This window comes from Panthera onca, chromosome F1, assembly GCF_046562875.1.
Source record: "Panthera onca isolate mPanOnc1 chromosome F1, mPanOnc1 haplotype 2, whole genome shotgun sequence".
Lineage (NCBI taxonomy): Eukaryota > Metazoa > Chordata > Mammalia > Carnivora > Felidae > Panthera > Panthera onca.
In genome coordinates, this window is record NC_138355.1 from 67,605,212 (window position 1) to 67,676,542 (window position 71,331).

Consider the following 71,331-nt stretch of genomic DNA (forward strand, 5'->3'; position numbering starts at 1 on the left):
GTTGGAAGGCAGGGCTGGAGTTTTGTGCTAAAGCACCAGCAGTGCATAATTAGGGGACGTCCTTACTGTGAGCTGCTCTATGGGAGGTGCTTTGGTTGGTTAACCTGGGTGACTTTGATTTCTTAATTGCGCTACGTATGATCAGAAATCCTTGCCTATTTCTCGACCCTAAGGTAGTGAAAGCTTAGGTTGGGTTCTCCCATCCATATATGTAAAAGAAAATGTTTTGGGAGGTGAAGAGGTAAGACTGAAGCTTTCTGCATAAAGCTAGGACCCTTGGTAGACTCATTACCGGAACGAGGAAATAACAAGGAAATATACACACATAAGCTCCAGGTGGGGAAAAATGCTCCCCTAAAAACAGACACCCTGAGCCTGCACACTAATAATCTGCAGTCTGAATTTACACAATCCATATGCTCTGATAACTCCCAAAGAGAGATAATAACATGTAAAAAGATTGCCTTCCTATGACACTTTGGTGTCTGGGAAGTGTTTTTTTCCTAAATTCTTTGGGTGCTGAGCCAGTGTATTTGAAATCATTAAAGAGCTTTTCAGTTTGAAGTTGGTAGCAGAATGTTGACTTTTCTCTTGGAAGTGCTGTAAAAGCAGAGAAGCGAAGGAGAATCAAAATATAAATTATATATTTGGAAAGTTAGGAAACGTTAAAGACATCGGATCACAAAGTAAGTGCAGAGAAAATTAAGCAGGGGCGTGCACAGGAGGAAGCAGGGAGAACTTGTCAGCAGAGGACATCTTTTTCTTTCTTTTTTTTTTTTTTTTTTTTTAAGTTTATTTCTGAGCACAGCGGGGAAGGGTCAGAGAGAGGGGGACAGAGGATCAGAAGTGGCTCTGTGCTGACGCCCACTAACCCACTAACCATGAGATCTCAACCTACCGAGCCACCCAGGAGCCCCGAGGGCATCGCTTAAAGTTAAGAGTCCCCACTGAGGAAAATTCCTTCCTTTTCAGTAATGGTAAATACAGCCTATAGACTGTAGGACAAGCTTTTGTTCTAAAGCTTTTGTTCTCCTGGGCCAGGTTTGTTTCCAGAACCTGAGGAAGTGGGGGTAAGTGAGAAATTATGTAGCAGGTCTCCTGTGGAAATGACCTGTCTTGGTGATGTGAGTCACAAAGGGGTGGGGGGAGCGCTGGGAGGAGGGGGTAATGACTCACTGAATTCTACAGCAGCTTGTCCCCATGCTGAATGGCATAGCACAAGACGAAGGCTTGGATCATAAAGAAGTCCAGGGATCCTGGAACACCGTCCAGGTTCAGGGAAAATGCCCCAAAGCTGAGTAGGTGGAAGAGGAACCTTCCCAGCGTGGGTACCACGATACAACCAGAAAGTAGGAAAGGAATAGCCTAAATCAACTGGCATATGAAAAAGAGATCCCAGCAAAGCACGTCTATGGAGGAAATGAACGTTCCCAATTTTAAAATGCAGTGAAATTGTTTCTCTGACACCAAAGATCCAGGAGCTTAGGGAAAAGGCAAAACCTAAGCCTATGAGGAGCAAGGAATGAAGTAGAAGGAAACGAGTACCCTTATCCCATCAACAAAAGTAAAAGATAAAGGAGAGAAAAGGAGAGTAGACAGATGATGAAGATTTGGAAAAGGATACCAAGTATAGAAATAAGAAAGTAATGGGGCGCCTGAGTGGCTCAGTCAGTAAAGCGTCTGACTTCAGCTCAGGTCATGATCTCACAGTCCATGAGTTCGAGCCCCGCGCCGGGCTCTGTGCTGACAGCTCTCAGCCTGGATCCTGCTTCGGATTCCGTGTCTCCCTCTCTCTCTGCCCCTCCCCTGTTCATGCTCTGTCTCTTTTCTGTCTCAAAAATAAATAAACTTTAAAAAAAGAATTAAAAAAAAAAGTATCCTTTTCTCTCTCCCTAATGGTTCTATTTGGAATTAAGGAAAGGAGATCCAAAATAATGGGGATCTCCGAAGAAAAACTAATAGATCTGGGAATGCGAGCAGAGATGCTGAATCACTTATGACAAAGGAGGCCAACATTCGGATTTCTCCCGAGCCATGTACAGTTAGAGACGGCAGAGTAGTGCCTTCCGAACTTGAAATCTGATCCAAAACATGGCCTCCAAACAAACTGTTTACGAAGGCCACAATATTTTTGTCTTGTGCCCTTGAGTCTTTACAGGTTAAAAAAAAACCTAAGTGTTTTCGTGAGTCCTTCAAACATCTGGTGGGTGAACCTCTCACCAATTAGGACAACAAGCAAGTGTATTGCAAGGAGAAGGGAATTGAACTGCACACTTGGAATTTACCTGACAATTAAGGAGCCAAAAGATTGTAAACATTCTGTGAACTGACAATATAAAAGTGCTGTCATTACAACAGGGAGGACAGGGTAGAGCCTGGGAGGGTTGTATGGGTCTACTGATTTTAATTTCTGTAGCTGGAGATCAAAAGACGTGATATAAAACAAATGCCAGATATGTATAAGTATATTCAGGAACATAAATAGGGGCGCCTGGGTGGCGGTTAAGCATCTGACTTTGACTCAGGGCACAATCTCACGGTTCGTTGATTCGTTGATTCGAGCCCCGAGTCGGGCTCCGTGCTGACAGCTTGGAGCCTGGAGCCTGCTTCAGATTCTGTGTCCCCTCCTCTCTCTGCCCCTCCCCAGCTCATTCTCTGTCTCTCTGTCTCTCTGTCTCTCTGTCTCTCTGTCTCTCAAAAATAAATCTACTTAAAAATATAAAAAGAACATATGGGGCACCTGGGTGGCTCAGTCGGTTGGGTGGCCGGCTTCGGCTCAGGTCATGATCTCACGGTCTGTGAGTTCGAGCCCCGCGTCGGGCTCTGTGCTGACAGCTCAGGGCCTGGAGCCCGTTTCAGATTCTGTGTCTCCCTCTCTCTCTGCTCCTCCTCTGTTCATGCTCTCTCTCTGTCTCAAAAAAAAATTAAAAATTTAAAAAGAACATAAATATAATACAATAAACCAAAATAAGATAATGGAGGAGAGGGGAATAAAAGGGACCAAGAGGAAATACACTCTTCTGTCGCTAGTCCTAAATTAGATTATCTAATAATTAAGGACACTGTATAAAAGAACAGTTATAAAGGGGATCACTACAAAAAAATGCCAGCATTGAAAATCCTGAAAAACACACCCCGAACAAAACCCGAGTCCAGGTAGAAGAAACCCCACAGAATTTAACATAGATGGCTTGCTTCAGGAGCACCTACTGATCAACAGCAGAATAAAAACTCAAATTATGTCAAATATAAATAAGCCAAACTTCTTTACTCAAAAGGGTCAGATTATATCACAAGACTCCATTCTAAAACTGATTCAGAAAGCTTGAAAATGCAAGTAAGGGCAGTCACATCAGGCAAATTCAAACAGAATGTCTGCTACGGTTGAATTCTGAGCCAAAAGCATTAAACAAGAACAAAAGTGCCCTTCCTAATACTCCAGGATGTGAATCATAATGAACACTCATAGATGAGAAATTGTAGAAAATAGATACACATTACTGGCCTTTAAATCTTACTTTAGCTCATGATGAAGTGGACAAAAGGTAAGTACTTACAAGCTTTTGATCTCAAAAATAAAATTGATATATACCAAACTTCGTAGCCTGAAAACGGAATGCATGTTTCATTCAAGTTCCCATGGGCTAGTCACAAAATTTGAGCATACATTAATCCATGAAGAATCCATAAGCAAAGCAACGCATTCTAGAAAAGGGAGCTGAAATATTTTCTGATAAGTCAATAACAGATAATGAAAAAATAGGAACACTCCCCACAAAATTGGTTCTCTTAAAACCTACTCCAACCACATTAGACAACTCAAAAAAAAAAAAAAAAAAAAAAATCTGGGTCTCAATGGCAACAGAATACCCACCTGGGAAATAATGGAAAAAAAAACCTGGAAATAATGCTAGAACTCCAGTGTGGTTTGTGGACTACTAAGGCAGTGCCCAGGGAAGTATTGATCTCAATTTATAGTCAATGAGAATAAATGGATTAATCTTCAGTTAAAAAAAATCCTATGGAAACACTGAATAAAGGATTTAGAAAAAAAGCAAGAATGATCTGGGAAACAGGAAAATGACTAAAAAATAAATGAAGGCAGGCCCTTTGGAAAAAATAAAACAGAAAAACCAACAAGGAATTCAGAGGTCAGGATTCTAATAGCCCTGGTGGCTTCCTTGACTGGGGGTCCATGTGGCGACCCCCAGAAGGGTAGGCTGGGACTCTGGGTCAGCCGGTTTTGCAGTGTGAGCAGATTTTCTTCTGAGAAGCCTCTCTGTTTGCTCTTGAGGCCTTTTGGCTGACTGGATCCTGTTCGTTCAGGTTCTGCTGGAAAGTCTTCCTTAAAGTACACTGTTGAAAGACTTCGATCCCATCTATAAAATACCTTTAGGTTAGTGTTAGATTGAACGACTGGGGGCTATTGTTGACTATCCCCTAATCTAACCAGACGGGCAGGTAGCAGTGTTCCTCATAAAAGGTGATTGTTAGAGTTCCCTTGACCTGCAGTTCTTAAACTTTTCCTACTGAAACCTCCACATTGAGCCAGGGAACTTTCTACAAATAATGATCCCAACTAATTCTGGAAGATGTAGAAAATCTGAACACCAGTTCCCAAAGACATGTCTTTAGGAGCTCTTCCTTGAGAGCCTATCATGCCCTAATGTTCATGTAGAAAAAGAATAGCCAGGAATCGGGGTGCCTGGGGGCTCAGTTGGTTAAACTTCTGACTTCGGCTTAGGTCATGATCTCACGGATCATGAGTTTGAGCCCCATGTCGGGCTCTGTGCTGACAGCTCAGAGCCTGGAGCCTACTTCGGATTCTATGTCTTTCTCTCTGCCCCCCCCCTTGCTCATGCTCTGTCTCTCTCTCAAAAATATGACCAAAAAAAAAAAAAAAAGCCAGGAAAATTTCTACCACTGAACATAAAATTATACAGGTTAAAATAGTTTTATACCAGCATGTAAATAGGCCATTGATTAGAAGGTCTGAGTATTGACCCAAATGCATGTGGGAATGTAAGCTCTCATAAAGGTATTTCAAAACCCTGAAAAGGAAGAGTATTCAGTACATATCCAGTACATGGTATTGAGCCATCTAGAAAAAGGTTGCATTGTGCACATGTAATATACTAGACAAAATGGGTTAATGTTTTAAGTGCAAAAAAGGCTATACATGAGGAGAAAAACCAAGAAAGTCTTTAAAAATACTTCTGGTTAGGAGAAAGCCTATCTAAGCATGCCACAAATATAGCAGTTATAAAAAAAAAATCTTAAAAATTCTTTGACAAAAGCAAAGTCAAAAGACAAATTACAAAGGAGAAATACTTAGTATGGAACGCAGTCCTTTGTGATAGGACACTGTCTATAAGTGGCCTTTATAGATTATTTGGGAACAGACCAATAACCCGCTAGAAAACCCAGCAAAGGCTTGGATACATAGCTCAGAGGAGAGAGCAGACAAGCAACTCCTAAACCCATGAAAAGATGGGCGCTCTCCTTTATAATTAGGAAAATGCAAATTAAAACTTCACGGCTATGCTAATTTTCATCAGTCAGATGGACAAAGATGAAAAAGTTTGGAAACGCTGCGTGTTGGCAAGCGTGTGGGAAAGCGGCACTCTTTTATTGCTGTGGGAGAGCTAATTGCTACACTCTGTGTGGCCGTTGGGCTTGTGTTTCGCCAGATTTTGTGACTACATTTGCAGGGGAATGGTTGGAGAGGAGTCCAGCTTTCAGGATATAAAGGACATCGGGTTCCGCAACTGTGCCTCGTAGCTTAGTCCTCCTCTGCCGTTGGTGTGCCGTGATCGTAACGTGCAGTGGGGTGTAGAGTCCCCACCACACAACCGCAGTCTGAAATTGCCTGCTGGGACTTGTGCCCTAGGCTTTCAATTCTTTCCCGTGAAAGCCCTGATTCTCTCCATGCTAAGTATTCACTGTGCTAAATCCTGGGAGCTCTTCTACTCTGCACCCGTACTTCTAATTCTTGCTTGAGGTGCAGCTCGTCTTGACCTACACAGCATAGGCACAGGCTTGCTCTCACTCTCCAGTGTTGACCTGACTATTCTACCTCTGGTCTGGTGCACCAGGGTGCTGGGTCTTTGTACTTGACCTCCGGCCCGGTGAGCCAGGGCGCTGGGTCTTTGTACTTGCTCAGCCTGTCGTCTATCCTGCCTCCGGTAAGGTGACACTGTGCAGTGACGTTATGCCAAAGACCTCTTCTGTCCCGACCTCAGAGCGTTAATTCAAAAGCAAACACGAATTGGTGGCTGGCTAAGGTGCAGAACTAGAGACGCAGCCGTTGATGAGGGAGGGCTCTGCTGTTGGATGGAGTGGGGATGATGGTATTAAGCCGGGAAAGTACTTCCCAGGGAGGGTGGCCCCTGTTGCCTGGCAGGAGGCTTTCATTTAGGGCTGAGAGGTGGCTCAAGCATGTCCCTGAGTAAGGATCGTGTTTGGTGAAGCGAAGCAGGTGTGCCAGCTGCTGGCCCAGGAAGTCTCGCCACGTAAGGGAGGAAGTGTGACCAGGGAGGCAAACCTGGGTTCATTGCCCAAGGAGAAGCTGTAAGGAGAGGCTAGCTGTGGATCCCGGATCAGCTGCGAGGGAAGAGTTGTATCACAGGGGATTCTCCCCTGAGTTCTGCAGACTGACTGCAGACAACCCCAAAGGTGAGCTCAGGCGAGGGTGGGATCTCAGGAATTCTAAAATTAAAGGAGACGCAGAACTTCCTGTGTAGCAGGTTCTGTAGAGTGTGTGGGAATCCTCTTTGTCAAAAAGAGGCATGTTCATGGGGAGCAGGACTCCTTTTAACATTTATAATTAAGTGGGTCTTAATTATGCATAGGGTGGTAAGTGTTAATTGATGTGAAGTGGAGAAAAGAAAGAGGTCTATTTAGAAGGGTATGTGTGTCCCAAAGGGCTTGGTATTAACCATCCAAGGCACGATTCCCCCTCTACATCCAATGAGGAAGTGACAGAAGCGCCCCTATAGCCTCGGGGACAGAGGTAATGGGAATGGGGACTTACCCTGCTGTTCCAAATCACGTGTTTGCTAGAACAGACTTTCCTCTGGATCCCTCCCACTATACGTTTTCTCTAGTCTGGCCTTGGCTCCAGGGTATTAATAGGGGAATTAACAGATGCTTTGAAATCCGACAAATGCATATTGTTTGGCTTCCATCATTTTGTTATGGCTGATATTAAGTGCCTAACACATGTCAGTCACTATGTCTAGTGCTTTGCTTGTGTTAAGGTTTCAAAATGGAAGCATTATGTCCATATTATATATGTACACAGGGGAGTATGTTACGCATGATCATAAACACACTTGTGGAATTACCACTTAGATCAAGGGAGAATATTCCTTAGGACCCCAGAAGCATTCCCTGTACTCCTCCCAGGGACTACACTCTCTTCTCTCTGGAAGTCCTTACCTCTAACACCCGAACTTTATTTGAAATGGAATCTAGCAGTTTGCATTGTGTCTGGCTCCGTTTCCTCCACCTTATTTGTGGGATTCATTCTCATTGTTCCATGTAGTAGCAAGTTATTCACCCTTGTTGTAGCATTTTAATGTGTGAATCAAGCTCTATTTATCCCCGGTACTCCTAATAGGCATGCCCAACGTTTCTGCCACTGGTCTATCATGAGTATTGTTTTCGTGAACATTATTGTATGTATCTTTTGGTGAAAATATATATTTTGGGTATATGCTGAAAATAAAATTGCTAGGTCCCAGGGTACATAGGTCCCAGGGAAGTGGGGCCTTCGGGAGGTGCTTAGATCATGGGGACAGAGTCCTCACCAATGGGATTACTGCTCTTATAAAAGAGACCCCAGAGAGCTCCCTCGCTCCTTCCACCATGTGAGAAAGTCTGTGATCTGGAAGAGGACCCTCTCCTGACTGTGCTGGACTTCCAGTCTCTAGAACTGTGAGAAATGCTATAATCCACCTAGTCTGTGGCATTTTGTTATAAGCAGCCTGAAAGACTAAGATGTTGTGGTCTTCAATCTGATTTCCCTGATTGCTAATAAGGTTGATATATCTTGTTTTACTTGTTTGCAATTTGGATATCACCTTTGGTGAAGTGTCCCCTTGAGCCTCCTGACCGCTTTTCTTTTGGATTCTTTGACATTTTCTTGAGGAAGTTCTTTACACACATTGGATATAAAGCTTTTATCACCTTTTCCCAAATTAATAGGTTCAATGAAATACCAATAAAAGTTCCAATAGTTTGTGTAAATTGAGAAACTCTACAATTTACATGGAAATGCAAAAGGCTAGGAATAGCTAAGAACACTCTAAACGAGGAAGTTGGAGGATTACTTTACCGGATTTCAAGATACATTGATGTGAAAGTGGTTAAGACCTGTGGCATTGGCACAAAGACAAATAGATCGATGAAATGGCATACCGGAAACAGACTCACGCTCAGACACTTCTGACAATATGGCATTGAAAAACAGCGGAAAAGATTTTTTTCCCTACTGATTCCGGATCAGCTGAATATACAAACAGAAAAGATTAAAAACCTGATCCCCGCCTCACACCTTACTCAAAGATAAAATCCAGGCAAATTGTAGATGTAAACATGTAAGATAAAATGTTAAAGCTTCTAAAAGATCACATAAGAGCATCTTTATGGCCTTGGGAAGGGAAGAGTTTCTTAAGTAGGACATAAGAGAGCATCTTTATGGCCTTGGGAAGGGAAGAGTTTCTTAAGTCCATAAAGGGAAAGGCTGCTACATTGGACTGCATTAAAATAATGTCTTTATATCAAAAAATGCCATTAGGGGGTAAGGCCAGCCCTTGCAGAGGGGGAGAACGTATTTGCTGGGGGTGGTTGCCAGATCGCTGTGTCAGCTGACTTCGGGCTGGTGTTGGCCGAGGGGAGGTTAGAAGGCAGAAGGAAGGGAGAAACAAGGATCTCTCCACCCCCGCCCCACCTCACCCCCAGCTGTGGGTAGCCTTTCTGGCAGCAGCTGTATCTTCTCCATGGTTCCCACTTGAATTCCTGCTTTTACTAGTTGGTGACAACCCCTGGGTTCTGAGAACCCTTCCCATATTAGGTCCCACTAGTGCCCTAATTCCCCTCCTTTCAGCCCCACCTGATTTCAGCACTGCTGAGCCGGACAGCTCCGGACAGTTTCACTTCCTTCAAGCACTCCTGTGTCATTCACCTTCTGGCCTGGGGTTTCTAGTCCACTGCAGAGATTTCCAAAAGCCCCCTTGGCAAGCAAGCATGTACAGCCAGGAAGTGTAGGATATCAGCCTCCTGAGGGTTACCCTCAATATATGAGAGATGGAAACTGATGAACAAATACTTCTCCCACTCAGTCCTCAGGTGGAAAAATCTGTGTGTTCTACATGTTCCTTGGAAGATCCTGGGTGGGATTGGGCTTCCATGACCCACAGCATGTGACCTCACCAATGCGCCCTTATGCTGCAGTTTTTTTCCTCCCTTATTCTAACACCTCACTCTAGCTTCTTGGAACCACTCCCTAAGTTATAGTTAACCCTTGAACAACATGCATTTCAAAGGCATGGGTCCACTTACATGTGGATTTTTAAAAATCTAGTACTGTAGATGTATTTTCTGTTAGGTTTTTCTTAACATTGTCTTTAGCTTTATTGGAAGGATAACAGTATATAACACGCGAAACATACAAAGTATGCGTTAATCAACTCTCTGTTATTGGTGAGGCTTTTGGTCAACAGTAGGCTATGAGTAGTTAAGTTTCTAGGGAATCAGGTTATACGTGGATTTTTGACCGCATGGGGTAGATGTCTGTGCCCCTAACCCTTTCATTGTTGGTATCCGTAAGCTGTGTTTGCCCATAAGCTCTGGACTCAGGCTCTGATTTTCAGTGGGAGGCAGGGAATACAAGCCAAGACACTGCTTTCTCTTAGCCCTTCCAGTGTAAGGATGCTACCAGATTTTTGATGTGGTTAATCCCTGGTCTGTCTCATTGTATCCTGTTGGAGTTCCTGTATTACCTTCCTCGTGTCTTCCATATGTTGAGTGGACTCTCTTCTCAGTTACTCTGACTGATAAACCATTCTGGCCTCTACTCCTCCACTCTACGACCTTGTAGCTTTTCTAAATCCTGGCCCTATTCCTGCCTCATAGTCATGAATCTGCAGGGGCTCTTGACCGTTTTTCTGCATGCTTGCTATAAAGTCATCTAATCGTAGACATTTGTCGTTTGTGTCGCGAGAACAGGAAAGCGTAACTCGGCAGGTAGTTTGTTGACCTTTGAAGACCAAGGTCCACATCCTGACTCTGTCGTGAGTGATGGTGGCGGCAAGGTCTTCTCCCTCGTTTCAGGTTCCTCACGTGCAAGGTGGAAACATGAGTATTTGTTAGGTTTAAGTGAGTTAGTTCACTTAGGGCAATCGTGATAGGTAAAAAGCATTAAATAAATGTTTTCATGGCGACTCCAGAATCTACCCTTGTTTTGTTTTCAGTCCTGATGCATCATGGATATTTCCCCTCAACACTTTGATAAACTAATCTTATTCATTCGCCTAAGAATACTTGCTGAGTGTCTATCCCACATTTGCATTCGTAAGCCTCCTTGTCACTTGTAGCTTAGCATTCCAGAAACCAAATTCTCCGTCTGTTTCTACCAGAGACTCTCACATCCCCCAAGATAAGCTGTCATCTCTAACATTCTTGAGAGTATCATTTCACTTTTTCTAGTCATCACAGCTGTAATTACCATAACTCCTACAGTGGCTTATCAATGTGAAAATGCTTTTTAAAACATAATGCTAAACTATAAACATCCCGAGGACAGGGTTAGTGCCTTGACTGCATATCCCCAGCATTATTTTATAGCAAATGACCAAGAAGTGTGCATTAAAGGGGTTATTTTAGATCTTAACAAACCTTGCTATATCTCAGAGTGATCCTAGTTTCCACATGAAAAAGTAGCCCCAGGGAGATGGGTTACCGATTCTGTGCTCTGCATCTTGACCCAGAAATTCACACAATGTTTAAGTGGCTGAGACAGAACTTCCATTAGTTTGGAACATGTGTGGTTTTTACTCATTCTTTCCTTCATTATCCTTGTTCGGGATTGTTCCTTTGCATTCTATCTGCTCGGACTCTGCTACACCGTCTTCACCCTGGACTCGCCATCCCCACTGGGGGCCCCCCCTGGCTGCTTGTGGTTCTCTCGCCCCCTGTTGGAGCTGAGCCGGGTCAGCCTGAGGACAGACTCGTCCAAGTATCGAGGAGCCAGCGTGGAGCTTGCCACTAACAGCAAGCTTCCAGATTCCGACCATCCTGGGTCTGTTTCCTTACATGTAGAATAAAACGAGTATCAAGTTACTGGATCTGAATGATCCTTTGAAGCGGTGACATCCTGGTGACACCCGTGTGCTCCTGTCACTGTCTTTCTGCCTCATCTTCAAGCCCCTCCTTGTCTGGCTCTGCCTCCCACCTGCTCGTATTGTTCCTAGCTCCCTCTCTGCCCAGCAGCAGGTCCCCTGCCCGTGTGTTTAGACGTGGAAGGCTCCTTCCCTCTGGCTCTTCCTAAGGCTCCGGGGAAGAGGGAGGGGAAGGGCCGCATGCGGTGATGGGGGTTCCTCTCCTACCAGTGCGTTAGCTTTGTGCTTTGCTGCCTTCCCTGTGTTCGTTTCCTGGGGCCAGGCGTTGTGTGTGTGTATTTCCATTCCCGTGAACTCCCGTCACCGTGTACCCTTCACAACGTGAAGGCCAACCTTCCAAAGAAAAAGAGCAGATCCGATCAAAGCCTAACGTGTCATGGAAGGGTGAAAAGCCACTCACCATCTTTCCTTTAGTCTGGGCTGGGGGGAGCCGGGAGGGGACTCTGTGTGTGTAGGCTTCTCGGGCTCATGCCATCCCTTACGCCAGTCCTGTCCTCCTCCTGACCTGAGAGCAGCACTCTGAACGTTTGGCTCCTCTCTCTCTCAGGTCGACAGGTAGTGCAAGGATGCCATCAGGGAACTTTCTCCCTGTGAGAGTCTCAGAAATGAAAAAACAGCGTGGCGTGGTGCAAACTTAAAATGCCACGAGGAAGAAAGCTCGGTAGGAGTGCGAGACCAAGGAAATGTTTGTCAGAATGAGGACAGCAAGTGGCGTGTATGTTGATAACGATGCACTTACGGCACAGGGGCAACTCCAGAGCGGGGCGGGTGGGGTGGCGCTGCCAGTCTGAGCTGCCAGGAACTCCATGCCTGGCGAGAATCTTGTTTTGGTCTAGAAAGAAACTGGAATAGGTGATCTAGGATGATCCTCTGTAAATTTGATCTATGTGTAAATGACTCTGCAGTGAAATTAACCTGTGGCCACTTCTCCGGAGGTCTTTGAAAACAAGTAAGTTCTAGGGTGCTGGTAATGGATTAAGTGATCTCCTAAGTAATGTATGATAATCGGGCACAAAGAAAAAAAAAGTATGCAGCTAGAAAGAAAAACCCCACAGCTTTGCCTACACGCCAGCCAGAGCTTCCAGGGGAAGAATGTGCAGCCTTTGTTTTTATCTGGTGAGGTACTTTGGTGCTGTTTCAGGCACCAGAGCTCCAGCTGCTGGCTCAGGCTGGGTTCAAGATGCGGCCCATCCTGCCTGCTTGGGTGACATCTCACGTGGCTGTCAGTCTCTGGGTCACCGCCCAGTCCACCCTCCTTGTTCAGATTCATTGCACCGTTGACATCTGATTCCCCGTCTAGACTGTTGGCTTGAGGATGGGTTCCCAGAGAATCCGGGAATTTGATGGTGGGCTCCAGGCAAGAAGCTGAGTAGGATTTCTTTGCCAGTCTTTCTCCACATTCCGTTTCCCTGGGGCTGGCCGCCCGTACGATACCCCCAATCCGGTAAGCGTTTTCACGGAGCCCGCGATTTGGCGACAGGGCCTCGGTCCTCGATGTCTCGCCTGAAATACCCTTCGCAGTACCCAGCCTCCCCTTGCTGCCCTAATTTACAACCATCCTCTTTCACTTTCTATTGTGCTTCCTCATCTGCCTGCCTTCCCTCTCTCGCTCCTTCCTTTAGGAAATCCTGCCCTCTCTCTCCACCCTGTTTTCTTTCCTCTTAGGTTTCTACGCTGCTCCCTTGGTGTCCTAGATGTGACTCTTTCGGAACACTTACCATTATCTGCTCACTTGTTTGAGTGGCCCCCTGGATTGTGAGCTCCTTGGAGCAGGGCTTTGTAGCAGAAAACCTCGGGGAATGATGGTTGATCAATTCATTAAGGAATTCCTTTTCTTTGATCTCCCTTTCTGTTCCAGGGACTTGATTTGTCCGTTCCAGGCATTAGAACTAGGATCCTGTCTTGCCCTTGCCAGCTGGTATCCCTCTTTAAACCAAAGCTCGTGCTCCTCAACCTTGGTCCAGGGTCTCCTGCCTGTCAAATTATGCACGTTCTTGTCTTTTAGGGTATAATCTGATGCCTTCATCTCATGTCAGTATGAATTAAGACCGAAAGGTGTTCTACAGTTACCTTTTTTTTTTTTCCCTCCAAGTCAGCTAAACTTGGTTTTTGTCATCAGCAGGTGCACTGCTAACCTGGTCCTTATGGGTGGGTCCTGGGAAGTTCCCGTAGTTTCTGATTAAAGACACCTGAGGTTCTTACCAGTGAGAAGTCCCAGGTTCTTCATGCTCGGAGTTGAATGATAGAACCCAAGCGTCCATGCAGGGCCGGCTGCATGGGTTCATGGCCTTGGCATGGACGCTTTCTCTGAATGTGGGTTAAAGCTCTTCTGGTGTTGCCTTGAGATTTTGGTAGCCTTTGAACAAAGGATGCTAGAGTTTGATTTCATGCCAGCACTTGATTACGTGGCTGAGCTGGGTGTGTGTGTTTGAGGGAAAGGACTAAATAACAGTTTTGAAGACATAAACATTCCCTGACTTTCTTCAAAAACCTACTGTATGTAGGGGCACCTGGGTGGCTCAGTTGGTTAAAGTGGCCGACTTCAGCTTAGATCATGATCTCACAGTTTGTGAGTTTGAGCCCCGGGTCGGGCTCTGTGCTGACAGCTCGGAGCCTGGAGCTTCTTCCGATTCTGTGTCTCCCTCTCTCTCTCTGCCCCTCCCCTGCTTGCACTCTGTGTGTGTTTCTCTCTGTGTCTCAAAAATAAATAAACGTTAAAAAAAAAAAAAACTACCATGCAGACTTTTTAAAAAGTTAATTGCTAATATTAGTGAGGATATGAGGAAAAGAGCAGTCTCCTTTATTACTGGGGTAATGTAATTTTCCTAGAGGGAAATATGATTTTGTATATATTTAAACCTTCAAAAAGTTCCCTTCGTCTTGAAATTCAGAATCTTAATACATCATCCTCCATATCTTTACCCTCAAGGCTATTTTTTTTGTTTTGACTTTTATTTTCAAATTTTATTCTTAAACTATGGGCATGTATTACCTTAAGAATCAAGCAGTACTAAAAAAGCTTCTAATGAAAAAAAAAAAAACATTTCCTGCTTTATTCTTCCTCCCTCCTAAGTCCTAATTCCCAGAAGCAATTCGTTTAGTGATGTCTTCTGGTATTTACCTCTCTGTTCCTATACTATTCCGTGATTTATCAAATTTAAGAAATCTATTAACTTCCCGTTCTAGTACAGATAATTTAAGTCTTCTACCTCCCCACGATCTTGCTGATGTCCTTTTTTTAAAAAAAATTTTTTTAACGTTTATTTATTTTTGAGACAGAGACAGAGCATGAATGGGGGAGGGTCAGAGAGAGAGGGAGACACAGAATCTGAAACAGGCTCCAGGCTCTGAGCGGTCAGCACAGAGCCCGACGTGGGGCTCGAACTCATGGACCTTGAGATCATGACCTGAGCCGAAGTCGGACACTTAACCGACTGAGCCAGCCAGGCGCCCCATGCTGATGTCTGTAATGCAGATCTTTCTGCGTACATTCTTAGACATTTGTTGGCTCTCTGTGCATAAGTTTTAGGGTTATGGGATTATTATCTATTTTTCCACCAAGCTGTGTGGGCCACGTGCATTTCTCGTTCTCATGGTGGGTGACCAGGTGGTGACTCTAGGGGGTCTCTGGGCACCTGGATGCTCCAGCGATGCTCTGCCCCCTCTGTGCTCCCTCTCTGGGCCAGCCTGGCCATCACTTTGTGGACAGTGCTTCTTCTCCAGTGTCTCTTTTATTCTGGACCCCAGTCTTTGGAATGCTGCACTTTGCCCTTTTTTATTCCGCTGGGAGGAATTCCAACAGCCTATGAAAACAGAGCCCAAGTCGTTTAAAAAAAAAAAAAAGCAAAAAAAACGTTTTCATTCTTTATAGGTTAATCCTATTATGGAAAACAAAGGACTGAATATTCAAATATGCGATATGTGATCAGATTTCCTGCTGTCCTATTCGTTCATCCGGTTTTTTCCTTCTCCATTCCTTTTCTCTTCCCCACGGGGAGAAGGCTGGGGAAGGTAGGATTAGAGATCCAGGATCCAGGAGGGCAAACCCGCCCATAAGCCAGGGACAGCGTAGCTCTCCGGATGAAGCTTGTCAAGAAGTCACTTGGAACCAACTGAAGTTGCTGTCCCTGGTCTGAGGCCTTCTGTTGGAAACTAGCGACTTCAGCTTCAGCATGAACCCACTGTGGGCCACGTGCATTTCTTGTTCTCGTGGTGGGTGACCAGGTGGGTGACTCCTAGGGGGTCTCTGGCACCTGGGTGCTCCAGCGATGCTCTGTCCCGTCTGTGCTCCTTCCCTGGGCCAGCCTGTCCTTTGATGCCTACAGATTAAATTGAGAAGTCAAGTTTGTTTCCGGTTATGAATGTTAATTAACCCCATAGGACGCCCTCAAACTACACACTTGTCAAGTCTTTAAAGAGGCCCCATGGGAGCAGCCTGATCGAGGGGCTGAGGGCAGGAAGCTGTGCGCCTCCGTGAGGGCTGGGGCAGGGAGGGCTGGGAAGCTACTTCCATCTGGGGCGGGGCAGGTCCGAAGATTCCATCAGGCCCTGTGCCTCCGTGGAAGCGTCATCCTTCACCCTTTGGCTCTTGGCACTGAGCTTGCAAACCTTTCTCAGAGATAAAGGGGTTGGAGAACGTTCCCAGATGTTTCAAGGTGTCTTAAATAAGGGGGACAATATTGGGTTGGGGATGGGAGAGAGGTGCCATGAAAGGAATAGGAAGCCTCGTTCAGTGGTTTATTCTCCTGATCATACAGGTGCCTGAGAAGGAACACATCTGAATAAGCAAAGAAATTTAGTATCTTGTCTCTGCCCCCTCTTTCTTAGACGTGGCTGGGGAAGTCTTGTCTTACCTAAGTGAGAGCAAGGAATTCTCGCCTCCAGAGGCAAAGCTTTGTCTGTGGCCAGTTGAGACCCTGGCCTCATTTCAGAGTTTGCCTCTGTTCTTTGCAGCCAAGGCCAACCTCATCCGCAAATTTGTTCTCCTTCAACAAAGGCTTATTGAGCTCCTATAAAATGGCAGGTACAGTCCCCTGCATACCTGCATAATACAATTTTGAAAATGTGTACAAAGTTCTCACTTCTGAAGGTTGAACAAAATCCCGTTACTAGATGGATTCCACTGAGCGCTAAACACTTTTACAAAATTCTATTTATGTGTAATCAGTTTATTGATCACTTTGAACACAGTTGGATGGGTATAAACAGTTTGATTTTTTTTTTTTTCCCTCTCCAGCTTCTGTTTCCAACCAGGCTCTGTAGAATTTCTATTTCCTGTCTTTTAATGCTATTTTGGGCAGAGTCTATGTTTCCTCCTCTTTCAATTATTAAGAGTTGAGATCCCCTCCCCTAACTCTGCTGGCCCTGTCCATGGGCAGACGTGTGGTTCGGAAGGCAGAGAGATCTGTAGGGTCAGTGGTTTGTTCTTTTGATTGGCCTCTTCCTCCAGCTGTTCGTGTTGGGGATCGAGGGTTAGAAAAGGCAGGGTTTGCAGTTTCAGTGACTTTCTCTTCTACTTTAGCAGCCTCGGAAATTGTGGCTGGGGGAATTGCCAGCCGGGTTCTGAAATTTCTCCACCGCTTCAAGGCCTCTTCAAGGCATCAAGGTGGGTAAGGAGAGAGACAGAGACCTGTGGCTGTGAATTCTGTTGACAGCCTTGTTGGCAACCCCTGTGAGTGGTTATCATGGTTTCTATGGCTGCTGCTGACGGATTTTGGGGTGTAGTAGACCTCCGAATGAGCTCTGGCATATGCAGGAGCTCTTTGGGGGGGGGGCCTATAGAAGTTTCCGGACACGGGAATGCAGAGTCCCTTCCCTCTGAGACCCTACCTGCAGGGCACTCCTGCTGCCCTCACATGGGGACCCGCCAGTTACCTCCAGCCTCGCCCACTCAGTGGAGTCCATTTGATCTTAAGAAACTTGTACGTTTTTGTCATGCTCTGTCCTGTCTGATCACCTATTTACCCTGTGGGGGGAAAGAGGGATTCCCGGCTGCAGATGGCACGAGGTGGCCAAACGCATGACAGCTGATGTTCGAGGAGATTGGCAGTGGTTGATGAGTCCCATGCAGGTCTGGAGGAGTCCCATGCAGAGCGGTGGGGATTGTACTAGGGAGCAGAGTGAACCGGAAGGGCTGTAGGAGGCAGGCTTGCTCTGCAGTGACCAGATGCGGTGGCCCTGGCTTTCCACGGGAAAATAATCGGCCGGTCTGAAAAATTCCACCAGTTGGTGGGTAGGTGAAATCGGTCAGGTTGAGGACCGAGTGGGATGTAGCCGGTCCAGCTAATAGGGAAACTAGCCGGGCAAGGAGCCTTTCCCACTGGATGGGGTGGAGGGTGGGAGGAACCCATGGTTATGTCTCTAGGGCTCTGAATGGCTCAAAGACATCAGGGCAGGGTGTGGAGGTTCAGGTCTTAGAATGAGTATATCCTGCCCTCCGATTCCCTTTTCTGTTCGCCTTCTGGATCCAGGCACAGATCACTGAGTTCGCTGTCCATGAAGACATCCAGTGAGGGAATGAGATGTCAGTAAGCCCTTCTGGAAGCATTGCCCTGTTTCTGAGGGATTCTGGGTCCCAGGAGGATGAGATGGATAGGATAGGTGGGAATCCCCGATCCCCACATTCTCCGGGGTGACCCTTTGTTGGACTCAGTGGAGGGGGGAGGTGCTGAAGGAAGACAGGGCTGTGGTTCTGATTGGGGGAGGGGGTAAGACTGGATCTAGAGTCCCTTGAGGAGCCCCAAATATTAGTGACCATTAGTGACCATCTTTAAAATGTATCTTCCCTTCAGATAGGGTTTTAAATCTGGGAGAGTAAAACACTCCTACACCTGTTCCTTGAAGGGTTGGCTGCCTTCTGGCAAGACTCCTCCAAAGGCAGCTGGGCCCGGGGAGGGGAGAGGCCTCCCGTGTCACTTGGAGGGGAAGGGTAGTGTGACCCCTTCCTCCGCACTCTTCAAGCCGTGTTCTCAGCCTCTCCGCAGGGCTGGGATAGTTCAGAAAGCTCTGTTTCAGTTTCTGTGCTGAGACCCCTTATGAGCCCTCATGCAGGTCCTTCTGGGGTCCACCCGCTTTTTCTAACCTACCGCAGTTTGGAAACCGAATACAAGAAAGGGTTGCTGCCATAGTCCAGGACGCTGGCAGCTCAGAAATGTGACCCCTCCCATCCTAACCAGGTCACAAAAGGGAAACATGACATTTCTGAAGCAGGGAGACTAGAACAGAGGCAAAAACTGCCCTCCTGAAGACCTGGACGTTTCACGGCACAGGAGTGTGAGGGACACACGCTGTCCGTACATCTGGCCGTCGAGACACAGTTTCAGATGCATTCGCTGCATGTTCCAATTTTATATGATGGTCATTAAGATTCTTAGGGCGAGAACCTTGCTGGGCGGTGAGGATCCAGAAGCAGTTCTCATGCCCAGAGGTTTGCTGTGAGGTGTGGGAGGCAGGCGAGGAGACGGGGATGTTTTAACACACGGCCAACAAAGAGACTCGCATCGAGGGGCGCCTGGGGAGCTCAGTCGTTAAGCGTCCGACTTCAGCTCAGGTCGTGATCTCACGGCTCATGAGTTCAGGCCCCGCATCAGGCTCTGTGCGGACGGCTCGGAGCCTGGAGCCTGCTTCGGATTCTTTGTCTCCCTTTCTCTCTGCCTCTCCCCTGCTTGTGCTCTCTCAAAAATAAATAAATGTCAAAAAAATTTTTTTATTAAAAAAAAAAAGTATAGGGGCACCTGGGTGGCTCAGTCCGTTAAGCATCCGACTTTGGCTCAGGTCATGATCTCAGGGTTCATGGGTTTGAGCCCTGCGTCGGGCTCTGTGCTGAGAGCTCAGAGCCTGGAGCCTGCTTCCGATTCTGTGTCTCCCTCTCTCTCTGCCCCTCCCCCGCTCACACTCTGTCTCTGTCTCTGAAAAATGAACAAACCTTAAAAAATAAAAAATAAAAAGAGACTCACATCGAGTGGTGTGGGGGCTCACGGGGAACATCTCCGAGGTTGTTTCGGGAAGGCTTCCTGGTAGAAGTGACGTCCAGGCCGAGACCAGAGGGACTCCGTGAATATACCACCTCTCAGAGAGGAGGGTCTAAGGTCTTCCAGAAAGATTAAAGGTACAAAATGGCGGAGACAGAGTGGCAAAGACCTACTTTGACGTTAGCTGGCTCGTGTTGGCATCAGCTCTGTTCCTTACCAACGGGCATGACGGGAAGCCAGTCGGTTCCTACTGCTTCCGCTAACCGAAAAAGCGGGCATAACAACTCCCACTTCATAAGGTTATTATAAGGATCAAAGAAGGTACCTGAAGGTTGTCATGACGTGCAAAGCACTACAAAGCTTCGAAGTTCTGTCTTCAAGGAAATAATGGAGACGACTGATGGCGTGGGGCCTGCTGTGCAATAAACCCTCAGTGAATGGAAACTGCTTCGCCATAGACCGTGCTGCTTTCCTGGGTTTGCAATTCCTGTTCCCCTCGGAGATGAGTTGCTAAAGGGATCCACACGGCGTGCCCTACTTAGCCCTTAGTGACCTCTGCCTCCTCCCTCTCTGCACTTACTTCCCAGAGCGAGTTGCTTCCCACAACCGAGCTTTGTGTTGCCGACGGCTGGTATTTCTGTGTCGGCTTTCTCCCCGGTTGATCCCTCTTAAGGGAGGAGAGAGAGGGGGGTAGGAAAATTAGGTGGGGAGAAACTGAGGGCTCTGGTCCCAGGAACAAAGGGGCCTGAGCTTTTGTCCAGGAGGAGTCAAGATCTAAAATTATAGAGGGATTTTTTTTTTTTTTTTGGCCTCATGATGGATTTGTAATTTTGTCAAGAGTATTAGGATAGGTCATGATTATTTTTCCCCAGTTCTATTGATAGGATGGATATTGAATATCATATAAGTTTAAGGTATACAATATAATCTGGTGTGTGTGTGTGTGTGTGTGTGTGTGTGTATACACACAGATATATACATACATACAGTGAAATGATTACCACAATAAGTTAACATCCATCACCACACGTAGTTACACATTATATTTTCCTTGAGAACTGTTTTTTTTTATTTTTTAAATTTGTTTCTTTTGAGAGTGAGTGGGGGGGGGGAGAGGCAGAGAAAAGGGGGGACAGAGGATCCAAAGCGAGCTCCACTGCCACTGTGGAACCCGATACGAACCGTTAGATCACGACCTGAGCTGAAGTTGGATGCTTAACTGACTGGGCCACCCAGGTGCCCCTTTTCCTTGAGAACTTTTAAGATCTACTCTTAGCAAGTTTCAGATACACGATATAGTGTTGTTACCTCAAGTCCTCATGGTGTCCATCTTCAGAATCTATTTATAACTAGAGGTTTGTACCTTTTTAACAAAAATTTGTTTTACTTTGAGAGAGAGACCGTGTGAGCAAGGAGGGAGGGAGGGAGAGAGAGAGAGAAGCCTAAGCAGGTTCCACACTGTCGGCGCAGAGCCCCTCGCGGGGCTCTCACAAAACCATGAGATCATGACCTGAGGGGAATCTGAGTCAGACACTTAAGCAACTGAACCCCCCCCCCCCCCCGGTGCCCCTGGAGGTTTGTACCTTTTGATACTCTTCACTCGGTTTCCCCTACCCCTTACTCCTCACCTCTGCCAGCCACAAATCTGATCTGAGTTTTTGTTAGATTCCACATGTAGGTGAGCTCGTACAATATTTATCTTTTTTTCACTTAGGACATCATGCTAAGTGTCCTAATCTTTAATTTTATATGGTGCGTCACTTTATTTAAAAACTTCCTTCCCTTTAAGTTTTGAAGATTATATCCTAGTATGGGTGGGTAGGCATGGTTTTTAATGAAAAAGTCAGCTGGTTCTCTGTTGCTAAGGGGTCAGTGCCACGACGAAATTAGAGAGGAGGGGTCCTAAAGCAACTGGGAAGCTGGCTTGTAGGAAGTCCAGGGAGGCAGAGGACCCTGCCACTGTGGCCCAGCTTATTACTGTTCTGGAGGTGAGGGCCGGCGGCAGCAGCCACGTGTCTAGCCGCTGAACACCTGCCAGGAAGTCCAAGTGCGGTGCGATATTTGAGTGGGTACTCGTTCTACCCAGCACTGCTCTGGGAGGGGTCATAAGCACGAGATAAACCATTCCCGGTCCCGGTCCCGGTCCGCTTGTGATCCAGCAAGAGAAACATACCCGTGGTCAAACAATGAAAGCACCATGAGAAAACCGCACTAATGGAATTTCATGCCAAGAACTTGAGGGACGTGTAGAAAGGACGGTTGCCTGCGCTGGAGTGAAGGGCATCGAGCTGCAGGAGACCATGTGAGGCAGCCCTTGTGACCAGATGAGTCGGCACGGAATACATAGGTAAGGGGACTAAAACCATACATGCTTTTATATATAGTTTTTGTGTGATACATATACATATATGGAAGGAGGCCAACCAAGAAACAGCCTCTTGACTCTAGACAACACAGTGATGGTTACCAGAAGGGAGGTTGGGGGGGGTGGAAACTGGTGATATAGGGATGGGGAGCACGGAGGGCACCTGTGATGAGCACCAGGTGTTGTAGGGAAGTGTTGAATCACGGTATTGTACACCTGAAACTATTACACGGTACATTAATGTATTAAAATAAAAACTTAGGATATTTTCCTCTGTGGTCAGCAAGGCAGAATTAAACATCGTATTTATAACAGGCGCTGTTGAGCATAGAGCGAGGAGGCGAATCCAGGCTTCTGATTTCAGGTCTCTTCCCTTTCCCATCTTATGATGTGGCAGTTTATCTAAACCGTTTAGGAACTCCTTTATTTATTTATTTATTTATTTATTTATTTATTTATTATTAAAAAAATTTTTTTTAACGATTATTTTAATTTTGAGACAGAGAGAGACAGAGTATGAACAGAGAAGGGGCAGAGAGAGAGAGGGAGACACAGAATCGGAAGCAGGCTCCAGGCTCTGAGCCATCAGCCCAGAGCCCGACGCGGGGCTCGAACTCACGGACCGTGAGATCGTGACCTGAGCTGAAGTCGGACGCTTAACCGACTGAGCCACCCAGGCGCCCCAGGAGCTCCTATATTTAAAAACCTGGACACATAGTCGAATGATTGCAGGCAACAGTCTGGAGGAGAGGTTTCGGCATCAGGGTTTAGGTCTCTTCTGGCAGCTGCTCTTGGGTCCGGCTCTGACGTTTAACTCCTGAGTGCACAGGTGGCTTGTGGTGTGTCGGCTGTTGTGGGCGTGTGGATGGAGGGAGAATACGGGGGAAACCTCCCGCTTTGGTCCTCGGACTCAGGAAGAGTGGCCTCGTGGAGAAGTAGTAAGGGAGCAAGGGGCTGGGTGAGGCGATGCTGCCTCTGGGGAGGGTTAGGACAGGTTTGGTCCCCACCCCACTTTCCTGCTCAGAACAGCCCTCCCTGGCCCGCCGCCTCCCTTCTGCACACAAAAGGACAGATCTGAGGACCTGGGTGGCTTCTAGTCCAGAGGGAATTGAGGTAATAAGTAAGAGTTGGCACTGTGGGTGGTCTTGGTGGCAGGGGGAGGGGTCCTGTCATGCTGTCGGAGAGACCCTTTCCTTCTGGAGGAAAGCTGCCTTCTCAGGGGTGCCAACTTTGGATGTGGGGGAGGGTTTCATGGTGGGCTGAACCTGAGAGCACTGTCGGGGAGGACCTTATGGCAGATAAGGGCGCTCGGGCCCAGTTTTGACCTCTCAAAAGCTTCTGTAGGAAGCCTTGCTTCTAGGATGCAGAAATCTCAAAGACCTAGGGCAGAAACTACAAAGAGATGACAAGACCTTGGAAGAACTCTGGCTTTCCCGCTTAGAATCTCAGCCGCTTGTACGGCCAGACCTTACTTGGGGTGAGTTCCTGGGATGGCCCCATCCCTTTCTCAGGAGAAGGGAAAGGAAATCCCTCCTTTAAGAAGACAAATGTCATTAAGCAACGGGCAAGTAAGCCTTCCGAACACAATACTGAGGAGAAAGAGGCATGTGCCTGAAGTGTCTAACTCTCCCTACCATCACCGGAGGTAAGAGTGTAGGAGGTTCTGTGCAGGCGGGAAACCAGAAAAGCTCCCAGAAGCTCTGGGGGAAAGGACAGTTTCCTTAAAAGGCCTGGTAGGAGTAGAGATTTTGGTTTTCAGCCTTTTTTTGGTGAATTGAACAACTACTCCTGACTGCTGGTGGTTTATCTCGTATTACCCAAGAAGTGCCATGGTGTGTGTGCAAATAAAGCATACTTTCATGGTTCTTACTCCCAAAAGAACACAGCTCTGTTTGACCAACTTCTTTTTCTCCAGAATGGCAAGAGGGAAGCTGGCTCCACGGAGAGAACTGGCAGCCAGAGAAACTGACGAGCACGGTCAGACGTGATGTGAGAGTTGAGCGGCTCACAGCCGTGGCCACCCCTCTGGGGACCACACAGAATGGAACCAAAGCCATTGGTATCAATCAAATAATAGAGGCTACACTTTCAAGAACGAAACTGAATTTCTTAATCTTTTTTTTTTTTTAATACACGTCTCCCCTTTCCCAAAGGTTCTGATACAATTTCACTATTGACTATTCTTACCTTGCTGAGATTTTGCCCAGTTTCATTTTCCATAGGTTATATTATGAAAGTTCTAGAAGTTTTTATTTTCCACCATAAAAGAGCCACATTTAATATGCTTTTAAGACGTCCCCTGCCCCACTCTAGAAACACAGACACACTTTCTTAAACATAATGCCCATCCTCCCTGACCTTTCAAATACCCAGATGAAAACACCTGGACCAAACTTGGGCATCTACGGAACCAGAAGATTTTATGGTAGGGGTGCTGAAGGAAGATGGGCACATCCCATTCCCGAAAGGACTGCACAGGACAGACTTGGAAGTTTGGAGGCAGTGAAGACACGTGTTGCTCAGGGATAGAGGTCTCTTTTTTTTTTTATTTTTTTTTTTATTTTTTTAAAAATTTTTTTTTTTTTCAACGTTTTTTATTTTATTTTTGGGACAGAGAGAGACAGAGCATGAACGGGGGAGGGGCAGAGAGAGAGGGAGACACAGAATCGGAAACAGGCTCCAGGCTCCGAGCCATCAGCCCAGAGCCTGACGCGGGGCTCGAACTCACGGACCGCGAGATCGTGACCTGGCTGAAGTCGGACGCTTAACCGACTGCGCCACCCAGGCGCCCCAGGGATAGAGGTCTCTTACGGGCAGGGTCAACATATTAAATGTTTCTTCTCACAGCTCTGCGTAGAGCATCCCTGACCTCCTTGGTCCTCGGACTGTAAACAACATGGTTCAACAACAGGGCTCAACAAAGGAGTGATGATGGTATAAGTCACTGAGAGAAGGTCTTTTTCTATTGAGTTCTCTGACTTGGGCTTGAGGTAGATGACGGAGGCACAGCCGTAGTGGACGATGACCATCGTGAGGCGGGAGGTGCAGGTGGCAAAGGCCTTCTTCCGGCCCCGGGCGGAGGGGATCTTGAGGCTGGTGGAGACGAGGAGGACATAGGTGATGAAGATCAAGCCCACGGGGACCAGGATCACAGAGGAACTGACACCATAATTGTTGGTCTCAATGACAGTGGTGTCATTACAGGAGAGTTTTAGAACAGGGAGGATGTCACAGAAGAAATGTCCGACCACGCTGACAGGAGGGTAAGGTAAACATGGATGTCACCTGGACGGCCGCCACGGCCAGGCCAAGGCCGAAAGCTCCGCACATCAGCTGGACACACACCCTCGTGCTCATGACGACTGTGTACCTCGGGGTTGCAGATGGCCACACGGCGGTCATAGCCCATGACTGTGAGCAGAAATCAGTGGCTGCTGGCTAAGGCAACAAAGAACAGCCATCTGGGCGGCACAGCCTGCCGAGGAGATGGGCTGATTCTGGGCTAGGAGATCAGCCGGCATCCGTGGCCTGGTGACCAGTGTATATGCAGCCTCTGAACTCACCAGCATGCTCAGGAATAAGTACACGGGTGTTATGGAGGTGACGGCTAATGCAGACGACCGTCACGATGATGGCATTGCCAGCTGGGGTTAATGTGTACAGGATGAGAAAGACCACGAACAGAGTGGGCTGATGCTCCTGGAATCTGGAGAATCCCAGGAAAACGAACTCGGTCACTTCTGTGACGTTCTTTCTCTGCATTCTTCAGTTCCAGCGTCCGAAAACCATGTGGGGCGGGGGGGGGGGGGTGGGTAGTCAGCACAGAGCTGGGATCAGAAAGGGTTGTAAGACCCGCACACACATGCGCACGGTCTAATTTTTGGTCTATAACCAGGGTGCTGGCATAGGTCTTATGGCTGGTTTATCCCCTCCTTCCTTTTCAGTTCGTGATGTCTGATCTTCCCTTAAGCCTCCGGCCAAGGACTCAGCATTTGATGAGACCACCACATGGACCTTTTCAAAGTATCCTCGGGCATGCTATTTTTGTAGGGCACGGATGGGGGGCTTTTTCCTTCCCACCCCCTTTAATGTTTTATTTTTGAGAGAGAGCCTGAGTGGGGGAAGGGCAGAGAAAGAGGGGGGACAGAGGATCTAAAGCAGGCTCTGCGCTGACAGCAGTGAGCCTGATGCGGGGCTCGAACTCAGCCGAAGTTGGACGCTCAACTGACTGAGCCACCCAGGAGCCCGGCTTTTTCCTTTAATAACAGCCCACAGGGGCCCTGAGTCCGTGCTGCCCCAGCTTTGCCTGTGTGTCTTCCAGGGAAAGTATAAGCAGCCGGGACAAGAAAATGAGTGTCAGGGAGTCAGGCTCTTACTGAGATGGAGTCACTGCTGGGTAGCTGTCACTTAGGAAGAACGTGGGACAGGGTACAGGTTGCAGAATTAATCTCAGGGACAGGATCTTCAGGAGCACTTTAGCGGGTGTGAAGATGAGGTCTTCTGGGCTCAGCCCGAGGTGTTCGGTCAAACCGTTGGCAGATCGCTTTGTTGTAAAAGTGCTAACAGGGACTTGAGGGTTTAGGGGCAAGTAAACTAAAGGGAAAAGGGGAAGTTACTGGAAAAGCGAAGGACCAGCAATAGGATAAAAGAAATAACTGATTTTGGGGGCGGGAAGGGCAGAGGGAATTTTCGGGGTGAAGAATATAATATTTGAGTTTAATTTGCTAAACTGTGCCATGATGTAAAGTTCCTCAAGAGCCCCGGACCTTCAGGGTGAGCTGCTGTGTGTTCAGTCTTGCATTAGGGGTGTTGGGAAACGGAGAGAGGCGGCTGACAGCACAGTGTGGGAGGGGAGATGGAGTGAGGAAGACAGGCTTGCTGGGAATGAGTGGAAGCAGTGCCAACCTCTCTGGTCTTACCTCTCCCCCTTGTAAGCACACGCGGGCTTTCCTAGGAGTTTGCTGAGGGACTCTGGGACAGCCACCATATGTCAAATGGTTTGAGCCATTTTACCTAAAGACCAAGATCACCGCGGCCAGCAGCAGTCTGGAGAGTTGGGGTACGTTGAGGAAACTTCCTAGGAATCTTGGAAACACAACGTAGGAAATGTTGCAGACTTTCCGGAAAGGACTCCATCGTGGAAAATAAGGAGGCAAATGTTTAAAGTAGAAACGGGTGGGGCGCCTGGGTGGCTCAGTCGGGTAAGCACCCGACCCTTAAATTTTGGCTCAGGTCATGATCTGATGGTTTGTGAGATCAAGCCCCGTGTCAGGCTCTGCCCTGACAGTGTGGAGCTTGTTTGGGATTCTCTCTCTCTGCCCCCTTCCCTGCTCACGTGCTCTCTCTGTCTCTCTCTCAAAAATAAGCATTTGAGAAAAAAAAAATGGGTGTGCCACAAAACAATTCAAAAGATCAACTGGAAAGAAAGGTAGATTCCAGAGCGACTATGCAACTCTCTAGGCAGCTTTTTAGAAAGCATGAGGTAGAGCTATAATTTAAAGTTAAAAGTAGGGGTGCCTGGGTGGCTCAGTCGGCTGAGTGTCCGACTTTGGCTCAGGTCATGATCTTGTGGTTCATGAGTTCAAGCCCCCGCGTCGGGCTCTGTGCTGACAACTCAGAGCACGGAGCCTGCTTCGGATTCTGTGTCTCCCTCTCTCTCTGCCCCTCCCCAGCTCATGCTGTGTCTCTCTCTCAAAAATAAATAAAAACATAAAAAAAAAAGTTAAAAGCAAACATTTGATTCCTGAGTCTTGCCAGCTACGTTTCAGGGCCAAAAAGCCCCATGTGACACGGGGCAACTAGATTGGGCAGCCGACCTCAAGCCTTCCTTCCCTCGGAGAAAGATCTGTTGGAGGGTGCTGCTGTCGTCACTGTGGATGGATGTAGGGACCACACCAAACAACAAAACCACGTAAAGAACAATAGTAGGGTTAAAATCTGTGGATGCACATGTGAAGGTGTGTAAATTATTTTTCCAAGAAAAAGCCTGAAAGGAGATTTACCTGACATTCTTAACTGTTACGTGGGGGCAGGGGCAGTGAGATTACAGGACATCTGACCAAGTATTCACAGCGAGGACGGTGACCCTCGGTTTAAAGTACTTGGGAGCATGAAAGTACGGCTCCTAAAGAGTTAGGAGAAGTCCGGGAGGAGACCGGAGAGCGGACATCGGATTGAGCCAGGACGTCATTGGTGATTCTTGGTTAGTTTCAGTAGAGATTCTTGGTTAGTTTCTTGGGCTGGAAGCCTGGTTCCAGGGAGTAAACAAAGAACTCCAATACGTCCTGGACGAGAAGCACAGATTGTATCTGCCTTTTCTGTTTCTCCATGAGCCTGTTGTAACGAGTGCCAACAAGTGGTTAAGGAGACACTGAGCCAGGAAAGCGGTGCCCCACATTTGTGGTAGGGGAGAGGAGAAAATACCGAACTGAATGGAACCAGGAGGGGGAAAGAAAAAATCCCTGGTCTTTTATTTAAATTAGGGTCTGAAAAGTGCCGCTTTCATCCCAAACCCGCCACAGATTTGGTGTAAGTTTGCTTCCTGTAAATACGAATTTTCTTTGAATAGATTATAAAGGTATAGGCTGGATGGCTGACTTCTGGGGGAAAGAAGTAACTTTTTTTTGCCTGTGGGGCACAGCGGGATTGGATTGAGCAGACCATGAAAGGCGATCTTAAGACCTTCTTAAAACGTGGAAGGAAATGCAGATGTTCAGGTGCGCACCAAGACCTGTGCGAGCTCACAACAGCGCGGCGTTCTTTCCGTGTTAGGATCCGCTTAGGGGAGAGGTGTGCGGGGTGTGAGGGAATGGCGAAGCGCCGCCGCTAGGGGGAGCTACCGCCCCTCCCGCCTGAGTTGCACAGTGTGGAGGCCGGGGCGCTGTGCTAACTGGGATTCACCCTCCACGTGGTCCATCCTCTCAGGTGGTGGCCCACTACGCTTCCTACAGCCCGTGTCATCTGCTCACGCTGACTTTTCCTAGAATTCTTCCCAACCATATTCCACATCCGAAGCCCTGTTTTACCGCATCTTGTTACGTTTCCAGTGATATTTGGGCGGCGAGTGCAGATTAAGGGTAATTGCCTGCTTAGGTCCCTTGGTAGCCTCTCTTTGGAGTGTAGGAGCAATCCCAAATTATTACTGAAGAGCGACGCGTGGCTCAAATGACCACGCAGGGCTGTGGCTGTCCCTGGAGGGGAGGGTGGCCCCGGAGGGTGAGATGGGAAGTTTGGGACATGGGACCGAATGCCCGTGTTCATCCTCCTTGGTCTTCTGTTCTTACACAGAAGACCTCGCGGGGCAAGAGACGCCAGTTGCCCTCCTTGGGAAGGGAGAAGAGGTCATGGGGAGCATCACGGAGCCAACAGTGTGGAGGGGGTGGGTGGGTTCAGCCAGTGCCCGTTGCCTGGGATGAGCTCTGGGCAGTTAGAACGTGTGTCGGTGACCGTCAGGACGATTTTGGCATCAGATGGCCCCTCCTCTCCCTCCCTCCCTCCCTCCCTCCCCCCACTGGCCTGCGCAGCCAGAAGTGACGGCAGCCGTGGAAGCAGCCCTTCTCCCACCCAAATCTGAGCCCTCCTGTGGCTGAGCCCTGAGGGTGTTTCTGTGTGGGGGACACACCGGTAGATGATCTCGGAAGCGTGGTCCCGCGCAGAAAGCTTTCAAAATGATTTATACATTCCAGAAGGATAAAAAACCCTCTGGGAGAATAAGAATACAGAAATGTGCTCAGGCATCAAAATTGTAGTCGTGAAGCCAGGATTTCTAGTAGAGGAGGAAGAAAAATAGAGGGAGGAAAACACCGAGGGTGTAAAAGAGACACCATTTGCAAGGGGAAGAAATTAGGACAAAACCCATAGGTGCTTGTCAATGCCTAAATCTTCCTAAGCAGAATAATGTGCCTAGAAACAGAATCTAGGTTTAAAAAACGTGAAGCGTGCAAAGTGGGCTGAGCCCCGTGACGACATTTTGTGCGTAAGTACGCAAACGTGTGCATGAAGAGAATTGCGAGTTAAAAAAAAAAACAAAAAAACAAAAAAAACCACGACCGTGCCTTTTTGCCAGACTTTGTGCCCTGTCCTTTACTTTTCTTTGCAAATAAGATAGACCCAGGGAGCCAGCCAGGGAGGAATTAAGAATCTGATTCCGTGAACTGTTTGAATAGAGGAGACTTTTCTTTGGGACAGAAGTGTCCTCCTACCCGGGAGACCGCCTACCTTCTTGAGTCTGGGATCCGCCCGTGTTCTTTGCACACCAGGCAGCCGTGACTTGTTTGCAAAAACTCATGGCAGGTGGCAACTCGGGTAGGTAGGGATGAGGTTTGGGGGCAGGGACGGAAGGGGAGCGTGGCGAGTCCTTTTTATTTGTAGGAACACGCCAGAAAGTCACGGCAGGTGATTTGAGGTTCTGGAGTCCTTCTCCTCCTCTGTAGCACCCCTGATGACAGTGAGCACCTGTACTATGCAAGGACATGTGCTGAGCGGGTCCTCTGTACGCGTCCTCACGCAGACCCCCACGAGGCAGCCACGAGAAGTGGCTGACATGCCGCCTGTCTGCCTTTGCCTTCCCCAGACGCAGCTGGATTCGCCCCCCGTGGACCGTGGGTCCCAGCGCAATTTCTCCGCGACGTTGGTGCCGTCGCTTCCGGCTGCGGTGGCCGTGTGCCGTGTGCCACACGTGACTTTGCCACCACTCCACCTGCGCGGTGGGACCTCCAGGCGTGTTGGGCCCTCAAAAGAGTGGCCACAGCCAGACAAAACCTAGACGGCAGGTTCTGGAACACAGATGGAGTGGAGTTGAGAAGCTAGCTGCTTGGCCCTGTCAAGATGAGGAGTAAAGGTGACTCAGGTGGGGCTTCACTTTCCTTCTGCTCCTGAGCGTTCTTGGACCCCCGTTTACCGTAAACCACAGGAAGCGCGAGGCACACCTAGAACGTCTCGGCATTGTTCTCCGGATGTGACTGCACGCTGGGGCCCTAGCGGGAAGGTAAGAGGAAGGCTTTTTCACCCAAGAAAAGTCCTTTGTAGACTTCTCCGGAGCCGTGAGGCTAAGTGCTCTGACCTGTTTTCCTGTAGCTTCACAAATGAGAACCAGACCCTTGTACAAGACAGAGGTTCAAACACTGCTTTTCTTCCTAGAAACGTCTGCAGGTTTAGGCCTCTCTCTGCACACCTTTGCACACTCTCCAGTCCTGCTCCTGGGCCATCCTACCTTCCGGGTCCTTCCATTTTCCTTGTGAGTTCTCAAGGACTGAAGTGGTTTCCTGCTATTTTCCTTGTTGTGACCACCATTATACCTGAGAAGAGAATGCCTCAAGCAAGCAGCCAGAGATCCCATCTCTATTTTATTGTATTTAAAAAAAAAAATTTAATGTTTACTTATTGTTGAGAGAAACAGAGCATGAGTATGGGAGGGGCAGAGAGAGGGAGAGAGGGAGACACAAAATCCGAAGCAAGTTCCAGGCTCTGAGCTGTCAGCACAGAGCCCGACGCGGGGCTCGAACTCACAAATGGCGAGATCATGACCTGAGCTGAAGTCGGACGCTTAACTGACTGAGCTACCCAGGCGCCCCTCCCATCTCTACTTTAAATGGTGTTAAAATGGAACTCTTCCTTCTTCAGTTTGGAAGGAACCATCGATGTGATGCTAGAGAATTACAAGAACGTGACGCGGATCCACTTACGTGAATGTGCCAAGGAAATGATTCGGGACAAGTTCAGTGGCTCTTGTATCATTGGGCAAGAACAAGGTGTGCAGAGAGATGGACGTGGGCTGGGAGCTGTGCTGGGGAGAGCCGTGGCTTCACTGCTGTTGCTTCGAGAAAAGAGCAGGTCATGTTCCTGGTACCTCGACAGGATGCTTGCTGGGATTTCTACAGTCTTCACCTCAAGTCTGGTAGTGGTGGCGGGGGGTTGCTTCCACAGCGTCCCTCAAAGCTTAAAACGTGCTCCAAGCTATTGGGAGACTTCAAAGACTTGAGCGAGCTATGGCCACCGTAGAAGCAGAGAAGTGTTGTCTGTGTTCCCTTCATCCTAGCCTCCTAGAGTTTACGGGGACAAGGGATCCAGTTGCTTTGGGAGGAGGTGGGGGTCATCTAGAAGGAAGAGCCGGCTGGCTTGGAGTTGTGTTGTGTTCTGTCCACAAGAGCCATCTCAGGAGGTAGAAGGTCTCCAAAGGCAAGAAACCGGACAGGCATTAGATCTGGCCGTGGGAGAAGTGGCAAATGATCCCCGAGAGTAAAATAATCCGTGTAACTCAGAGTTGAGAGGGGGGAGTTAGGATATCAACCGGAGATCGAGGAAAGCCTGACGACGGTGAGGTATGGATTACGACATAGAAAGTATCAGATGACCCAGACTTACTAGAATGTAAACTCCAAAGCCAGTCCCATGATGGTTTCACTCCGTGCTGTGTTTTCACTGGGCATAGTGTCTGGGACAGAGTAGGTGCTCAAGAAAGAAACGGATGATGCTACTGGAAAGTACGCTGGCTTCGTTTCTTGAAACTTGTTTTAGGTTCCTTGACGGGGGTGGGGGGGTTGTTAAGCTAAAAGTGTCTACTATTAAGAACAGGCAGGGGGCACCTGGGGGGGGGGGGACGCTGAGTCAGTTAAGCGTCTGACTTTTGGTTTCAGCTCAGGTCATGATCTCAAGGTTTGTGGGTTCAAGCCCCACATCGGGCTCCGTGCTGATAGTGTGGAGTTAGCTTGGGATTGTCTCTGCCCTCCGTGTCTGTCTGTCTGTCTCTCAAAGAACTAGCAATGGCGGACAACACAGCGTCTAGGCAAACGTGTGTCTGTGCTCCTGGTGGAGATACGTACTCTATAGGAAGAGACCCGTCTTGCTAGGACACGGAGTACAGGTACAGAGCTCACAGGACAGGAAGGGTGGTCGACCTTCAACTCTACAGCAAGCCTTGAGTTAAGGGCTGGCGAATGGAAACTAATGTTTCCACGTTGCATTTCCTTCTCACCAGGGAGCAGGTTGAAATGTGCTTGTGAAGTCCCCGTGACTCCACGCAAGCACCCCAACAAACCGTGGCTTCTACCCACTCCTGTCTGCCCGACCCTCTTGACCCGTGAATGGGGCTCACAGGTTCCGTCTTCCTTCCTCGGATCTGGCGCCTGCCTCGTTGTCGATCCTGGGTGAGTGAGTTTGAAGTCATCACTGTTGTCATTTGGAAGCTCTCCTGGATGTGGTCTTTTCTGATTTCCCTCGGCCTGACGCCCCGTTATCCGTGGGCAAAGCCTGCCTTGTTTTTCACACACAGCTGCATTCTCTTTGGGGTCCTTCTCTAAGAAGGCCCCTCGTTTCTGCTGCAGATGTGTGCCTGGTGGCTTCTGTAATGACGGTAACTCCTAATAAAATCCGACAAGCATTCCGTAGCATTGTAGTTAGAACGTTAGGTGCTGAGAGTGGTGCCTGAGGGGATCAAGTGACGGAGGGCAATGTCACCTCAAAGGGTTTAAGGTGGAGATCTGTAGGACTTTGAACTGGGAGGTCCCAAGCAGTATCCTTGGTGACTTGAGGACCGGAGGAAAAATCCAGCACGATACGCTGGTAGTGTATGGGCTTTGTTGTTTTTTGTTTTTGTTTTTTTTTTTTTTTAGAAAAAAACGCCGCGTTTATCTTCCTGTGCAAGGAATGCCAGACGTTCCTACGTTTTGAGTTTTCGTGCCTGCCTGCCAGTTTTCCTCATTACTTGAGGTCAGGTTCCCATTGCTTTTACTTACTCGAGTTGTTTCTCTGATGTGACCTCCGACCTCGTTTGCATCTCTGATCTCTCTTGCATTTGCTGGAAAACCAAACTGGGTTCCTGGTGGAATTTTGCACACATCTGGAGCTAACAGAATGACGCGGAGCTGGTGAGGATCGCCCCTGCGCCGCTCCCTGAGCCTCGGGCGGGTGTGGTGACCCATCCTTTAAGTCACAGCTGCCCCTCCCCCCACTCTGCACCCTGCTTGTGCTCCAGAAGAACGCACTGACTTCCAAACAAGCGGATCAGAGAGTGCTGGAGATCGCAACAAGTACCCCCCGGATGCAGGCGGCACAATGCAACATACTTGTTTTCCTCGGCATCATGCAGATGGGGAAATTGAAAAAAAGCAAGAGCCACAGGCAGTGGGATCTCGTGGGCGGCGGCCTTGAGCGGGTTCCTGGCGCCTGGGTCGCGTTCGAGTGCTCTTGTTGAGTCGGGCTCAGCTCCACACCAGGGGCTTGATGATGACGTGCCCTTTCAGCTCATCGGTCAGCACACACCAGCCCAGGACGTTGGGGTTCAGGTGGGAGCCCTGTTGCACCAGTAGGATCTGCTCTGGGGACAGCACAGAGTCCCACGTGTACGAGTCCCCGATCTCCCCCACCAAGGACTGGGCCTTCTGAAACCCCCGTCCGAAGGCATCCAGGACCATCTTGGGGTGACCTCCTACCGTGTAACCCTGCTTCAGACCCTTTTTCACCAGCGGCTTCCCATTGACCCAAAACTCGGTGATGCCAGTGGAGGACTCCCAGCTGGTACAGATGTGCACGGGGCTGGGGGCCGTCTCGGTCACTTTGAAGGTGGCTTTGGTTCTTCCGATGTACAGGGAGTAACTCCCAACTTTGTCCTTGAAGACCAGGAGCCCACTGTCCTTGCCCGGGGCGTTGTAGGAGAGGCTGTGGGTACGGAGCAGGTCACCGTAGGCTCAGAAGCACAAGGTGGAGTTCTTCAGAGGGTCCTCCAGCTTTGGGGTCAAGGTCACATAGGCAGTAGAAGATTCTCGAGGGAACACAAACACCTTCCCACTGAGGTCCGTGGGGTAGAGGAAGATGACCTTCACCACACATGCAGGGTGAAAATGACCTACCCACCCCCCTGTCTCATCTCGTGCTCTCTGGCCCTCCCCCCCCCCCCCCCCCCCACCTGACCACCATACCTGTCTGAGCAAAGACTCCCAGGAGGCTGGCCAGGGCAGAGACCCAAAGCAGCAGCTTGTCCATGCTCGGCCTGGGGCTGTGCCAGCAGCAGAGTGACTGGGCTGAGCATACAGAAGGCACCGTGCTTGTACCCCACCCCCCAGCTTCTGAGGCTCACCTCTTAGGCCTGAGGCTCCCCTTGGTTTATATGCGGCTGTAGGACGGGGCTTGGGGGATTTTCCAGCCTGTCTCCAGGGTCAACAGTCAGAGCCCCTGATGGAAGGAGGGTTGGGAAATCACTGGGGCTATTTATTAGGTACGGGGGCTGCCGGGGAGCCCCGCCCCCTGTGACCTGGTTCCTGGCAGGGAGGGGTGGGAGGTGGAGCCGGGGGCGGGAGGAGGGGCCCAGTCAGCCCATGGAGGTGGGGGACTCACCCCTGTTCTCTTTAGGAGCCTCTGCTGAGACCTCCTGAGCTCTGGCCTCCCCGGCTTTGCGTGCGAGGCCTCTTTCCATACGCCTGTAAAGTGGACTTCTGTTTACCTGATATCCTGGGATCCTACTTTCTGCAGATCCAGAAGAGTCCCTTCACCTTTGATCAATTCAATACTGAGCAACATGGTCCGTGCCCTCGGTCAGGGACAAGAGAACTGGAGGGTGCACTTTGTCTCCCCGAAGCTGACATTTTCACTATTACTTTCCTCTTAGTGTGGTGGTTGTTTCCTTCTGCTGGATTTTCCCATTGCTCATTAGGACTGACTTTCCTGGCAATCTGTCCACTGTCTGCAGAGATGTTTGCACAGCCCTCTGTTTTCTTCTTCGAGTCCCTGGCATGGAGAGTGTATTTACGTTAAGTTTTGGTGATAGCCTGATTTGTGAGTTACTTGCGTTTATTCATTAATTCCCACGCACGACACTAGGTGCTGGGGATTCAGTGGTGACCTACCGTGGCACAACATCAGTGGGACCTCTGTCTCCATTCCCTCTGCTGTTACTAAAAATGCCAAGAATTCTCTTAACCGTCATTCAGGTTATCTTTCTAAGTCTCGGCATTTCCCACTCTCTGACTTTTCCTAGGCTAGATCCCAGGTTGTAAAGCCTTACCTGGCTTGTTGCATAGTAAGGGCCCCTAATGGAGTTGGGATTATACACCTTATGCTTTCTTTTTTCTTTAATGTTTGCTTATGTCAGAGAGAGAGGGAGGGAGGGAGGGAGAGCACGCGCACAGGTGGGGGACAGAGGATCTGAAGCGGGCTCCATGGTGACAGCACAGAGCCTGATGTGGGGCTCGAACTCATGAACCATGAGATCATGAGCTGAGCCGCCATCGGCCACTTAACCGACTGAGCCACACCCAGGCGCCCCCACCTTGTGGCCTCTGAATTAACAGGTCCTTCAGCTCGGAAGCCAGTGCCATCCACGTTCTGCTGCAACCTCCCCGTCAAATCCTCCCCTCCTCCCCTTGCTGTTTCTTGTGCTCGGCTCCCCTGACTGCATTCTTCCTGGTCCTTGCCTCCGTTCTGCCTTATCCGTCTGTTTTACACGATTCTGACATTCTTTACAATCTCAAAAGGCTGTCCTGATGTCTCAATTAGGCGTTATTTTCACCTTTGACTCCCCGGGAGGTGGAGATCAAAGACATGAATAGAATCTACTAGTGGTTGACTATTGGGAGTCACTAGGGCTCTGTGAACCTTGGTTTCCTTTTCTGAAAAACACCTCCGTGTTTTTGTGAGGCTAAATGAGATAAAATAATATGCACAGAGTGCACAGCGGCGTTTGGAGGCTCTTATTTCCAGTCCTTTAATGGACATTACCGTTATCTGTCTCCTATTACAGATAAAGAGTGTATTTACCTGTCCTCCTCTCCTCGTTGAAGCCGAGCACGAGGGCTTACTCATTTTTAGGGGACCCATTTGATTTAATTACTCTTGCACATGAAAAGAGCCTGGTGTATATTTGTGGCTTCAAAGGATTCAAACAGGGCGAGGGCTCTTTACGTGAAACCGCAGCAATAAAAAGGAGAATCCAGTTGAGTGGTGGGAGCAGGTGATGCCAGAAGTAACCTCTACCGGGAACCCTGGTGCCATGTGGTTCCCCTTCCCCGATGCTCACGAGTCCCATAGAAGTTGAGAAGAATACAGGGCTCACCGACCTCTCCTAGCGTCCGTCATGAACGATCATTCCATTCGTCACAAGTGGCTTGGAGATCAGTGTGGGAGAGAACCTTCTCTCTGGGGCATGACGGTGTGGAGCTGGCCTGGGAGGTGAGTGGTCCTGGGGAGGTCAGAGGTAATGGAGTTTATACTGCCCCCAGTAAATGGGAAAAGGTGGGGGCGGGGAGGCCGAGTCTCTTTTTTTAGTTTCCTTCTCTGGAATGTGTTTCTTAGCCCTTGGCAGAGAAAAGTCGGAGCTTTAGGAGTCCTCAAATTGGACGTGGGATCCTTCCAGGTGCAGAGAGGAAGGCTCTGATGTCAGCATATAGGAAAACCGAATCCTGGGTCTTCAGAACTGGGTGGAGTTCTCCAAGCGAACCATCCCCGAGGTGGCCGAGAGGCTCCTGGTGCCTCCCTGCCAGCGGATGTTCAGGGCCGAGGTGGCGGTTCCCGTCTGGGTGGCTCTGGAAGGGTTGAGGGTCGGGGAGGCAAGATGGCTCTATGTGGATGTTGAGTAGGAGTGGGGCCACCGATGTGTCTCAGGTCGACTTGTTCTGGTTACATCAGTTGGCAGGCAGTAAGGTTTGCCTAAGGGGGCATGGGGGGAAGAGGGCAGTGCCAGGAAAGGGTGTGGCATGAACTCAGAACTGGAGAAAGGCAGAGGTGTGAGAATGGAACATTGCCTGAATGCTTGAGACCCTTTCCAAGGCTTTGGGTGTTAATGGAAGACCTTAGGTCACGGTAGCCACTGGGACAGACTGGATAGGGAGAGACTGAAGCAGAACATGAGCTAGACCAGCATTTTGGGGCTAATAAAGGATTATTTGCTATGTGTTCTGTTGGCTGTGAGGAAACCTGAAAGCATTTATTTGTAAGCAACGGAAAGACCATGGAGACATTAAGACAGAGCATTAATCTCATAGGCGGTCGTGGAAGTCAAAGGCACGTAATCTTAGACTGATGGCAGCATCTTATGGTAAGAGGAGAAGGACAAGGATTTTTTTTTTAAAGATTTTAATTTTTTAAGGAATCTCTATACCCGACGTGGGGTTCGAACTCACAACCCAGGAGATCAAGAGTCGTACACTCCGCTGACCGTGCCAGCCAGGCACAGATGAGGTTTTTTTTTTGTTTTTTTTGTTTTTGTTTTTTTTTTTTAACAGATACACAGAACGTGGATCAGATTTTTCTCCAAAGTTAACGACTGTGTGTGGTTTGGGAAACTGTGGTGCTTATGCTGCAGAGTTGAGAGGAAGGAAGGAGCTTCTTCGGAGGAGGTGGGGGGAAGTCTGGCCACTCCGATGCTGAATTTGAGATGATAATAGGATTTACACCTAGGAAAGGCCAGCGGCACATCTGTGATATATGTATGCCACTTGGGATTAAAAATACAAGCTTCGCAGATGAACACAGGGGAAGGGAAGGAAAAAGATAAAAACAGGGAGGCCAACCAGAAGTACAGAGAAGAAACTGAGGGTTGCTGGAGGGGAGGTGGGTGGGGGCATGGGCTAGATGGGTGATGGGCATTAAGGAGGGCGCTTGGGGGGATGAGCACTGGGGGTTCTCTGTAGGTGACGAATCACTGGGGTCTACTCCTGACACCGATAATACATGGTAGGTTCGCTAACTTGAATTAAAAAAATAAATAAAAATACAAAAAAAAAAACGTGCAAGGTTCAGAGGAGTCGACCTCTAATACATGGAAACAAACAGATTCTCTCCTCCGGTGGGGAGGAAATGATGTGTCGGGCGGGGGGGGGGCCCAGCCCCGTCTCGAGGGAACATTCGCATTCATGGGGTTGGAGGCAAGGGAAGAGGAGGGAGGCGACCGTGCTTGGCAGAGAGAAGGGTAGCGTATATACTGTCATGGAAACCAAGTTAGCGTGTTTGCAGGAGGAACCGGCAGGCGGTGCCCTGTGGCATGGAGAGCATCAGCGAGATCGGGGTGGAAAGGATGCTGGATTTAGCAATAAAACCTTCCTCGGTGACCTTTGGCAGAGCAGTTTCCTTAAAGGGAGCGTGGCAGAAACCGAGTCGCGGGGGACGATGGAGAAGAAGGAAGGAGGTGTCCCTCCCGAGGATCCGTCATTCTGGCAAGTAACGGAAGGAAAGAAGCAGGATTGCTGTAGGGACTCAGGAGCCAGCGTGTTTTTCTCTACAGGTTTTAGATTCTCTTCTTGACAGAAGCCTTTGTTTCTCTGCTTCCCACCCTGTAACATTTTCCCCCAACGACAGAGAAAAATCAGTGTCCACCTGAGATCACGACTGACCTTTCTACCCAGCAGCTATTTCAGACTCTAAATGCCACACTGCAGGCTGCCGGCTGGCGTCTCGTCCCCTTCCCCACGCTGGCAGGGTCCCAGGTGCACCTCTGTCCAGGAGCCTGGGCACCACGGCGTCTGTCCTTGATCTCACTCTGTTCCCAGTTTCCGGGTTCGTCTATAAAAGACGATCCCTGACAACTGTGTCACCTTTCGGGTTCAGTCCTCTACCTGGACCCCACGACCTCCGTGCAATCTCACCTTGGAATTCAGAGTTGCACCCGAAAGCCGCCTCCTCCAGGATGTCACCGGATTTACTCAAGCGGCATCTGGGGGAGGAGATGGAAACAGAAGAGCAAATACGGCGGTGGGGACACGGGGTAAGGGTGCTGAGCGTCGAGAGGAGGTTCCTTCTCTGTGCCGGAATGTGTTCCCCGTCTTCGGAGGCCGAGCGCTCGCGGGGACGAAGCCCGGGAGGCTCCTCGCTCGGGCGGTGGGAAGAGGCCTTGGCTGGGGCCGCCGTGTCTCGCTCTTGCCCTCTCGTCTGCCCCGACCCCGTTTCTGCCCACCACCCAGATCCAGGTCAGAGCAAGAATTTTCTCGCTCGAGCCATCTCACTCCTATCCCTCAAACCACAGAACCTAGGGGCGAGGCCTTAGGGAAGTTGGCGGCTCGTCCTGCGGGGCATCGCCAGCGTGGCGAGCGCCCATCTGTCTCCGGCGGGCACTGCTGACTTCGGCTCCCCCTGCGTTGGCCGCGGGCTGCTTCCAGAGCGTGCTGGCCGGTGTAGACACTGTACATGCTGGTCATCATTCCACAGGGCCCTCTGGTCTTGTGTCTTAGAACCAGCCGGTCGTCTTGTTCTTTGTTTTCCTGACCCCCCATTTTCATCTGAAAATCCCTAGGTACGGTCTTTCCCCCCAACCTCCCGACCTCAAAAAGGCAATTTGCTTTGTTCTCTTGATGCCGAATGGGGGCCGGGGCTGGGCGGCCTGTCTGCCTCCAATCTGAAGCTGTCTGAGCCCGAGATGCCTCGGGGTCTGGGGCTGGTCCACACTTCTCCCCAGTCAGCCCAGCTGGCCGGGCCTGTCTCTCTCGAGTCTAGGCTGCTCCCTCGGCTTGGCGTGGGGCCTGGGGACAGTCTTGATGAACAGGAAGGTGGGTGCCCAGCTGGCTGGTGAGGCCTTCTGTATTGGCCCGGTCACAGCTTTGTGTCCAGATGGCATCCATGTGCCACTTGTCCTTTGGTGACCCTGTGGTGGCCCATTTCTTCTGTGATCTCCTTCCGGCCACGCGATGTTCCTGCACGGACACTGCTGGGCATGAAGTCAAAGATTTTTTATTCCCCGCACGTGTGTTAAGGCACCCTCGGGCTTGGTTTACGTTTCCTGCACCAGTGTGCTCCTGGCCTCCCCCATGTTGAGGATTGCCACCTCTGTAGGCCACCTGTGCCTGTTACCTCACTGGGGTCACATCCAGGATGGTGCGTCTCTTGCCGACCACAAGCCCAAGCTGGTGAATTCAATAGAAAATACACCATCTCCCAGAGACCGACATCAACACCGCTCTCCTATTGGCCCCTGTTTACAGTCAGAGGTTCCTGGAGGTCAAGGGTACCATGTAGAGAGGTGTGGACAAAAGCATTTCTTTACGGATGGACTCCTTTAGCCCTGGCCATTTTTCCCTCCCTGCTTACAAACATTTTACATCTCACGAGCAGACCAGATAAAAAACTATGCCGCGGACTACTTTCGGCGTGAATCCTGCTTTCACACCTTAGGAAGAAGGCAGAAGCTAGGACTTCGGCTCAGGATGCATGTTCCTCCAGGGGCGGGCAGCACCCCCCCCACCCCTCCCACCCAGGACACATAGATGGCCTGTTCTCATGCACGAGTGTTTGCAGTGACATCCTGGCTCCCACTTCCCTTGGCCATTTGGCGCTGGGCTTTGGTCAGAGGGTGAATCAGCCCTAGTGACAAGGACAGCATGACTTCAGTTGAAGAATCGCAGGGCCCACCTGAGACTTCTCCGCTTGTGTGATTTAGTTACAGGATCCTTAATACAAGTGCTTCAAAAAGACACTCCTTACCATTTGTTGGTTGAAAAATAAATAGTTGCCCTAAAGAGAGACTCTTGTTTGCATGAATTTATCCCCGCTGGCCACTTAAATAGTGCATATTCAAGCAGAGTAGTCTTTACTTTTGTACGAGAAAACCAAGATCTTTTTTTAAGTTTATTTATTTTGAGAGTGAGTGCATATGGGGAAGGGGGGGAGAGAGAGAGAGAGAGAGAGAGAGAGAGAGAGAGAATCCCAAGCAGGCTCCATGCCCTCAGTGCACAGCCCAACGCAGGGCTCGAACTCATGAACCATGAGATCATGGCCTGAGCGGAAGTCGAGAGTCCGATGCTTAACCGACTGACCCACCCAGGCGCCCCCAAAACCAAAGTCTTTTAAAACTATGTTCTGGTTGCAGGCCTGGAAACGGAGCAGAGGGGGAACAGACAGGGGTCTCTTCTGTAGGAACGGTGCCTTCCTTGGAGGACTCTTCTTCTGAAAAATGTATCTTGTTTCTCGAAAGCCTTTGAGAATTAATTCTGTAGTGGCGGCTAAGTCTGGGCAAGCGGCTTTGCTTGCTCTCTGAGGGCAAGCTGTAGGTTTCCATACAGCAAGGCCCACAGTGCCTGCTTTCCCGGGTGGGGGGTGGGTGCTGAGGGGTTAGTTTTCTCCCATGTCTTTTCCTATCAGAGTTCTTGTGACCAGCTCTTCTCTGCTCACATCTCCCCCTTTTTCCTTGGTTGGACAGTTACGTGTTTAATGAAGGAATTCTCTCGTATCTCCCGTTCGAGGTTGCAAATACATTGGAAGAGCCTCAGTAGAATAACACCTACCTGATATGCTCCTACGGTTTGGAAATAAGTGACTCATTACTGTCTCAGCGCCAAGGTCAGTCTTTCCATGTTCCACCTTCTTTTTGTCACGTTTTTAACCATAAAATTAGTATTGGTCACCTGCGATCGCCTCTCCCTTCGACAGATCACCGAAGGTCAAGGGGCCCGAGCCTGTCGGGTGCCTTCTCCTGGAATCTCTTGTCTCCCATGGGAGACTGGGTGAGTCCACAGGTGATGCCAGTGTCCTTGTGAGGCTCAGCACCTGACGGACGGTCGGGCAGTTCTGAAGGCGAGGTCCGTGGGTCTTGATGGGGTTTCAGCAGATTTGCGAACTGTCTGAAATTGTGCGCAGAGTTGTGTGAGTGTGGGCACATGTGCATTTTTAAATCAGATCTTCAAAGACGTCTGATCTGCCAAAGATAAAAAGCTATTCATGTAAACTAGGATTTTGTAAGACTATTTCAACTGAAACCACAGTGAGAAATACATTTTCTCCTGCAATGCCGTACGCACGCATATGCAGCGTTTATATATATATCAAAATTACCCTCACTACGAAGGCTTAAGTCAGAAAAATCGCAGAATGTTTGAGAAATGACAAGTCCTGTGTGGCAGACAGGAGTGGCAGGCATGGAGTGAGAGAAGGGCTGTTGTAGGGGCCTCCTCCCTCCTCTCGGGCCTCCTCCCCAACAGCTCCTCCTGCCTCCTCCTTCACCCAGGTAACATTAGTTATCACGGAGCAACCCCATCACATTACACCTGTATCACGGTGTATTTCCTTTTTCAAAAAAGGTGCATCTTCTAATAGAAAACCGTCACGCTTTCAGAGTACGTGTTCTGAATATAACGTACCGTTCCTGTCCTAAGCCGGGTGGAGCCTGTAGCCTTAAGGAGCTCAGGATCTTGAGCAGGAGCTGGATACGTGCACACCCTGAGCGGGGCGGTGGGAGGGGCCGTCGGGCCTTTTGGTCACAGAGGAACGGACACTGCGTTCTCCTTGGGGTGTTCCAGAACGAGGATGAAGCCGGAGTGGAAGATCAGGGTATCTGATGGGGTGAATTTGGGCAGGGAGGGAAGGTGTGGCCAGCTGTGGAGAGGCCTGGCTGTCAGAACGTAAACCTGTGTGTGTTGCCGGTGCCCGGCACAGGGCCCGACACGTTGCAGGCACTTCTTACGACTTGGCACGGATGAGATGGCGAGCGCTTACAAAGACTGAGGCCTGTGATGCGCTTTCTGGCATTGCATAGCTGATAGAAGCATCTGGCGACATTACCCTTGGCGCCGAATCGTCTCCCTTTCTCCTGGGATGAGGAGAAAGGAAGTCACCTGCTAAGAAAGTAGACGTCCATGAGGGCTTTTCCTTCCATCCGATCCTTCCGTGTCTTCGGCCGGGTCCTCCCCTCTCTTCCCCACCTTCCCTTTTCTCAGCCTGTTAGAAACTGGCTGGAGGAGATTATAGCACAGTAAGCCGGTGACAAGTCAAGTCTTGGTGAAGGGCACTGAGCCTTCAGAAGAAAAGAAGGTGGCGGGAGAGAGGAGTCTCCGCAAAGGACCAGAGGATGAGCCTGGCACACAGGCCAGATTCTTAGAAAACCAGATTCAGAAAGTGCCAGACACCCACCCAGTTTGCCACTGCCTGTGTGTGTGTGTATGTGTGTGTGTGTGAGTGTGTGTGTGTGTGTGGTTGGGGGAAGGGAACCGATATTTGAAGGTCGAGGATGTGACCAGCTCTACAGCAGGAAATCACATCACTTAATTCCCCAAGACTACACAGCAATTTACAAAGAACACTTCGTTTTTTCTCATTTGAGATTTGTAACACTTCTGCAGGCACGGTTTTTCCCACTTCACCACCAGTGCCGCTCCACGTCTGTTGTCGCTGGTGGTAGGACTAATTTACGAGCCACACTGTCCTAGGCTGATTGATTGCCAGGCTCCATTCTTCTAGCCCTCAAGGCAAACACGAGGTGGTTGTATACTTTGCATTTCAGGTTCTCTGTGACTTGCCCTAGATCCCACAGTGGGGGGAGGGAGTCTGGGGACCGGAACTCAGGCTCTCTGACCACATGGCCCACACGCCTGACCACAGATGGAGAGGGTCCCCACAGCTCATAGTATGTGACACGATGGGGCCTTGGACCCGTAGGACGGACTCTGAGTTCCAAATACAGACTTATCACCACCCCTCATCTATCCGTCCTCACAGGGTAAGGACAGGATGCGCGGCTTCAGTTAACTGGGCACATCCTTTTGGGCCCAAACCTATCTCCATTCAAGCACTGCTTAGAGATTTCTCGAAGGTCTTCTCTTTGTCTTTGTAAACAAAGGATGCACACTTACCAGCTTCCTCAAATGTTTACTATGTCTTGAGCTCAGGAATTTGAGATGCATTGGAGGTGTTGCCTCTGTGTTAAATTATCATCAGATTGCAGGGCATTTTTGCGAATTTTTTTGGAAAAAGAACTTTGAGATCTAACTTATCCGTAAAATTTACCGTTTGGGTACGTAACTCTTTAGTTTACTTGTGGGGTTGTACCTCCATCACCATAATCTAATCTTGTGGCCTCATCCTCACCCTGAAAAAGAAACCTGTACGTACTAGCTCTCATTCCTCGCAGCCCTGGGCAACCACTCTTCCGTGGATTCGTCTTGCTAGATTTGCCCTTTCTTGACATTTCACGTAAGCAGAATCGTCCAATGGGTGGTCTTCTGTGTGGCCTCTCTCATTCAGCATTTTCAAAGCTCACCCAGGGCTGCGGCTGGTGTCAGGATTCCATTCCTGTTGATGGCTACGGAATACTCTGTTGTGTGAATACACCGCAATAATTGATTTTTGATTAAGTCGACCTTACATTCGTGGGATAATTCCCACTTGGCTGCTGTAGTGTATAATCCTTTTTCATATTGCGCTGGAATCCGCGTGCTGGTATTTGGTGGATGTTTGCACCTCTGTTCGTAGGATACAGGTCTGAGTTGGTAAAGATGGGTGCATGTTGCAGATGGTACAAGAAATCCCGTGTGCCTTTCACCCAGTTTCCCCCAGTGTTTACATCTTACGTGATTATCGTGCAGTATCAGAATCAGGGACTTGACGTGTAGGTACTGTGTGTGTGTGCACGCGCACGATTCTGTCATTTTATCGCCCGCATGGATTCATGGACCCGTGCTGTGTGGGGAAAGAAATAGGTTCTACTTACATAAATGGGCTAGAAAAAAGCTTAGGGCAGAAAGCCGCCACCGTGGGGCGAAAGTGCCCGAGGTTAGCTAGTGAGATATTGTAATGGGATCACTAGTAAATTGTTGTATCACCTGCAGGAAATTACTTTCTATCTGACGCCGATCTACTAATGTACTTTGATCACAGACTCCACTTGCCCCCCAGACCCTTTACTTCTTAGGCACACGAGTTAATGATTCTTGTCTGATTGTTTTCTCCACGTTCACGTGGGTAAGATCTTGTTTTCTTCACGTTCACCACGGGGATAATATCTTGTGAGCTCAATAAGTACGGAGATGAAACCTCTGTTTGGGGCTCTTGTCTCCTCCTGGGCATTAGCCGCTCTCGTATTCAATTCAACATCCGCTCTCTTGCCGGACAAGAGAGAACTCCAGACTCCTAGTATGCCACAGTGCTGGAGAGCCCTCTACCCTTCCGTTCATAATATAGGCCTTAAACATCTGCCTACACAAAGAATCCTATTAGACAGGATTATAATTTTTGCTTCAATGATCAAACATAATTTGGAAAACTCCAGAGGAGAAGGGGAGTGAATTACACTCATCTGTATTTTTGCCTACCGTGGTCGTCCTTCCTTCCTAATGTTCCAATTCTTATTTCCTTTCAATTTAGAGGACTTCTTTAAGCCAATCGTTTAGGGTAGATCTGCTGGTGACAGTTCGTAGCTTTCCCTTCTCGGAATATGTCTCGATGCCTGTCTCATTCCTGAAGAACTGTTTTCCCCGATTACAGAAGTCTGGCTTGGCCGCTGGTTTCTTTCAGCTCTAGAAACACCTCGCACCCCTTCCTCCTTGTCCTCCACAGTGTGTGTGGAGAAACGTTCTCTCTGGCTTCTTCCAAATATGTTCCTTTCCCGTTGTTTTCAAAAGTCCATGCCGGGTCTCAGGGTGGATATTTTTTGCTTTATTCTGTTTGGGGTTCCCCCCAGATTGAGTCTGCACGGTTAGGTCTTTTGACAAACCTGGGAAACTTTCAGTCCTGGGTTTTGCAGGCATTTTTAGTCCTGCCCTTTCTCCTCCTTCCCCAGCACTCTGACGTGAGCCATAGATCTTTTATTACAGTCTTGTTCCTCAGACTCTGTCTTCGGTTGATGTTCTCTTGGTTCAGATCGGAGACCTTCTCTCTGTTTTTCCAGTTCACCGGTTCTTCTCTGTTCTTTCCATTCTTCTGTTGAGCATATCCTTTGCGTGTATTTTGGTTAATTCTAAATTTGTTTGGCAGTGGTTGCTTCTTTTCTTTCCCTAGTACTTGCTGCTGAGACTTATTCACATGTTTTGAGCATGTTCATAATTGCCCATGGAAACATTTTTATGGTAGCTCCTTTAAAAAATTTGTGTCTGCTCTCAACAATAGCCAAATTATGGAAAGAGCCTAAAGGTCCATCAACTGATGAATGGATAAAGAAATTGTGGTTTATATACACAATGGAATACTACATGGCACTGAGAAAGAATGAAATATGGCCTTTTGTAGCAACGTGGATGGAACTGGAGAGTGTGATGCTAAGTGAAATAAGCCATACAGAGAAAGACAGATACCATATGGTTTCACTCTTATGTGGATCCTGAAAAATGTAACAGAAACCCATGGGGGAGGGGAAGGGGAAAAAAAAAAAAGAGGTTAGAGTGGGAGAGAGCCAAAGCATAAGAGACTCTTAAAAACTGAGAACAAACTGAGGGTTGATGGGGGGCGGGAGGGAGGGGAGGGTGGGTGATGGGCATTGAGGAGGGCACCTGTTGGGATGAGCACTGGGTGTTGTATGGAAACCAATTTGACAATAAATTTCATATATTAAAAAAAAAAATTTGTGTCTGATAATTCTAACCCGTGTCGTGTTGGGTTAGCATCTGTTGATTCTCTCTGCGCACTCTCTCTCACTCTTTTTTTTTTTTCTTCTTCTTCATTCAGCTGGAAGTCTTCCTGTGTCTTTATATGATGAATTTTGGATTGAAACTTAGGTATTTTGAGTATTACATTGTAAGACTCTGGATCTGATTTAAAACCTGTTTCCGCGGGTCTCCCTTGAGGCTCCTCTGAAGGAAAGGAGGCCCCACCTGTTCACTGCTGGGTGGGGGTAGGAGCCCAGGTCCTCTGTGCCACCTCTGTTGGCAAAGCAGTGATGGGTCATTGTCACTGCTGGGGGGTGGGGTGGCGGTGAGAGCTCAGGCTCCACACTAGACCTGAGCTGTTATCACCTTGTGGGGAGAGAGAGGGGGCACGTCTCCGCTGCCTTCCAGGGGCTTCCACTGACATGGTAGCACGTGGCCTTGTTCCTGCAGAATGTGGTACAACTGGGGACCTTCTGTTAGGGCTCCTTGGATCCCAGCCCTGTAGGGAGGGGTGCAGGCACCTTACCAGCACTGCACGAGGCAGAAGCACAAGCTCCCCGCCTGGTCCCCCGAGGCCACTAGCAGGCTCTTGTCTGTCACTCACTGCCTGGCAGAGAGGAAGCTCCCGCTCATGCATTCGGTCTTCTTTGACACCATTCGGGTGGGGGGTTGGGCGTCTCATTACTGGCAAGGGTGAAACGCAGGCTCTCCGCGTGGCCTTTGGCAGGAATGCATTTGGGGAGGCGGTTTTTTTCTGTGGTATTTTGTTGGAATAGGGTCGTTGTTATTGCAAAGTTTTCTGTCCTGTTAGGATACCCTCTCCTGGTCTCTTGTCTAGAGGTAACAAACTTCTCGCAGGGACTTCTCGTCTGCACCCAGGGACTTTTCCAGCTTCTGGTTGGGGACCTAGGAGCCAAAAGAGAGCCGAATGGACTCCCTGCCGTGCTGTTCCTCAGGTCCTGTGGCCTCTGTCTGGTCTCTCTCCTCCTCTCCCCCTGGTGTTCATGTATATGAAACATCAGTCTGTTTGCATTTCATATACAGCATCCAGGGTTTTTCATTGCACCTCGAAAATAGGAAAAGGTACTTCATCTTCCTGGAGGTGGAAATCTTGGGCATTCTGCGCAACTTCTCCTTTACTAAATACAGAGAAGGAGAAGTACCATGTAATTATGCTGTCCTTTAATAGGTCCCCATCTAATTACCTTTATGGAGCTATTTTTGACCTTATGTACATAACTTCTATGTGGTGGTACTGCCTTTCAGCCTGAGTAACTTCCTTTTCTATTTGTTCTGTGGCAGGTCTTCCAGCAACACGTTCTGTGTCTGCTTACCCAGGTGTGTGTTCATTTTGCATTGAGCTTGAAAGGTAGTCTAGATGCAAGTAGGAATCCGGGGTGACATTTGCCCCTTCGGGACTTTGGATATGCTGCCCCCGCTGCCTCTGGCCTCTGTTATTTCGCACGAGAAGTCAGTAGTCAATCTCCTTGGGATTCTCTTGGATGTAAGCGCACCGTTTTTCTCCTGCTGCTTTCAAGACTTTATTTGCCATCTCTGGCTTTCGACCTCTAGGCAGCGATGAATCTAAGCGCGAATATCCTTGTCTTTGCCTTGGAGTTTGTTGAGCCTCTTGACTGCAGACGAATGGTTTTCCTCAAATTCGGGGAATATTCATGTGCCTTTACGATTTTTTCCACTCCTCTGATCATACCATCACGCATACTGGCGTGCTACATTTCACAGAGGCGCTCTTCATTTTTATGTTTTATTTATTTTATTTTTCAGATTGAATGATGTGTGTTGATCTGTCCCAAGGTTTGTAACTTGTTGTACAAGCTCAGAGCTGTGACTGAGCCCCCGCGGTAAGTTTGTGATTCGGTAATAGAGCTGCTCAACTCTAGAAACCTCAGCTGCTTTTTAGCATTTCTAAGTTTGTTGCCATTTTTAATTTGTTGAGCCATTACACCTTGTAATTCTTTAAACATGGTTTCTTTGGTTCTTTTAGCATGTTAATAACAGCTGCTTTGAAGTCTTTAAGTCCAACCCGCGGGACTCTTAACAGTGTCTCTGCATCTTTTTTTCCTGTTTGTGTCACACTTATTTCTTTAGGTCTCACAATTCTGTGTTGAAATATTTTAGAAATTCTTTTTTAAGTGTTTATTTATTTGCTTTAAAAGAGAGAGAGAGAGAGAGTGAGATGGAGAGGGGCAGAGAGACTGAACCCTAAGAAGGCTCCACACTGTCAGTGCAGAGCCCCATGCAGCGCCCGAACTCGCAAACCAGGAGATCATGAACTGAGCAGATATCCAGAGTTGGATGCTCAACCGACTGAGCCACCCGGGTGCTGCCTGTGTTGAAATATTTTGGAAAACATATTGTAGCAACCCTGGCTGCTGATCCCTCCTTTCAGAACTTGTTGCTCTCACCGGGTTGCTTATTTGTTTGGTGACTTGGCTGGACTAATACTGTGACATCCACCCCACCCCTACCCAGTGTGAAGCCTCCAGATTCTCTGCTCAGATTTTTTCCGTTTATTTAAGGCTGGTTACCTTTTGATCCGTACGGTTCAGTGCTGAGCCACCGATCGGTCAGAATTGAAGCTCTGTGGGATGGGATGGGATGGGGCTGGGGGCGGAGTGGGCATGGCTAGCTTGTCCTTGGCTGACCCAATGGGGCGGGGGTGGGCGTGGCCAGCTAGTCCTTGGCGGACCCAATGGGGTGGGGGTGGGCGTGGCCAGCTTGTCCCTGGCTGACCCAATGGGGTGGGGGTGGGCGTGGCCAGCTAGTCCTTGGAGGACCCAATGGGGCGGGGTGGGCGTGGCTAGCTGTCCTTGGCTGACCCAATGGGGCGGGGGTGGGCGTGGCCAGCTCATCCCTGGGCGGGGGTGGGCGTGGCCAGCTTGTCCCTGGCTGACCCGATGGGGTGGGGGTGGGCGTGGCCAGCTAGTCCTTGGAGGACCCAATGGGGCGGGGTGGGCGTGGCTAGCTGTCCTTGGCGGACCCGATGGGGCGGGGGTGGGCGTGGCCAGCTTGTCCCTGGCGGACCCAATGGGGCGGGGGTGGGCGTGGCCAGCTCGTCCCTGGCTGACCCAATGGGGCGGGGGTGGGCGTGGCCAGCTCATCCCTGGCTGACCCAATGGGGCGGGGGTGGGCGTGGCCAGCTAGTCTTTGGCGGACCCGATGGGGCGGGGGGTGGTGGGCGTGGCCAGCTTGTCCCTGGCTGATCCAATGGGGCGGGGGTGGGCGTGGCTTGCTGCTTTCTGGCTGACCCACCCAGAACTTCCCAGGAAGTAGCTGGGGACTCGGAGATGGCGCAGCGGCTGCTGGGCAGCGCAGATCCTCTGCGGCAGTGAGCTGGAGGAGATGGACCCTGCTCGTGTTCCCCAGCTGCCCAATTCACCTGCAGTAGCTCTTCCACAGCACTGCTGGCAGGGTGGGTTGGGGGGTGGGGAGGCGGGTGGGGGAGTGGTGGTATAGGCACAACCACCTGCCAGTCTCCCCCTGTTTGTACCAAGTCCGTTCTTGTCAAGTTTCCGTAGACGGTGCCCACTGAATGCTTCAGTGTGTTGTAAGCCGGAGACTTAAAAATGATTCTTTGATGATTTTGACCAGTTGAATAGGTATGTCTGCAAGTGAGTGGTTTTGTTGAGCTGCTCATGTTTCTATTCCCTGAGTCTTGATGCTTATGTTTTGCTTTTTGCTTTTTTTTTTCTTTTTTTTTTTTTACCATAACGATATCAATTAACACGTATTTAAGTGTCAGACACTGGGTGTGGCACTAGGGACGCAGAGATGAGTCCCCAGCACCGGTCCTTGGAAAGGTAACAATCGAATCACTCTCCCTTACGTGAGGGTACCATAGGGGCAGGAAAGGGTGCATCACAGAGTACTGCAAACACAGTGGACGAAGAGCCTGGATTCTCCCCGGAGGTGAGCTTTGTCCAAAGAGGCAGCATTTGAATTGGGTCTGGAAAGATGAATGAAAGTCTGCTTTTTGACAGGAAAAAGAAGGTTTTATAGACAGTTGGAGGGTACAGAAAGTCAGTTGCTGGGTTCAGGACCATGCAGATGATATAGAAATTATAGAATATTTTAAGCCATGGGAAGCACTTTGGATTTAAAAAATATTTCATCGAAAACATTTGCCATAGGCTATTGTAATAGATTTAAGGTGTACAGTGTATTATTTTGATACATTTAGATACTGTAATGTGACTGCTAAGGTAGCAATATTACGCTAGGTAATTACAGTACTGTATTGTCTGTATTCAGTACGCTGTGCATTTGATCTTTGTGGTTTGTTTACTACTCATGACAAGTCCGTACCCTTAAACACCATCAATCTTATGCCTGCCCCTCCCCGCACTTTGGATTTTATCCTTGTTGGTGTAGGAATTTTTGTGAAGGGTTTTAGAGGAGGGAGATGAGAGGTTCACATCAAATAGCTGTCAGGCGTGAGACCAATCAAGGACACTCACTTAGGAGGCTGTGTCAACGTACAAGGCTTCATTCCTCAACAAAGTCTCTCCTACATTCTCTGCTCGAGTGCTGCTTTGTTTCTAGTACATGCCACGACTCCTCTCACCTTTTAGCTTTTAATATTCCATTTTCTCTGTAAAAATCTGGGTGAGAGACAGAGAAGGTGATCTTAGGTTAATGTTTTGGGCAACCAAGTAGCCAGTGGGCGGTAAAAAACCCGTCTCTCCGAGGAAGTGGCATTTAAATGGAGATCTTTACTCACAGAAGCAAGCTAGAGATTTCAGGCAATTTTAGAAGCAGAAGTTTCCTTGGGATCTTACCACCATGACTTTCCCGAAAACAGTGTCTCATGGCAGAATAGCTGCAGCAGGAGATCTGGCAGCGTGGGGAAGGGAAGGGAGGAAAAAGAGCAGTGTTTTTCAGAGTTCATACCATTTTTTTTGTGCGAGCAGTCCTCATAGGTTTTTCAGAAAGTCCTGTGTGCCAGCCGAATGTATCTTTCCGTTTAAAAAGTTGCCAAAGGGGCATCTGGGTGGCTGAGTCGGTTGAGGGTCCAACTTTGGCTCCAGTCATGATCTCACGGTTCGTGGGTTCGAGTCCTGCATCGGGCTCTGTGCTGACAGCTCGGAGCCTGGAGCCTGCTTCGGAGTCTGTCTGTCTGTCTCTCTCTGCCTCTCCCCCGCTGGCGCTCTGTGTCTCTCTCTTTCTCAAAAATAAGCATAAAAAAAAAAGTTGCTAAAGAAGAAATAGGTTTCTGAACTTGACATTTGTGTAGCACTTACTAAACACCTGCCTTGTGGGAACACTCTCTTCTAGTCATCTTTGAGTTTTGCTTTCCAAGAAGCAGAAGAGACCTAAACGCTTGAAGATTAGAAAGCACCAGCCCTAGTAAAGGACAACCCTGTGCTGGAACAGACTTGCGGCAAAACCCCGGGGCATACTATTGTGGCAATTAGTTTTGGGCGCATGTAGAATCAGAAGTGCGCGTTCTTGATTGGCACAACAGGCTCTCCTCCAGCTCCCGGTTTGAGGGCCCCGCCTGGTATGACTCTGCCATCCACAGGGTGTCTCCGTCCCGTGCTCCGTTTTCTGCCTCCGGGTGAAGGTGAAGACGAGGCAATGAAACAAAATCTCCCCCTGCTTCTTAACTCTGCTTGGAAAGTGGTACCTGTCATTTCTATGCACTTTCCGTTGGCGTGAGTCCTTCTCGTGGCTTAGAAGCGAGGAGGCCGGGAAATGTAGTTGTGAGCTGGGCAACTGCTTTCCAGCCGCCACGCCACTCTCTGGGAAGGGGACACTGATCCTTGGTGGACAGCTAGATGGCGGTTTGTGCCGTGGGGTCCTACTGTCTTTAGAGCAATACTGAGTTTCCTGCACTTACATCTAAGAACTTATCAGAATTGGTGTTTAGGTAAGTTTCATTAAACATATCTTCCAGCATATGAAATAAACTTAGCTTGTCTAGTTTCATGGTATTAAATTCTTTTTAAAAAAAAGTTGTTTTTTTTTTTTAACGTTTATTTATTTTTGAGAGACCGAGAGAGATAGAGTGTGAGCAGGGGACAGGCAGAGAGAGAGGGAGACACAGAATCCGAAGCAGGCTCCAGGCCCCGAGCTGTTAGCACAGAGCCCGGCGCGGGGCTCGAACCCACACACTGTGAGGTCATGACCTGAGCCGAAGTCAGAGGCTTAACCGACTGAGCCACCCAGGTGCCCCGGTGTTAAATTCTTTTAACGCATCGTTGATTTTGCTAAGGTTTTGAGGATTTTTGAATCTGTGTATGAGAGCTACTGTTCTGATGCTTGCCTTTTTTGTAACATTTTTATATAATTTTGGTATTAGTTTAATGCCATTCCCAAAGAACGACTTAGGGAGTATTTCTTTTTCTATTCTCTGGACGACCTTGTAGATAATTGGTATCATTTCTTCCTTAAACTTTTTGTATAATTCACCAGTGAAACCTTCTAGGCCTCCTGATTTCTTTTCTGGGAGGCTGTTGTTTAATTTAAAAGGTTTAGGCTTATTTTTTTTCTTCCTTTGTTTTGAGAGCAGGCATGCAAGTTGGGAAAGGGCAGAGGGAGAGGGAGAGAGAGAAGCTTAAGCAGTCTCCATGCTAAGCTCGAGCCAGACACAGAGCTCAATCCCACTACCCTGAGATCACGACCTGAGCCAAAATCGGGTCAGATGCTCAGCTGATTGAACCACCCAAGCGGCCCTACAATCATCACTTGAAACTCTTGCTCTCTCTGTGTTTGAAACTATTTCTTTTCATGCAACTTCAACAAGGAACCTATCCAATGACCTAGAATGGAGCAAAGCATTCCTAGATTTACTGTTATATAGAAAAGGAAAGGACTGTCCATAGGTGCTTTGAAATGACAAAGAATACACGAGTGCCAGTTGGGGGGCTCTTTCCAGAATTCTGGAAATTCACTGATTCCTACCAAACACTGTGGCCTGAGACCCAGCATCTGAGCATGGGAGACTATCACTCACAATCCTGCAGAGAGAGAGAGAGAGAAGAACCACTGGCTCAGTTGGGATCACATGACATTCGGTGTCACATACTACTTACATTGCAAGACATTGCTCATTTATCAACTTAAAATGTATAGACATTAGAAATTTGCTCGTCTTGTGAAACACTCGCAGAACAAGTTACTTGCAATCCAAGGTTTCACTGTATTGGTAATTTTTGACTTTTTTTTTTTTGTGGTTAGCTTGGATAGAGATTTATCACTTTTATTGATCAAAGAACTGGCTTTTGGGTTTTATGGGCTTTCTCTGTTTCACTGTTTTCAGTTTTATTGATTTCTTCTCTAACTTTTATTGTATCTGCTGTAGGTTATTATTGGTATCCTTACTCGTTTCCTGACGTGGAAGCTTGGTTTACGGATTCTGGATCATCTTTTTTAATACATGCATCGAATGCTACAAATTTCCCCCGAAGTATAGCTTTTACCTTATCTTACCAAATTTGATAACTTGAGTTTTTTATTAAAAAAAAATTCCCCTTGAACATTCTTTGACTCAGTTTTGTTTTGTTTTTTTTTAGAAGTGTATAGTGTATATCTGGGAACTTTCCAGCTATCTTACTTCTAGTTTCATTCTGTTGTGGTCTGAGAGCGTGCTTTGTATGACTTTTATTATTTTACGTGTGTTTTTTATGGCCCAAAGTGTATTCATTCCATTGAGTGTGAAAAGGCTGTATATTCTGCTCTTGGATGAACCAGGCTATAAATGCCAGTTACTTCCAGTTGATTGATGGTGCTGGTCAGTTCAACTATGTCCTGACTGATTTTCTGCCTGCTGGATCTATGGGTTTACTGATGGAGGGGGGGTTAATCCTGGATTTGTCTCTTTATCCTTTTAGTTCTAACGGATTTGGCCTCCTTTAGTTTGATGCTCTGTCGTTAGGCATATACACATTAATGGTTGTTGTATCTTCTTGGAGAATCAGCCCTTTTATCATCACGTAATGCTCTTCCTCATCCTAGTTAATTTTCTTTGCTTTGAAGGTCTACATGTATCCAGTTAATCAAGCGACTCCAGCCTTCTTTGGATTATTGTCAGCCTGGCATATTTTTCTACATCCCTTTCCTTTTAATCTATTTATAGTTGGTTTCTGGTAGACAACTTACAGTTGATCTCTTGTTTGTTTGTTTGTTTGGTTTTTTTTTTTGATCAACTGTTTCTTTAGTTGGTATATTTAGACCATTCACATTTGAAATGATTATTGGTATAGTCGGATTACTGTCTGCCATACTGGTAAGCATTTTTTATCCATTGCATTAATTCTTTCAACATTTTCCTCTTTTTGTTCTCCATTGGTTTTGTCTTTTAAGTTTAGATGTAAATTCCAGTTAACGTACAGCGTAATGCTAGTTTCAGGTGGACAGTTCAGTGATGCGACATTTCTGTACAATGCTCGGTGCTCGTCAAAGCACACGCACCCCTTCATCCTTATCACGCATTACACCCATCCACCTCCCCACCTCCCCTCTGCTAACCATCCTTCATTGGTTTTAACTGAGCATTTTATATGACGACATTTCTGTTCCATCAGCCTGTCGATTGTACTTCTCTTTTTTAAAATTATTTTTTAATTTTATTTTTGAGAGCGAGCGAGCAGGTAGGGGCAGAGAGAGACACACAGCATCCAAAGCAGGCTCCAGGCTCCGAGCTGTCAGCACAGAGCCCGATGTGGGGCTCGACCCCACAAACTGTGGGATCTTGACCTGAGCTGAAGTCGGACACCTAGCCGACTGAGCCACCCAGACGCCCCTCAATTGTACTTATAAAAAGCTTTTGTTAGTGGTTATCGAACAGTGTGCGGTATCTATTTACAAATAACTTAGGTCCACTTTCAAATAATGCTGTATGACTTCATGAGCAGTGAAGGTACTTTATAGCCATGTTTCCATTTTCTCAAGTCCCTTGTCACATTGCTGCTGTTCACTTCACCCATCCATAAGCTCTGGTCACGTAATGTGTGTTACCATTATATTGAAGAAAGTTATCTATTTAAAAAAAAATTAAGTTATTTATTTTGAGAGAGACAAAGACAGTGCAAGTGGGGGAGGGGCAGAGAAAGAGGGAGAGAAAAAGTCCCAAGCAGGCTCCACATTGTCAACACAGAGCCCCATGCCGGGCTCTATCTCATGACCACAAGATCATCACCAGGGCCAAAATCAAGTCAGACGCTTAACTGAGAGCCACTCAGGCACCCCGGAAGTTATCTGTTAAATCAATAAAGAATAAGAAAAATATTTTATTCAACCTTCATTTATTCCTTCTCCTTTATTTATGTAGATGGGGGTTTCTAACCTCTATCATTTTCCTTTTTGAAGAAAGTTAGCATAATCTTGGAAGATAGGTCTGATGACAAATTCAGTTTTTATTTGTCTAAGAAAGTGTTTCTCCTTCGCTTTTGTAGGATAATTTCACTGGTTGCAGAATTCTAGGTTGGTGGTGTTTTTTCCCCCTAATACTGTATGACTAGTTTCTTGCATGGCTTCTGAAGTCAAGTCCAATGTGAGTCTTCTCCTTGTTTCTCTCTAAGAAAGGAATTTTTCTTCCCTTTGGCTTCTTTGAAGATTTTTCTCTTTGCCTCTGATATTCTGCAGTTTTAATATAATATGCCTGGGTGTAGATTTTTTTTTTAATGTTTATTTTTGAGAGAGACAGAGACAGAATGTGAGTGGGTTAGGGGCAGAGAGAGAGGGAGACACAGAACCCAAAGCAAGCTCCAGGCTCCGAGCTGTGAGCACAGAGCCTGACGTGGGGCTTGAACCTACAAGCTGTGAGATCATGACCTGAGCCGAAGTCAGACACTCAACCGATTGAGCCATCCAGGCACCCCTGACTGGATGTAGTTTTTTTGGTATTATTTTTTTGTGTGTGTTCTCTGCATCTCCCAGGTCTGTGGTTTTGTGTCTGTCATAAGTTTTGGAAAACTCTGTGATTATTCGAATATTTCTCCTTTTACTTGTCTCCTTCTGGCCCCCCCTTATATGTATTATGCCCTTTGTGATTGTCCCGCAGTACTCGGATGTTCTCTTTTACTTAGTTTATGTAGTTTTTTGGATTTCATTTTTGGAAGTTTCTGTGATGCCTCTTCAAGCTGGTTGATTCTCTCCTTGACCATGTTCGGTCTACTGAGGAGTTTGCCAAAGGCATTCTTCATTTCTGTGAAAATGCTTCTCATCTGTAACGTTTCCCTTTGGTTTTTTTATTTCCACCTCTCAGCTTCTGTTACCGATCTATTCTTGCATGTTTTCCACTTTGTCATTTGTACTGATATCATATTAATCAGTTATTTAAAGCGATTTTTTTAAAACGTTTATTTATTATTGACGAGCAGGGGAGGGGCAGAGAGAGAGGGAGACACAGAATCCGAAGCAGGCTCCAGGCGCCTAGCTGTCAGCACAGAGCCTGACATGGGGCTTGAACCCACGAACCGTGAGATCATGACCTGAGCTGAAGTCGGGCGCTCAGCTGACTGAGCCACCCAGATGCCCCTCTTCTTCTTCTTCTTTATTGTATTTTATTCTATTTACTTTTGAGACAGAGACAGAGCATGAGCAGGGGAGGGGCAGAGAGAGGAGGAGACACAGAATCGCAAGCAGGCTCCAGGCTCTGAGCCATCAGCACAGAGCCCGACGCGCGGCTCGAACTCACAAACCACGAGATCGTGACCTGAGCCGAAGTCAGACACTTTACTGACTGAGCCACCCAGGCACCCCTTATCAGTTAGATTCCCAGTCTGAGAATATAGCAAAATCTCTGCCATATCCTTGTGGTTCTGAGGGCTATGTTGTCTCTTCAGACTTATTTCCTCTTTTATCACGCTTTGTTTTTTTTTCTTCTCGTAAGCTGGACATAATGTATTAGGTAATAGGAACTGAAGTATATTCAGTGTGAGGTTTCAGATACATTTATCGGGCTGAAGTTAGGCTGTGTTTCCTGGTAGCTGTAGCTGTGTGTCTCCTCTAATGTCCTTGTTTTCATCCGCGTTGTCTTTGGATTTCTCTAGAAACTCCTTCCTGAACCAAGGCGTGTCTTGGGGTTTTCTTACTCGCAAGCCAGGGTGATGCTGGGTCTCGGATGTGGTGGCAATGTTTTGGACAGGAGAGTTGTTCTGTCATGCTATGATCAACCTTCTGTTTTGTTTTGTGGACTCTGACCTTCAGAAAAAAAAAAATAATTTTTTTTCTCCCCTAATGCGAGAAAGGACCACCAGAGGGGGTTGAGTTGTGTAATCGCCTTCTCTTCTAATCTTTGAGTGCTTTCTTTCACAAGCTAGGGAGCATTCTTCAAGGAGTCCTCACTCGTTTGTGTAGAGGAAAATTGAGGCACATTTGGAGGGATGTGGGGGGAATTTTTCAGTCCTCTGAGCATTTCACCCCTGGCCCTAAAATTTCACGCTAAATTTAGGAGACCACCCCCCCCCCCCCCCCCACCTCCTGCTCCCGTCGCTAACCAGATCCACCTTCCTTAGAAGGCACTTCTAAAATGTCCACAACTTCTTGGGTTCTTCTGGAGGGCGGGACTTCCTGCGCTGCCCTGGAGTGTGGACCCACCAAAGCCAATCGGGCCTCCCGAGGCAGCGGTGCTGGGTGATGCCTTGTTGGGAACCTCGTGACACCCTGGACCAGAACCAGCCGGTCAAGCTGCTCTCGGATTCTTGACTTCAGATACGATGCGAGATAATCAATGTTTGTGTGTTAAACTGGTGACTAATGCAGCTATTCAGAGGATATCTATTATTCCTTAAGCATGTTCCTTAGCAGCCGTGCCCTCCCGCTCATCGCGCACACGCGGGCCGGGGCACACACGTTCCTCCGCTGCCTTCCAGAATATGTCTTCCTATCTACTTGCTTAAATGTTATAATTTTGCCCATCTCATCACATGTTAGTGCTATTCAAGTGCCATTTCGAGCTGGCAGTCTGGAAAATTGCCTGGGTAATGCAGGCCTTGATCTGCCTCCCTTTGGGGGTGGGGGTGGGGGAAAACAGTCCGAGGCAAGTCTTCATAATGGGGTTCAGGGCTCTGTTCGCTGAGGTCAGAGACGGACTCTGGGAAGCAGTGGATGCGGGGGCCCCTCTGGGTCCTGGGCTCGGCCACGGCCTTTGCTTTCTTTACGGTCGGATCATCTCGTCCAGAGCAAAGCACGTCCACCAGGTAAGGGGAGGCAGGGCAGCATGGAGACCTACGTGAGCGAGGGCGGCGTTTCTGGTGACTTTGCTCTGGTGTCTGGTGCTGGAGGCAGGATGGGGAGTGCGTTCCGGGCTGTCAGCGCACACTCAGTAACTCAGTGCTTATCGACCCTGCAACGTGCCTGCCCCTGCTGAAGGTGCTAAGCACAGTGGTGTAAACACAGACTCCCGTACCTCTGGGAGCTCATGCTCTGGGGGCCCTGAGTTCAGGTCGGTCCTTGTGTCCTGGTCGGAGTCAACACATGCTTGCAGCGGAGAATCGTTAGGCATCTGTCTTTCCCTGTAATCTCTCTTCTAACTCTGCAGAAGGAGAAATCCGTGAAGTCCTCGTAAGTTGTGTTTTGTAGAGACAGAACTTCCGAAACTCCGTATAAATTACAGGGGCGGAATACCCTGTGTTGTAGCTATGCCTCAGAGTACTAGTCCTGAAGTCATTTCGTAACAGAGACAAAAATAGAGAAATCCCAAACCGAAGGATGTCCACGAAGTATCATTTGTTCATGGGAAAAAAACAACACCACACGGATGTTTAGATTCGGATGTTGGTGATTAAAGCTGGGCTGCAGGGCTAAGGAGTTCTTGTGGAAGGTGGGGTAGCCGAGGGGAGTGGGCTCCCATGGGTCATCTTAACAGGCCTGGGCACGGGCTGCGGCCCCACGGAATTGGCTCCCCGTGTCCCCACCTGTGGCAGGACAGCAGACTCGTGTGTCCGTTAAGGCCCCGTTGCAAGAAGCGGAAACCAAAAACCTACTTAAAAAGGTGGTGGTTGAGGGAGCAGGCCACTCGGATAGCGGTGAGGACTCGGAAGCCGTCGATGCAACCGGGCAAGGACTCTCGAGCAGCGGCGTGGCTACTGGCCGGACTCTAGAATACCTTTTCCTCCCTGCCAGCTGCCACCACAGTGGTCTCCTGAAACCCAGGAAGCTGGTCCCTGGAGACTAGGGTGCTGCTTCAGGAAACTCGGCCTTGCTCCAACCCGGCTCACCACCAAACACCTGCGGGTCCAGCATCCTTTTAGTGTAGGCGTCCACAGGGCAGTTCTGGCCAAGGAGGCGCAGTTGATGTCTGCGTGGCCAGGGTGGCATGCAGGGACGCCAGGGAAACTTGCTTTTTTGAAGAATGCGATAGACCTTTGGGGGAGCTGGCTCTTTCCCCTTCTCCCTACCTTGGGCATGAACGTGGTGGTTGGAGCCACAGAAGCCATTTTTGACCTGTGAGGTTACAGCCAACAGGCTTTGGAAGAATCCTTAAAACTACTTCTTCCTGGACTGTCTACTCTGAACTTTTTGGAATGAGAGACATTAGAAATAATATCTGTTAAGCCACTGTTGGTCCAGAAGGAGTTCTGGTCTGGGCAGCTGAACGCACTCTAAATTTGCATAACATCTTGCCCCTCCCTAACCCATTTTTTTCTCTCCCTGTCTCCTCTTTGTTTAGGAACGCCTTCTTCTGTCCGAGCTTGTGGGATGGGGTGGACAGTACCCAAAGGGCCACACCGACAGAAGACAGTGCTGAGGCATATTGGAGGACATTAATCTAGTCGATTAATGTCGGACATAGCCGAATGGGCCTTTTTTGGGTCTGTTTTGTTAAAAACATTTTAAACTTCTTCAAATTTGGAGCTACAACTGACCTATAACCTCGATTCCCGGGGTACAACATAATGATTCAATATTTGTACACACTGCCAGGTGATCACCCATCCATCCCTATGGAAAGTTAGCTTTCAGGATTTACTGTGAACAACTCTCAAGCATGCTGTACAATATCCTTGTGGTCCCCCTGCCGTAGATGACGTCCGCGTGACTTCTAACTAGAAGTTTTTACCCTGTTGACCACTATCACCGGCTTTGTGCCCCGGCAACCACCATTCTGTTTCCTGTATCTGAGTTTTGTTTTGTTGATTTGTCTCTTAGATTCTACATCTAAGTGGAAGTGAAAGCATACAGTGTTTGTTTTCTGGCTGACTTCTTTCTCTTCCCGCCATTCCCTCCAGGTCCCTTCATGTTGTTGCAGATGGCAAGATCTCATTCTTTATGGCTGAGGAATATTCCATTGTGTGTATACACCGCATCTTTTTCCATTCATCCACTGACGGACACTTGGGTTTTGTCCCCACCTTGGGTATTGTGAATAAAGCCGCCGTGAACTTAGGGATGCGTGCATCTTTTCAAATTAGCGGTTTTGTGTTCTTCAGATAAATACTCAGAATTGCTGGGTCTCATTCAGAAGGTTGCCTTTTCATGTTTTTGGTGGTTCCCTTTGCTGTGCAGGAGTTTTTAGTTTCACGTTAACAGTACCGTTTGTTTTTGTTTCTGTTGCCTTTGAGTTTGGAGTTGACCAAAGTCAAGTGGCTCACCACCTATGTTTTCTTTCAGGCAGTTTTATGGCTTCAGGTACTCAAGTCTTTAATCCATTTTGAGTTAATTTCTGTGTATGATGTAAGGCAGGGTCTAATTGCATTCTTTTGCATGTGGCTGTCCAGTTTTCCCAGCACCATTTGTTGGAGAGACCATCCTTTCCCAAATGTGCATTTTGACTTCTTTTTTCATAAATGGACTATGCGTGGGTTCGTTTTGGGGGCACTATTCTGTTCCATTGACTGTGAGTCTGTTTTTATGCCAGTACCAAATTGGTTTGATTACTATAGCTTTGTAACATAGTTTGAAATCAGGGAGCACGATGTCTACAAATTTGTTCTTAAGATTGCTTTGGCTATTTGGGAGGTCTTTTGTGGTTCCATACCAGTTTTAGGATGTTTTTTCTATTGCTGTGAAAAATGCCATTAGAATTTTGATAGGGATTGCATTGAATTTATATATTGCTTTGGGCAAGAGGGACATTTTAACAATATTCTTCCAATCCACGAGCATGGATTATCTTTTCATTTGTCGTCACTTTCTTTCATTAGTGTCTTAAAGTTTTCGGTGTATAGCTCTTTGGTCTTGTTAAATTAATCCTTAAGTACGTTCTTTTTCTTTTTGATAAAATTATAAATGGGATTTTTTTTCTTAATTTCTCTTCCCCACAGTTTGCCAGTATATAGAAACACAAGCAAATTTTGTATATTGATTTTGTACTCTGTACCTTGACTGGATTTGTTTATTTGAAGTGTTTTGGTAGAGTCTTTAGGGTTTTCTGTGTATGAAATCGTTTCCTTAAATAGTGACAGTTTTATTTCTTCCTTTCCACTTTGGATGCCTTTTATTTCTTTCTCTTGCCTAATTACTCTGGCTTAGACTTCCAACACTATGTTGAATAAAAGTGGTCAGAGTGGGCATCCTTATCGCGTTTCTAATCTTAGAGGGAAAACTTTTAAGTTTTTCACAACTGAGTAACGATGTTAGCTGTGGCCTTAACATATATGGTCTTTGTTATGTTGAGGTGCGTTTCCTCTCTACCCACTTTGTTGAAAGCTTTTATCATGAGTGGATGTTGTTTTGTCAAATGCTTTTCCTGCATCTGTTGAAGTAATAGGACTTTTATCCTTATTTTGTGGACATGGTATATCATGTTGATTTTTGTGTATGTCGAACCGTCCTTGCATTCCTGGAATAAAACCCATAGGATCGTGGTATATGATCCTTCTAATGTACTGTTAGGTTTGTTGTGCTAACATTTTGTTGAGATTTTTGTACCTACATTCATCAGGGATCCTGGCCTGTAATTTTCTTGGGGCGAGGGGTTGATGTCCTTGTCTGGTTTTGGTATGAGGGTAATGCCGCCTCCTAAAATGAGTTTGGAAGCAACCTTTCCTTTTCAGTTTTTGGAAGAGCTAGAGAAGGATAGGTATTAAATCTTTTTTGAACATTTGGGAGAATTCACCAATGAAGCCCTCTGATCCTGGACGTGTGTGTTGGGAGTTTATGATTGCTATCGATTGATCTATTCAGATTTCTAACTACTTCATGCTTCAGTCTTAGAAGATTGTATGTTTCTGTGAATTTATCCATTTCTTCTAGGTTGTTCAGTTTATTGGCATATAATTGTTCACAATCGTCTGTTAGGATCCTTTGTATTTCTGTGGTGTTGGTTGTAACTTCTTTCATTTCTGATTTTGAGTGCTCTTTTTTTCTTGGTGAGTCTAGCTAAAGATTTGTCAATTTTGTTTATCTTTTCAAAGAACCGGCTCTTAGTTTCGCTGTTCTTTTCTTTCTAGTCTCTATTTCATTTATTTCTGCTCTCATTTCCTTCCTTCTAGCTTTGGGCTTTCTTCTTTTCATAATTTCTCTAGATATAAAGCTAGATGGAGATTTTTCTTGTTTCTTGAGGTAGGCCTGCATCACTCTGAACTTGCCTCTTTTAGAACCACTTCTGCTGTATCCCATAGTTTCTGGAATGTTGTATATCCCTTTTCATTTGTCTCAAGGGTTTTTTTGTTTTGTTTTGTCTTAAATTTCCCCTTTGATTTATTTGTTGACCCAGTAGCATGTTGTTTGATTTCCACATATTTGTGATTTTTACACTTTTCTTCTTGTAACTGATTGCTGGTTTCATACCAACATGGCCGAAAAATATATTTGATTCAATTTCAATCTTAAATTTACTGAGACTTGTTTTATGGCCTTACATGCAATCCATCCTGGAAAATGTTCCATGTACACCTGAACGATGTATATTCTGCTTTTGGATGGACCATTCTGTATATATCTATTAAATCCATCTGGTCTAATGTCATTTGAGGCTGAGGTTTCTCTACTGATTTTATGTCTGGATGATGTTATCTGTTGACACAAATTGGGTATTAAGGTCCCTGCTATTACTGTATTGCTGTCAATTTCCCTCTTCAGGTCTGTTAACATTTCCTTTATATATTTTGTCCTCCTGTTAGGTGTATATATATTTACAAATGTTATGTCTTCTTGTTTGACCCGCTTCTCACTCTGTAATGCTGGATGTGCCTTTTGTAGCCCACAGGCTCCATGCAATGTATCAGTCAACCCTAATGCTACAGGGTTGTAGCATTTCTGCTACAGGGAATTAGCATTTCCTAATTTATATTTCCTGAATATAAATACCATCCCAACTGTGACACTGTTTCTCTGGGCATCTGGGTAGAACCACATGAAGTGGCTAATACTTGGGCGTGTTAACTGCAAAGAGTAAGTTCACATGGTGCCACCTCGGATGCGTAGCCTTGGAGGCTATTAGAATATTCTGAACCTCAATGAAGTGGGCCGTTACCTTTACCAAGTTGATGGTTAAAAGTGATCCTGGTCTGTTTTCTCTTTTGAGGCCATCTTTGGCTATCCCTTTGGGCCATGTGAAAGGCTCAGGCTCACACTCCAAAGGAACTAACCGTTAGCACTTCCAGGCCACATGTTTCCCATGCTTTCACCCCAACTCAATCTGAAGCTAAGTTTTACAGGAGGCTGAAGTAAACTACTTCGTGCTCAGGGATTTATGCTGAACATACCTAAGTAAACTGTGGATACAGTGGTAGGGGGTGGAGTAGTGTTGCATGGGATTTTATCTTGGAACATTCCTCAGTGGGTTCCACAGAAGGAGTTTATACAGGAAGTAGATCCCTCTGTGAATGCAGCGGATGACCAAAAAAAAAAAAAAAAAAAAAAAAAAAAAGACTTTGATGTTAGTAATCGCAACTCTGCCCACCGGACATTTATCATGCGACATGAGTATATCTGTTCTCTAGGTCTTTTTCTTTTATTATTAAAAAAATTTTTTTAATGTTTATTCATTTTTGAGAGAGAGCACGAGTGGGGGAGGGGCAGAGAGAGAGGGAGACACAGACTCCAAAGCAGGCTCCGGGCTCTGAGCTGTCAGAACAGAGCCCAGTGCGGGGCTTAAACTCGCCAACCACAAGATCACAGCCTGAGCCGAACGCTCAACAGACTGAGCCACCCAGGCGCCCCTGTTCTCTAGGTCTTTATTGGGCCCAAGTCAATGGGGAGAGTGAGAAATTAGCATGATCCTTAACCTAGATCTTTCTCCAGTTGTGTTTCTGGGCCTCTGTGCTGTCCAGATCCTTCCGTCTTTCTGGTGGATTGTTAATGGCGCAAGTGTTCTCTCCAGTTGAGATTTTCTTCCTTTGCTCGTGCTGCCCGTGTATCTGACCGTTATAACAGGCACCCACGGAAGATTACCGGATGTTTCATTTCAATTAACACCGCCAGGTTGGCTGAGAAAAAAATGTTACCATTTTCACTTATAGACATTCCCAGTGGGAATTAACACTGCTGAAAAAGGTTAATCTCCTCTCCAGCTAGAGGGGTTGGGAGGAAAGGCGCAGCATTAGCTGGAAGTTGGAGACAAGTAAAAACTCGGAAGCCATGATTTAGCTTCTTCGTTAATTGCTGACCCAGAGGAGTCTGTTCCAGTGACCAGACTCCTTGGGGTAGGTGTTTGTCTGTGTTGCTCAGCATTGTATCCCCTGTGCCTGGCACGGAGCCTGCCACATAGGAGATAGGAAGTTGATTAGATGAATGAATGAATGAATGAATGAAACGATTATGTGATCTCAAAATTCTATGACCCACCCTGAGAACGTCCTTGTGTTTTGCAGAGACGGGTCTGTAAAACAAAAAACAGCCTTTCCTATTCTCAAAAAATCCTTGTCCACACACATTTCTGTAAGTTCCCAGTAGGCTTTTGGGATAATCAGTGTCTGGTTCCATCCTCTTCCCTGGGCTTGCCAAGGATAGTGCCAGGTGTGAAAAGGGAACGTTAGTAGATTCCTCAGTTCCTCATGGTGCCGTCCCTCCTCCCTCCAGGAAGGTCCCATAGAAGCTTACTGATGAGTGCACCTGCCTTCTGAACTTGTCTTAGGCTCCAGGCTGACAAAGACTCTCCCTGACCAGACTTGAGTCAGATTCCTCTAAGCCCTCTTCTGCAGTAGGCTTTGACCTTGGGCTTCATTGTCTGTCCTTGTCAGACCTGCATCACCCAGTTTTGACAAGAATCCTACTAAGTCCAGGGGCACCTGGGTGGCTCAGTCGGCCGAGTGTCCGACTTTGGCTCAGGTCATGATCTCGCGTTCGAGTCCTGCGTCGGGCTCTGCGCTGACAGCTCAGAGTCTGGACATGCTTCGGATTCTGTGTCTCCCCCCCTCTCTCTGCCCTTCCCCTGCTCATGCTCTGTCTCTTCCTCTCTCTCTCAAAAATAAACATAAAAAAATTAAAAAAAAAAAAGGATCCTATTAAGTCCATCTGAAAAGAATTCCCCACCCTTGATATCTGCTCATTCTGGGACGCCTTCATCAAGACTCCTGTCAAGTCCGTCTAGCCAGAATCTCCCCTGGTGTTTCCTGAATTTTCCACCCTCTGATTCCCACCCTGCTCCTTGGTTATAAATCCCCCCATCTTGTCCATGCTGTATTAGGAACTGAGCCAGTTCTGTACTGAGATCTCTTTCTCCTATTCCAGTAGTTCTAAATAAGGTCTACTTTTATTCGTTTGAGAACAGTCTGGCACTGTTTTTTTTCTTCCTTTCTTTTCTTTTTTTTTTTTGTTTTTGTTGTTGTTGACATTCATGGTGCTGTGACTTGAATAGGCTTGGATTCATTATTGGACCCCAGGACCTCTCCCTCGAGCCCTACCTGCATACCTTTGAAGCATCGTCTTTATTCCCGTCTGATTGATCAGCGGTTCGTTGGTGGGTCCGGCTTCCGAGCCGGTGCTCCAGATGACAGCCCATTGACACATTTCGATTATTCGGATTCGGAATGTAGTCAAGAAGCTGAGTGTGAAAGGGCCTCGTCTCCTTTGTCTGCAAGGCACCTACCAGGACGTCTTTCTTACTGACTCTCTATTTTGAATAGAGATTCACTCCCTGACGCCTGAGCTTTGTTCTTTGCTTTGAACGGGAAATTCACTTTCTGACTCCTTGGGCTGGAGAATTCTTCCTGGCTCTTTGTTTTGAGTGGGAGCTTACTTTCTGACTTCCTGGGTTAGAAAATTCCTCCTGGATCTTTGTCAAGTGAGAATTTATTCTGTGACTCCTGTGGACATCCCCCCACCCCCCGCCCCGCCTTGGATCTCCGTGAGCTCTGTTTTGTCTTTTTGATCCTGCTTTTCCTGTGAGAGCCTCTCAGTTGACTGAAGCTCTCTTCTCGCACCTGCTGACTATGTGTTCTGCTAACTCTGCTTGCTTTCTTGCCGGCTTGATTTTACTGAGGATAGTATGGTACTTCAGTGGCTTCCTTGAGAAACTTACGATTCCCCCCAAGCTGGTTCCCCTAAGACCTCTCCCTTCCCATTGTGTCCACTCCTTTCTCCTTCATTTCCTTCAGCTCCTCTGAACCCTTCGATCTGTCCCCTTTCAAGCCCCTACCTCCTGCCTCCTCTGTCCAACCCTACTTGGACCTTTGCTCCCATCACTCCGCAGGTGCTTGAACTTTGTGCTCCCTGTCCCCACGAGGACTCTCCAGGGATTCTGGGGCCCCCTAAAAGCAATTGCATGAGGTAGAAAAGAAAAGGCCAACTGGAAACAGACTGGGTATTTTATCCACTCAGACTTTGGAGACATCCAGACGGTTGCTTGGGGTCCCCTCGGTCTCTCTCCTAAACTGTAGCCCAGAGCCTCTGTAAGATGACTTATCAGGGCAAAAGAAAATTTTGATCTCCTCTGCAAATATTGGCAGAAATAGTTAGGCCTCACGTTGAGTAGGTAATCTTAAGTTATTCCATCTGTCAGACCATTTGGATAAAAACAAAGAGCGGAGCTATAAGCCAGTGAGGTTTTTGTATTACTGTATTTACCTGACTCATGGCTAAAATTTTAGAATATAAGGTAGAAGTTTGTTTGCATCTGGCTGTGTGTTCCTACCTATGTGTACGTATGTTACGCATATGTGGTGTTTTTCTACTTCTGGACGGTATTACCAAGTTAGTTTATAAAATCCTGTAAAGGAGCTCTACTCAAATCAGCTTAGCAATAAACGAGTATTTGTATGAATCTTTCCAAAACTTCCAGAAATACAAAAACTACCCTGGATGCTTCTCAAGTACATGAGATTTGAGCAAATCTTTGGCGACCAGTTTCATCATTGATTCCATAAAAGCAGCTATGTCTGAGTTATCAGCAGTATCAAATGGGCATACATTTTTCTTCTGCGTGGATATGCTAATAAAATAAGGTGGTATTTACTGGATGTTTAAGATTATAAAAATTATAAATTCAATTTAAAAACAAATGTACGGGTAGTAAAGCTTCAGTCGAAGCACCCTGCTTGTTATTCATTACTTTATCAACCGCAGCAACAAAACAAGTGTTTGGCTTTTTTCAGTGTTTTGTTTTATTTTGCTTTCGTGAGGCTTCCCTAACATGCGTGTTCTGTACAAATACTTACGAGGGAAATCACTTGAGACCATGGCTGCTTTCGTTTACCGGTACGTCTTCCTAAGCACCGTTCCTAAAATCTTTTGGTAACTTACCACCTTAAAATTACGCGAAGTTAAGTAACGGTCATTAAATACTTCCATCATGTCTAAGATGAACAGCTGAGACATTTATTACTGAACATAAACTTAAATTTAGATACTGTCGGCTCCTTAATTTTGCGTGGTCTAGAGAAGCAAAACGTGAGGCTGTTAAAATACTGAAAAATAAGGAAGCGTGTACCTACAGACTTTAGATGGTATATCCATAAAACATGCTATAATGCTGATATGTGACAATTCACAATGGTCTACTTCCTAGTTTTCTCTAAAATTTTACTAATCGTTGGGACGCCTGGGTGGCTCAGTCGGTTGAGTGTTCAACTTTGGCCTTTGGCTCATGTCGTGATCTCACAGTTCATGAGTTTGAGCCCCACGTCGGGCTCTGTGCGGACAGCTCAGAGCCTGGAGCCTGCTTCGGATTCTGTGTCTCCCTCTCTCTCTGCCTCACCCCTGCTGGCAGTGTCTGTCTGTCTGTCTCTCTCTCTCTCTCTCTCTCTCTCTCTCTCTCTCTCAAAAATAAACATTAAAAAAAACAGTTAATGGCTAAAGAATTATAATCAATATATGAAAACAAAACTACCAAAAATAAGGGAAACAACCTTTTGGGCAAAATGCATAAGAAAAATGGGATATGGGAAATAATCTCTTTGCAAAGGGAAATTGGCAACGTGTAAAGGACGTGTTTTCATTAAAGGAAAACGAGACTAATTTTGTCTCAAGGTTAAGCGACTGGTTCAGGATGAGAAAGAAGAAAAATACAGGGAGAACCCTCTCACTGGATATAGCAATTTGCAGAAGGTTTTGAGGAAAAGTAATTTTATGTGGGGTTAAGCTGGTGGAGATTGGATGGATTTATTTATAAGGTTATAAAAAGAGTTCAAACATAACTGATCCCAAACTAGAATTTGACTGTCTCTCTGTTAAAATAACAAAATGTTCTTGCATTATTGGCCTGTTCTTAGTAGATTGTAAGAGGTTTTTCTTTACTGCTTAAGTAATTCACCTTGGAAACAAAGATTCTAGGTCTTATCAGACCAACTTCCCGTGCTAACGTTAACCTTATGGTGCATGTTCTTGATTATGTAGGAACACCAAGTCTTATCACTTCTTAGAGCTAAGGTTTTTTTACACTTTTGACAATTTTGCTTTCCCCAAATCCAATCCTAAATGAAATCTTCTTGGCTTCAAACTGGCTTTGAGATTTCCCAGAGGTACATTTGAAAATCACAATGGATTTGTTCTCGTACCTTGTAAGAAGAGCTGTTCATCTCATTTGGTTTTCTTGATATGTTGGATGGCCTGGAAAGACGTTGTCAAATAAGAAAGAGATTAACTTTCCATAGGTTATATTTGTATGTGTAAATATTAATGTTTCAGACATTGTACGAAGTTGCTAGAAATTGGTCAGTACTCTGTCCATGATATGTCCAATAGAATGTTATCAGCCATATTCTAGTAATTATTTTAAAATGTGTGTCACAGAAACAACCAGATACTCTTATCCATGGCTATGTCAAGTCCATCTTATTCACAGATGTCTTTTATTTCACTCTGATTCTTCCCTGAAAGCATTTGCAGTTAGCTGCAGGTCAGAATGCTTGGTCGTCTCAGACCCGTGGAAAGGACTGTGGCAGACGTTCTGGGCTTCCAGGCTTCTGATGGCGTTGCTTAGATAACATTGAGGCCACGCTACTGGACTGCGTAAAGATTTCCAGAACTCTGAGAAGCTGACAGGTTCATAAAACTGGCAGCCCAGGATAAAGCAGAACAAGAATTCATTACATAGGACTGAATGGACTAATGGGAGACAATGGTGCGTTCAGTTTGGAACATGAGCAGGGAGGGTCAGAGTGAGAGGGAGACAACAGAATCTGAAGCAGGCTCCAGGCTCCGAGCCATCAGCACAGAGCCCAGGGCAGGGCTCGAACTCACAAACCCAAGGTCACGACCTCAGCTGAAGTTGGACACTTCACCAACTGAGCCACCCAGGCACCCCTGGAACCTTGCTAGATTTTTAATTGGAAACATCTGTTTCCAAGATGTTAGAACCCCCTTTCTCTTTTTCCGAAGTTACCTAGACCTCTAACAATCAGACTATAATTTTGTAAACAAAAATGAAACCTTTGTCTCTTGTCTCTACCTGTTCCCTCCAGACCTTGGAAAACCTTACTGAGTATTCTTATTTTCGTGGCCATGTTTTCTGCGAAAATTCACTAAGAATATGTTCTGTTTATAACAGGATGTGATTGGCGACATTGGTTATGTGAAGGCTTGGGCTAGAATGTCATATTTGAAAATGGCACATAGAATCCGATATGACCACATAGTATGAAGGGACTAAGGTTGATGTTATGGAACCAGTGCCCACAGAGGCCTCTTGGAAAGATCAGCTTGGTATCTGGCTTATAGGGTTTCCAGCCTCACCACCTGAGTAAGGAAGGTCACTTCCTGTTAAGCTCAACAAGCTTAGGCTATTTTGAGGATCTTGAAGAGAGGAATTTATCCGTATCTATAGGTACTGAAATTCGGTACCTGAATTCACCACCTGAATTCAGTACCTGAATTCACCACCTGAAATTCAGGTGGTGAGTTGTTGGCTCAGGTACCTAGACCTGAGGCTTTTGAAAGTCTGAGAGTCCTTATGGAATGTTCTAGCAAAGCAACTAGCACAACCTTATATGAGGTCAGTGTCAGTTGCTGCATTTATGTAAATAAGAGACCAAACCTAATGA

General features: G+C 47.4%; 1 protein-coding gene and 1 pseudogene across 1 annotated transcript; both read right to left on the minus strand.

The window, feature by feature from the left end:
- Nucleotides 1-24,564: 24,564 nt before the first annotated feature.
- On the minus strand, nucleotides 24,565-25,499 carry LOC132686682 (olfactory receptor 10J5-like; annotated as a pseudogene).
- An 8,381-nt stretch (nucleotides 25,500-33,880) lies between these two features.
- Nucleotides 33,881-34,715, minus strand: APCS (amyloid P component, serum). Its single transcript, XM_060644570.2, is given in 2 exon segments — nucleotides 33,881-34,532; nucleotides 34,657-34,715. Coding segments are annotated over 2 exon segments (657 nt in total). The 3' UTR covers nucleotides 33,881-33,934.
- Between the last annotated feature and the right edge of the window lie 36,616 nt (nucleotides 34,716-71,331).